This window comes from Sylvia atricapilla, chromosome 5, assembly GCF_009819655.1.
Source record: "Sylvia atricapilla isolate bSylAtr1 chromosome 5, bSylAtr1.pri, whole genome shotgun sequence".
Lineage (NCBI taxonomy): Eukaryota > Metazoa > Chordata > Aves > Passeriformes > Sylviidae > Sylvia > Sylvia atricapilla.
Genome location: NC_089144.1, coordinates 43,096,486 through 43,168,574, shown reverse-complemented (window position 1 = coordinate 43,168,574; position 72,089 = coordinate 43,096,486). Strand labels below are relative to the sequence as shown.

Below are 72,089 nucleotides of genomic sequence, written 5' to 3'. Positions count from 1 at the left end.
TAAATGTGATTCAACAGTGTAAGCAGTGTGCCTGTTACTTGTGTCTCTGTAGTCACACAGCTACACAACTGGAAAAAATGAAGGTATATGTGGCTAGTATCGTTATGAGAGGCAACATGATTTGAAGAGCCAAAAATAAAAGAGGGAGAGAGAGAAATTTAGTATTTACTTGCTTTATTAGTTACAGGAACAATAACGCATGTCCTCATATTTTCTTTACTTAATCCTTACACAAAAGTTCATTTGGGGATACTTGGATATATATTTAAAAATTCCTCTTCTGATCGAAAGGCAGTACAAGCAGACTGGGAACTTTTTTCCAAATATTTGCATATTAAAGTAATATTTGAAACTAAAACTGGTGATTTTACAGAATTGATTTTGGTAGAACATGTTAGAAAAGTAATCAGGTTAGAAAATGCAAGAAGACTGTATACTGTTGGACAAACTCATACCTCACTCCTATACAATCCATTTAGCAAGAATGGCACTTGTAGCTGACAGGACAGCAAAATGGTATTTGATAGTATAAAAAGTCTTAATTTAAATAAAAGTTCAAGAAGTAAAATAATGTGTAATTTTGTCTCTTTTTAGGAACCTTTTCCTCATTGTCTCTCCTCTGTTTTTCCTTGTTCCGATACACTCCTCCGCACCATTTTTTGGAAATATTTTCATGGGGTTTTAAAAACAGAGTAAAGATCTCTGGTACTGAAATGCGACATTCTCTATGTGGCAAATATTCTTCAAGCACACCTCTTGGAACCATTTCCATACTGGTATGTGTGAAAGTAGACAGCTTTTTAAATTATTTATTTATTTATTTATTTAAATATATAGCTGCACTTTTCTTAGTATAGTTTAACTTCTCAGTTAACCATGTAGCATCCACAAGCCTTGTAAAGTCAGCTGGTGGCAATAAGAGGTTAGCACTTTGGAAATTCATGTCTGTTACCATCTTACAACTATCCACAATAAATACAATTTTTGTGTATGGGCCTGTGAGGCTTAGTATAATGTAGCAGAGGGCTTCTGGTGAGTTTAGAGGACCACTTCTGCACTAACCTCTTATAATTTCTTCAGACTCCTGGAGGATGATACTCTGCCATATGGCAGCTACTTCATCTCACCCCTTCTACTCTTCTTCCTCTTCTTCATGTCACAGTATCAGGTTCTTGGATGGGTTGGATGGTCAACAATCTCTTTCTGTGTCAGTGATTTGATCCTTTCTACCACAGTTGTCCCTTAGAAGAAGGTTTATAACACAGTGAGTTCAAATTCAGGCTTGAGAATAAATTTTGCTAGCTTGAGACCAATTTAATAGGAATTCTTAATTTATCCTTTTTTGTCTTTGCACCAAGTTTGGTTCTTTTTTTTTTTTTTTTTTTTTTTTTTTTTTTTTTTTTTTTAATTTTCCCTTGATATATTAACCATGACTTTATTTTTCAATGGTTTTCTATCAGAAATCTCATTCCTTTGGAGAACTTGCTGTTTAGCAATAGTACAGAGGTAAACAGCAGAAAAGAGCAAGTTCCTAAAAACAGCAGCAGATACTTCCCTCTTTATCTCCAGTGTAAAAAAACCCTGCAAACCCAGCTGTTTGATGATAGTGCAACATCTAAGCTACAGCACTATTTTGCTTTTTTAAGAGTTGAAATGCTTCATAAGTAGTGAGAGCAGTGTAGTTTTCTTTTGGCTTTGGATAATACTGGGTTTACAAAGAACTTGTGCCTATTCTGCTGTTTTTATTGGACTTTCTGCCTTCATATCTACTGACTATCTTGAGATCTGACTACTACTAATGTGCAGGAATTAGCTGGAAGTTTTATTTTAAATGAGCTTTTTTACCTAAAGATATGATATTACTCCTTAGAGAATGTTTTCTCATATGCTTTTCAAATTACAGATGCTCAGACAATCCTCTGTTATCTAAGTCATTCAAAACAATGAATACAGTACTCATGTTATCGAGGCACAAAATGTCTTTATAGTTCATCAGGAAGTATTTTAAATCAAAAAAGAGGCAGGACATTTATAATTAAAGCTGCCATTTTGCCCTCAGTTCAGATAGTTTTTAAACAAAACACTGTGTTGTTTTTCTGAAAAGAAAAACAAAGTGTTGTGAAATTACATGTGAAATCTGAAATATTGGGGAAGGAAACCAAAGCTGGCTCTTCAAAATTATGCATTAGGGGGGCTTGTAGAGTGGCTTTCACTGCTGCTGGCATTCCCTTTCTCCTAGAGGCCCAAAACTGCCCTTGGCCTTACTCTGCAAGAAGCACTTTTGCTGTGACAAAAGTATTTTTAGTAAGTTGGTTTGGTTCTTTTTTCCCAGCAGGAATGCAGCTTCAGTTTCCTTTTGAGGCCCAAACTTTGCCTCTTATGTTTGGATAGTACTGTTCTCTTAACTCCTTTCTGGATAAGGAAGAATTTGAACCTCTGGTCATTATACTCATTCTGAACTCAGCACAACACCAGGAACTGTTTCACTAGGTTAACTACTACAAATGCTTCACCTTACTTGAAATAAGGAAAAATGTTGGTCTTAAAGAGGCAATATTCAATTTCTGGTCTACTCAGCTTCCAGAAAGTGATTCAAGACAGCTTCACCAAGGGCAAGTGCTGTCTGACCAATCCAGTGATTTTCTGTGATTGAATGACTCCATCATTGGACAAGTGAGAGGATGAGGATATAGTTTATCTGGATATCTGTAAACTCTTTGGCATCATCCCCCCTAACATCCCTTCCTCTAAACTGGAGAGCAATGGATTTGATGATGTGGCCTCTTAGATGGATGAGAAAGTAGATGGGTGGTTGCATCCAGAGGGTAGTGATCAGTGGCTCAGAGAGATGGACATCAGTGACAAGTGGTGTCCCTCAGGGGTCCATACTGGGACCAGTGCTATTCAATATCTTCATTACTGACGTGAACAAAGGGATCGAGTGCACCCTCAGTGAGTTTGTGATGACACCAAGTTGAGTGGTGTGGTTGACACACGTGAAGGATTGGATGCCATTGAGAGAGACGTGGAGAAGCTCGAGGAGTGGGTCCATGGAAATCTCATGAGGTCTAACAAGACCAAGTGCAAGGTTCTGCACCTGGGCCAGGGCAGCCCCTGCTCTCAGTCCAGGCTGGGGATGAACAGATGGAGAGCAGCCCTGCTGTGGACTTGGTGGTGCAGGTGGGTGAGAGGCTGGGCATGACCCAGCAGTGAGCACTCACAGCCCAGAGAGCCAAACGTGTCCTGGGCTGCACCCAAAGCAGTGTGGGCAGCAGGGGAGGGAGGGGATTCTGCCCCTCTGCTCTGCTCCTGTGACATCCCCCCTGCAGTGCTGCATCCAGCTCTAGAGTCCCAGCACAGGAAGGACATGGACATGTTGGAGAGAGCCCAGAGGAGGCCACCAAGATGATCAGAGGGATGGAACACCTCTCCTGTGAGGAAAGGCTGAAAGAACTGGGATTGTTCAGCTTGGAAAAGAGAAGGCTTAGGGTGACCTAACTGCAGCCTTCCACAACCTGAAGGAAGCCTACAAGAAGGGTGGAGAGGGGCTTTTTACAAGGGTGTGTAGTGACATGACAAGGGGGAATGGCTTCAAACTGAAAGAGACTAGGTTTAGATTAGATATTAGGAAGAAATTCTTTGCTGTGAGGTTGATGAGACAACGGAAGAGGTTAACCAGAGGAGCTGTGAGTGCCCCATTCCTGGAAATCTTCAAGGCCAGGTTAGATGGGGCTTTGAGAAACCCAGTCTAGTGGAATGTGTCCCTGTCCATGGCAGGGGACTTGAAATGGGATCCGGATAAAAATGTCTCTTCCCAGAGAAACCACTGTGATTATAAGAAATTGAAGGAACTTTCAGTCCTCTTCCTATTTTGACTTGAATTTTTCGTGTCTAGCTTCCCTTTTCCTTCTGTCAATTGTAGTTGACAGTTTAAATTTTCCCATTTTCCATAGCAACACAAACCAATGGAAAGCTGTGTACACATTGGAAAAACTAATAATAAAATTTTGCAAGTAGTGACAGAGCTCTGAATCACTAATCAGTAGCAAAAGTGTTTGTCATAAATATGAAAAGCTCACCTTCTTTGACTGGCCTGAAAATGACAAAATGAGGCAGACTCCTACATCTATGGAGAGGCTAAGGTTCCCTGATGATATGCACATATGAAAAAGCAGTCCCTCTCTGGAAAAAAAGGACAATAGGAAGTCTCCATACTTCTGGCTTCAATTTAAATTCATTTTTTCTAATTTTACAGTTTTCTGAGTGCAGTTACATTTGTATTCATATTCTCTTATGCATAAATTGTTTTATTCTGCAAAATGTTTAAGCAACTGTCATGGCACAGGTAGGATTTTATGATTTTCTGTAGCCAAGATGTATAAAATTGCCTTTAAGTTGCTTTCTGTTAGTAATTCCCAATTTTTTAGCCTTGCTCTTAGCTTGTCAGCTGTCTGTTCATTAATTAATTTAAAGGGAGCATATAGAATGATAACATGATTTTAGTTAGGAAGCCTAAACACCTTTTAGTAACTCAAACACTTTTCCTTTCTTGTCTCTTTGCAAAATATGTTCATGAATGTCCAGTAGAACAGGAAAACATTTCCAAAGGATATTAATAAAGGTAGCTTATTTGCACTGGTAAAAGGTGTTAAAAGAGGCATTTACTGTCTGTAACATTTATCAGCAGGCAAACTAGATATTTCATGAAATCATGAATAGTTTGCAGCCTTCTGTTTTTTAAACCTACACTGATGTGGTCACAGCAATATGAAGAATGATTCAATGGCTCTTAAGTAAAATAAAGAGAAACCATCCATTCAATGGTGTACTCAGCTGCTGGGAAGTCATCAGCAAACCCCAGAAAAATGCCCTAATTTTCTGATTTGAACAGATATGGTTCAGCAGGTTTGTTCAGTAATGAGAAAACCAGTAGTGGGCTAAGATTTCAGACAATATATCTAATAATATGTGAGTTATGTTTTAGTGTTTAGAAGAAGAAAATTGTTGCCTGCTAATAACTGCGATTTCATTTTGTGTCCACACATGGGCATATCTATAAGGTGGATCAAGAAATATGAACGTGCATGTCAAAGCCAGTATGTTACTTAATACTTTCAGTGAGTAGATTGACTAATGTTTATGACCATCCTATAAGGTACAATTTTAACCCAGACTAATGCAAGCAATAATTTATCTGTGGGATCCAGGGGTTGCCTGTCTCCATGAATCATATCCAAAACCTCAAACAGCTGTAAGCCTATTTAGGAAATGTGAAGTTGTTCCTAAGATTCACCACCTGTCTATAGAAATCTCTGCAAGAAAAAACATGAGCTGGAAATTGCACACACCTATGGGAACTAAAAGGTATTTAACCAAGACTGAGTTCTGAGTTAGCAATACATTTAGGTGTGTATAAGGGCAAAATGTTTTCAAATATTCAAACATTATGTAGATTATTTTCCTTTTTTTTTTCTGTACACATTTATATACACATGGAAGTTGGATCAAATCAACATCTGAATGCTACCTCCTGCAGAAATTGCAACAACCATCAATATATTTTAAAATCACTGAGAGTGAACAATTCAAAGGCAGAAATGGTCTATCTTTGAAAGACAAGTCATATGCCAAGAATGTTACTTAAGGTCAGTGATTTTTGCTGTTTTCTAGTTGCTGTCCTTGTTAATATCCCTGTATTTCCAGGAGTGCTGCTAAATGCAAACAAAGTACATGTTCCTGAACTGGCACAAGGATGGAACATAAAAATCGATCTTTCAATGTCCCTTAAATATATATAATTTTAATATTAAGATTTGTACCATGGCTCCTAGAGTACTGAAATACCAAATAAGTCTTGTTTTCATGTTACTAGAAAAGTACCTGACAAGAAACACTTCTAGTCAAAACCCAGCAAAGTTTACGGCTTTAAATTGTCTATTGTTTCAATTTTTAGATGGCAGAAATAGGTTTTCTGGCATAAAAACTTTTCCTATTTGATATTTAGAAGTACTCCTGGTACACTGAAAACCAATAAGCAAAAGAGCATTGCTGCCAAGAAGCCTCTGCTATCTGTCTGGCTAATTTACTAAACATGTTTTCATCATAAGTGCCTGGTATTCTGCCCATGGTAATAACATAAAACTCACCATCATGAACACACAGCAGTATATTACATGTTATTTCAAATATATTCCCTACATAAAGAATGTCAGGCTAAGGAAGGATAATGGATTAGATAGTGGAGCTGGGAGATATGAAATGGTTTCTTAATTACTTGTGGAGTAAAATGTGATCTGGGCTAAATCCGTGTTAGTGAAATTAATGGTCCTTCTAAACATGTTCTGCAGAAATAAAAATAAAAATCTTTATTAAAGTGTATGCATGCCAACACTTTTTCAGTACATGAAATATTTGCTCACTCTTCCTATAATGTTTTATTCATACATGATTTCACAGTAGCTCAAATTTTCTAATACAATTCCCAAAATATATGATTATATCTAGATTTGTGGTGTCATTTTAGAAGTACTGAATTTTTTCCCATGTCCCACTGAACAAGGACAACTGAGCTGATGTGTAAAGTTGACCTATTTATTTATGGTCCTATGCAACATCAGCTGAAGTAAAGGAAGAAAATGTCTTGTGTGCAATAAGATGAAAACTTTAAGTCACTCAGTCTGGTGAGCAATAGCTGTAGCTAGGATGCTAATCTTTCTCCATCTAGTTCTCTCCTTCTCCCTTTTGTCTTAACTTCTGATTTCCTTCTTTAATTTATTTAATATTTTAATTTATTCCCATTCAATCATCTGTGTGATGTATTTTTTAAAAAGAGACGCTTATTCCCACATAGCACTCATTATTTATAGTTCTATGTGCTAAAGCACACACTTTTCAAGGCATACATATTTTTGCTTACTGGACTGACTTACATTTAGTGACATTTACTACAAAATATGATGAGTACAACTACTTTGCCTTTTCCATATCTACCCACCAAGAAGGGCTTCCACAAGTAAATATCTGGATTGTAAACAGTCTCTTTGATGCCAGAAATAAAACCCTGTTCTCTTTTTATGTGATTCTACAGTCCTGTTGAGTTGCAACTTTAAAGTTGCCTGGCTGTTCTTTCATGCCTACAAGTCATATAATTGTGAGCCTCAGTATTAATATGTTCCCTCAGTAACCAGTTTGTGAAATGGATTGCTATAAAATCTGCATCCACATTTTCATTGTATCAATGAAAATGAAAACCCAGGCTCGGTGGCATTGCAAATTTACTCCATAATTTCTAACTTCAAACACATTAGCAGATAGGAATATCTTTCTTGACCAAATTAAATGAACCACAAGATTTCTCTGAAATATTATGTACTTCCCATGAAATATTTACAAATAATCTCTGCAAGGCTAAAATGGACTAAATAATTTCAATTAATTCAATCAAATCCATTCAATTTAAATGACTGTTATAAACCCAGGTATAATAGGTTGGACATAGCCTTATATTAAATTTTATTCTGCAATATTTACAGCAAACAAACTGAAGAAATCCAAGCCCTGAATCCCCTAAGGAGAACAGTAATCTTTGTGCATGACTAATTTGTTGTGAAGTGTCAGAAAGATCTGTTACTCCAGACATTAAGGTAGATGTTGTGTCATTCATTTGCTGTTAACTGCAGCAGTATTCAGAAATATCCTCTCCACCCTATGTATATTTTTGCTACTGATCACTTCCTCTGCTTCCAAGACACACACAATGGAGTTTGGCTCAAATCTGATCAGAACTGATTTTCTGGGTTCTGCTAGTGTTTATTGAAGTGTAGTCTTCCAGTACCCCGTTTTAAGATTTAATTAAGAGAATCTATGAGAGAATCATAAACGGTTTGGATTAGAAGAGACCTTAAAAATCATAAATAGAAGAATAAATGAAAACTCAGAAGTTTTGGATGAAAAATGTAGCAAGCAAAATAGTTAGAGGGTTAACAGTTTGGAGAAGAAGGAAATGATGACACTTAAAGTACACAAAATGTTGCTATGAAGAAGACTCTCATGAGATGTCTCACAGAAAGCAGAACAAAGTGTAATTGGCTTAATTTGCAGCAGATACCCATGTTTGATATTGGGAAACCTTTGCTAACCATCAGTAGAGCTGAGTAACTGGGTTAAACAGGAATAAAATAAATGTGCCTGTACAGGAATTATTCAGAATCCAGGAAAACTAAGTGTTGAATGAAACTGTTCCCACAGAACTTTTACAGGCAACAGGATGTAAAACAGTGGTCTGTAGTAGGAATATAATTTTTCATTTATCTTCCATTTGATTGTGTTTGTTTTTCTTAAAACACTATACAACCTCAATTTTGATTCTACTAAATATTATTGTACTTTTTCAACACACAGTAGAAAAAATCATATTTCCTCTCTGATGATTTTGTGTATTTTTGTCTTCAAAGTAATGGATAATTATAAGGACAAACAAAATTATATTCTGATGAAATAGTTTAATACTACAGCTTCTAAAGCAAAATACCTGTTGATGTAAAACCATTTTTCATGGTGATAGAAAATATCCTTTTGCCCAGTTACTTCCTATATGGAGTATATTATTCTCCAAGAGCAAAGAGATGGAAAGAAGAAACTGATGCACAGTTTTCCATATCTTATGTAATCAGGAGTTTATGGATCTTGGACTTCTGAAAACCTAACACAAAAATCCAAAATTCAGTAGATCTAAACCAAAATTAAGTTTTTACACTTAAGATAAGCCTGGGAAGTCTGGGGAAAGGACACACTGTAGGGCAGAGATTGGTAAAGCCATTGCATGTCACATCAACCACTTCTGTTCACCCACTTTATACAAACAAAATGAAACTACAGAAAAAACAGAGAGTGAAGTACTCTGAGTTCCTAGAAATGCCATATTTAAATAAACAATAATTTTTACTAATTTACTATGAGATTGCCAGCTGCCATAAGTCAAGGTTTCACAGTCACAGGAATCATAGGGTCAGCACAATATTTTTTATAGTCCCACTTAGCACCCAACACAAGGCTTATCTATCCTCTCCATGAAAACACAATTCCTTCTCATTTATTCTACAAACTGGCAAATCCTTAAGTGCACATCACATCTTAACCAGACAAGAAGAAAATATGCCCTTATTTCTTAGTTGAAAACTAGAGTTGTATTATATTGTAGAGTTGTATTGTACAAACTTTCAGCATAAGGCTGTAATTTGACTCTACGTTTTGTGGATGAAAGATTTCTAGTATTATTTTTAAAAGGTTCTGACCTGAAATACAACAATGTAAATTTTCATCATCTACAGCCACTGAACTTTTATTACAAAAAGAAAGCCATATTATGGCTTTGGTTCTTAGCCGTAATGTATACTGAGATACACCTTTTAAGAAAAGCCATAAAATATGGTAATCTAAAACAGGCTGAACCTTCTTTCAAGATTCAAGTACTTTTAAGAACTACAAAACCCATTTTGCTGTCTCCAGTGTATTTAACAATTACATTTCATACTTTTTTGGCATCACTAGTGTTATTCTCCTTTAATCTGAAACACACTGTAATAAATTACAAGTTCACTGTTTGAAAAAGAAACTATACAAGCGAGCTGCATGATTTGGAAAATAGCACCAAACTGTTTCAAAGTACACAAAAATGGAGAGGCCATGGGAAGACTTGCAGGAAGAAAGGGAGAATTTCAGTTCAGTAGATGGTCCCAGCTCCGTAACTCTGTACTAAATTCATATAAAATGGCTGACCAGTAAAATTTGTGGATGAGAGTCAGAACATGTTCAGCAACAAGGCTATGTACTGTAGTGACAAGGGGTTAAATAGAGATCTACACACAGAGCAAGGTTTTGTTGTTATTGTAGGTGGATACCTGGGCTTAACAGACAAATCAGGTATTTGAGCCTCTCAGTCTGGCAATGCCATCTCCTGTGAACAGTCATAACAAAGTGGAGAAGAGATCCCAGTCACTTCAGGTTTAGTACTTCAAAACCACAAAACAAAACAAAGATGTATTAAAGTATCCTAAACCAGTAACCCTATCTTGTCCCTGCCAGCCTGCTGTAGTCCATAATACAGATGTTTATTCTGTTGAAGCTGGAGGAATGCAACATTTTTGGGACACAGGAAGGAAGAAAGGGCTGCAAAATGGAGTAGGTCTAAACTATATGTGCTTGCATCCTGGCTATGCCCTTGACAAAGAGATCGTGACTATTAGTTAGGCATTTCACACTAAATATCAGATGTCCTTCAGGCTAAAACATGACCTAACCTATAGCCATAGTGGGACTTGCGGGGAAAAAACCCAACCAAACAAAATAAAGCCAAAAAAATAAGGATTTTGTGAAGCCTAAAAGATTCTACAGAGTTTACAAGTTACTAGCATTTTCTTGGATGTATTATTAAAACCTGTTTTCCTCTCTTCTAATAATTTGTATAATAATTATTTATTTTCTCTGACTTAATTCCATTGTTTCTTTTGTCAACTCTTTCTCATTTTAATGTCATTGCAGGCTGTGAGGGGGTTAGATATAGCGTGAACTCTTCAGAGGGAAGAATTTTCTAATTGTGACTGAAAGATAGGCTATTCCTCTTGTGAAGCTGATTCAAATTATTTGAAGGAGATCCAGTGTGCAGGAGCACAGTGAACAACATTATGAAAAATAACTGTTCCATCCCATCCAAGTCTCAAGATCCAGTTTGGAGTGGTTTTACAGGTGAAGAATAGTCTCAATAGTTTTCTCTTTGCAGGCACACGCATGTGGCTTCCTCAGAGGCAAGCTTTCCATCTTGCAATAAAAAGTTGATACATTCATTTTGAAATATCCTGTGTAATTTTCAGAATTAAAGCACAATATGTTGATCCTTAAATTTTGTCGGTAGTTTCTAACTGGTATAACTGATCTTTTCAAAAGCTGTTAGATAGGTGGATGCCTAGCTGTTTTCTGTGTCCATCCACCAATGCATCATGCAACACCTGATTTTCATAAACTACACTTTGAAAGTTTCTTTGAAAATCAAATCTATCAGAGGTATTTTGAAAATCTTTTAAAAATCTTTACTTAGACTTCTAAGGCTTTGGGCTCCTCATATATTTTAATAGATTAAGATGAGTCAAGAAAATAAGTGGCTAAGTTCTGAAATGGGATAAAACAGGATGTTGCAATTTCAATAAGATGGTATCATTTGTGTCTTCTGGAGCTGTGTGCCAGCATTCTCATAAATCTATCTATTACACATGCAAATCTAAAAAAAAACCAAAAAAACCCCCAAAAAACTAAAAGAGAGACAAATAAATGCAAAACAAGAATATTCATAATAAGAGTAGTTTAAATTTTATTCAGCTGGAAGACAACAGATGTGTGCTATCCTCTAAACTAAAATGTAGCTGGTCTTTTTGGAACACAATTTTCCAAAAGGTAACTGAGAAACAATTTGTAAAGAAGGAAATAAAACAATGAATAATGTAGAAAAAGGTCTAGAAAAGGATAGTGTTCATTTTTTTTCTGATTACCAATTAACATTCCACTTTAATTCAGTAGTTGAAGAAATTGCCACCATATTTTAAGTTTTTCCATGTAGAATTAAACTTTGTTTCCTTTAGAAAACCACGCTATGTTTTATCCAGTCTGGCTGTGCAAAATTTCTGTTGAGGATCATCAGCACAATTTTTTATTCAGCACAATCCTTTGAAGAGTTTATTTGCATGAATAAAAGTTAAAAAAAAAATATACATATATGTATGTATATATGTATGTATGTATGTATGTATATATGTATATATGTATATATGTATATATGTATATATATATATAATTTAAATAATAGTCAAAGAAAAGCCCAAACATAGTTAAAGCAAGTTAAAGTGAATGACTCTTCAATTGCTTAAGGAAATACAATGGATATTTTAAAGACTCTTCCCATAATATCCAGGACTTTTATTTTTAGTCATTATATTGTGAAAATCAATTTGAAAGCTTCTACTTCACTCTTTTATAAACTTTCATTTCACCCTTCTTTCCTCTATAATGAATTACAGTCCATATAAAACTGATAAGTTTTGTGATGGCATTGCTTATATCTTCAAAGTCACCATTTTTTATGTTAAGCTGAAGTTAGAATTTTTTTCCTCAACAGATCACCAAAAATGAACATTTTAATACAGAGATAAAGACACAAAACCTTATGCAAATGTTGGTTTTTTCTATTCCACTCCTTTTTCTGGACTTTCCTCAGTATAACAGTCACTAGCTCCCCCTGAATAAGTTTACTGTCTGTGATGACTAAATTGGAAATCCAAGCTGATCCCTGTATTCACGTGTTTTTCATAATCTGGGAATAGGCTGTTCAAGGCTGCACAGGATGTGCCTCATTTTGAATGCTGGTTCATAACCCATGACTAAAAGAGTACATGCAGGGAATACAGTTACAACATTTGCATTAATTACTGTCATCCTTTTCTAGGGTATTGTGTAATTCAGCTGGGATGACGAAGCTTATCCAGAGCATGATCTAAGGGCCATCAAAATGAGAATTAAGGTTTTGATTTTTCATCTGAACCTTGGAAATAGTTGGACTGCAACTCAGGGTACTGCAAAATATAGAAAAAGGCCAAAATCTGATGAAAAAACAGCTCACTGGAAAGAAAATTAATTTCCTCTTACCTAAACTAATCCTCCCTCCTCTTCAGTCATGATTTCCTCTTTGACAGCCCACACTCCCTAAGTGACACACTTTTCTGGGAAAATGTCTTTCAAGGGGACTTGTGGATTCCTGTAACCTTTGCTGATGTCAGCACACTCTTTCTTTCATATAAGAGATTTTCTGGAGGACAGGAGCCTGCTGACACTCACCTAGAATCCAGGCAGGAACAAAATTTAATGTTGACTGTCACTGAAGCACAGAAAATGGAGCATCTGAGTACGAATATTCTGTCTATCAATGTATGTAAGAACAAACATTTTTGCCTACATTTTCTTCAATTTCTTTAATTAAAGGTGAAGACGTAGAGTCAAAGTGAAGTTCTGGGATCTTTGGTCCACAATTGCTTTTATTTTTCCATTATTCTTTGCTTGTGGTATGACCAGGAGCTGGTAGGACTCATACAAAGTCTAGTTTTATCTATTTCCTGGATTTTTGAAAGGAGAGAGGTAAGATCAATCTCAAAATGTCCATCTACACTACAAAAACATGAGTATTAGGCAGGAAATGTTTCCTCCTCAAGGGTAGAAGTCAAGTCCAGAGCATTTGAAATCATAGTGAGCAGTAAGGCTACATCAATATGTGGTTAACTACTACAGCTGCTAGATAGACCTGGACGATGTTATTTGATTCAGGAGAAAATAAAAAAGTGAGTGGAAAAGAAAACCAGCTTTGAGTACAGGAACAGATAGACCTTTCCAAAGAAAAGAGACCAAAGTGAAGGATATGATCACATGTCAGATACCTCAGCTGAGGAAAATTTGGATTCGTTTCCTAGATTGACTTGTAGACTCACAGACTCCCTTCAGAAGAGGGAAGAGAGATGACCATTAGAGGTATCAGTACATGCTCTCCGGAGTGGGAAAGAGAGGGATAGCGACCACAGAGACTAATCTTCCAAAGAGAGAGCTCTGTCTTTTGAAGTATGACTGCATTTTGTTCTAACAGCTGTACAAATATTGCTTTTCATAGAAGCATAAATAAAATGCTACTGGTAGCATACATCCAAAATCTGATACATTATCCCTTTTGATCTGTAGAAATGTGAAGGAGTTCTGGCTGATGATTTCTGAGGTCACAGAGCACTGAAGGAAACTTTCATACTCAGGATATCCAGAAATTACATTTCTTCTCTTTGACTACCTTTTTAGGCTGTGCCTGGGTCAATATTTACTTGGACCAATGTTTATTAAGCAGGGGCGCATATTTACTCACATTTTTAGTAAAGGAACTCCGGTGCTAACTGTGAAGAACAGTTTACTACACTTAATTGGAAGAAATTATTATGCCTAGTGTAGAAAGAAGAAACAGGCTGTAGTACCTAGTGAATGTGGAAGACGAAATTCAAGGAAACTGTTCATAAAAGCCCAGGTGTGAAATAGCAAGAAGGTAGAGGGTTCTCATGAGACAGCCAAGCAAGGGATCTGTTTTCATCCCATCCCGATGAGGATTGGCACTTACCTGATGGGGACTGGCACTTAAATAGCTGTTTTACGAGGACTTTGAGACACACTTGCCTGCCCTTCTTTATCATAACAATGCTAACCAGCCTTTGATCATTGAAGCTGGGATTTATTAGAAGGCAGCCCAAGAAAATACTGCCTTCTCTAGTGAAAAACTTAGAATTAGTAACAATCTGTATCTCTGGGACACAGGACACCATGTTCCTGCAGAACAGCTCCTGTCCTCCTGCTTTGGTTTAATTCCAGTAGCTTTCTGGATCTAAATAAACGTTATCTACTTTTTCTCAGACTCCCTAAAAGAAAGCCTTTCTTTCCATGCTCAGGGACGGATTATGTAAGTTGGTCTGAGGAGACTTCAACCTGTTCTGGCAGCACTGGGTGCCTGCTGGACATGCCTCTCTCTCAGCTCAGCCCCATGCTCCAGGAGCAATTTCCCCAGGAAATGCTTTCTCCTCACAGGGTAGTGCACATCTCTTTCCTGCAGAGACTTCCACAGGACCCAGGTAGAGCACTCACCAGCAGGCAGGCTTCCTGCCTTCTTTCCCACTGCTGCCGTTTGAAAGGTCCACAAAATAAGCTAAGAGCAAATGAAGCAGATGCTATCCATCAAAATTTAATAACAATATTTTTATATAAACAACATTAACATGCAGTTGCCTGTAACATTCTGGGAACCAGAATTTGGAGCAGCATGTAACCCTAAAAGTTTGTTGAATTGGAGTAATAAAATCACATAGAAAACAAGACTCTTCTAATAATGTTTTTTTTTGTATTGACTAAGCAGTAGTCAAAGTAGGTCAGACTGAGAAGGATAGCTGATTGATGCTAGGCCCCGTGTATAGTCAAAGGCCATAAAATTACATAATGACTTAATATTTTTCTTTGGTTGTTAGGATTTTTTAAGGTTGTTTTTCTTCTTAGTGACACAGCAGGGGGTAAAGAGTGGAATTAAAGGAATACTTGTATCAGAAATTATCTGCATTCCCATGAAAACACACAAATATTGCGTGTCCAGAGAAGAGCAGCAAAGCTGGTGAGGGGTCTAGAGAGAGTAAGTCCTAGGAGGAGCAGCTGAGGGAACTGGGATTGTTTAACCTGGAGAAAAGGAGGCTCAGGAGTGACCTTATCACTCTCTACAACTGCATGAAAGGAGGGTGTAGCCAGGTGCAGGTCAGACTCATCTCGCAGGCAATGGGTGGTGATGGGCTAAGAGCAGATAGCCTCAAACTGCATCAGACGATATTCAAGTTAGACATCAGGAAGAATTTCTTTATGGAAAAGATGATTGAGGATTGGAACGGGCTGCCCAGTGAGGAGATGGAGTCACTATCCCTGGAGAAGAAAAGACAGCACATGGCACTTAGGACCATGGTCTAAATGTCAAGGTGGTGACCAGTCAAAGGTTAGTCTCAATGACCTTGGAGGTCTCCTCTTAGCTAAATGATTCTGTGATTCCTTGATTCAAAACAACTGATAGGGTATTACATCAATGTCATAAGTCCTCTCCCATTCAGTTGCTCTGTTCCACCTAACTCCACTTTCCATTTCAGGAAGGGCTGGACATGTAACACATTCCTCTTCTGCTTCCAGGTATCAACAGGTAACACAACTGTTTTCATCATTCCTAAAGCTGGTAATATCTTTTCTCCTCTGAGCTTCTTGGAATAGAATTTGGGAAAGAAAACAAAGCCCCCAGTTCATCCAGCTGGCATTCTGTTCTCCACCTGTTCCCACCTTGATTTTCATCTTTTGGTTTGAATCACAAGGAGAAGGAGAGATGGTTGTTCATCCTCCCCTTTGCCTCCAAAGAAATTACTGAGGCATTAAATTACAACACCGTTCAACCCCATACCAGATATCAGAACAAATGTATTAAGTCTTTGCTGGGAAAGGATATGAATGGGTTTTGTGAAGCAAATGGACAACAAGTTTACCCTGACCCGCTGCTCATCAAAATCTTGCTTTGAAATGTTTTTAAACACCAGATGCAGCTGGTGACCAAGGTTCAAATAACTGACATTACAAAGATCCAGCCAAGATTTCAGCAAGCCTCATGGCGACACTTCTGGACACAGATAAGGCTTTGTTGTAAGCATGAAAGCTTGGAACACCACTAATCATATGTAGGAAAATGTCACAACAAAAACCATTAGCAGTCTTGAATCCAGTGGAGATGCAGGGAAAAGAGGTTAGCCTGAAGACTAGGGGTAAATAACTGATCCTTAACTTTTAGAGTGAGCTATATAAGGAATCTGTAATGTAAGATGTCTGATTACATCTTTGTTCTACAGAGACCAAAATTAACAAACAATTATTCTCCCATGCTTTCTTCCACCAAAGGAGAACAATTATAAGATCTCTTAAAAGTACTCTTCTTGAATTTAAATGAGGAGGACAGCTAAAATTTCAAGTCTATTGTTTTTCTGAAAATTCTGACTTCTTTTAAACATTATTTTACAGGCTTTAATTCCAGATTTGCACCTGGTCTTTGCCTAGGGGCAGAAATAAAAAGGATACAAGTCAAAACACAGACAGGAGCCTTCAGTATTTAGATAGGACAGCTAACAGCACAGTGAAGCTACACATGTTCACAATGTGTTTGGACTTCTAAATAAATAGTAATTATTGTATTTGCCTTCATTTCAGTTCACTTGACTTTCAAAATTGCACAGCAATAAAGAAACTGCATTTTAGCTTCCACTGACATTTGCATAAAACCAGAAATTACTAAAATAAAATAAAATCTAAATCTGAACCATAAGTCAGATGCATTTTTCTTTCCATGTTTTAAAGAAAATCTCCTTTGTCTCTTAAAAAAACCCAACCAAAAACTCAACCCACTAAAAAAATTAAAAAAAAAACAACAAAAACCCAGCAGCCCAAAACCCAAACAGTTAAAGCTAATTTCCCCTCTGTTTTGCTGTCCTGGTGAGAAGGCAGTGAAGAAAAAAAAAAAGAAAAAAAAAAAAAACCAAACCAAAACCAGCAAAGTTTATATAAAGCAGCTCTAACCACAAATGTTAGAATCATTTTACTAATGGCAACATGATTTTCATATTTTCATATATATCAAAACTCTGTTGTAGTTTCAAAAAATACATATCAACTCTCTTATTAGTCAGGATAATAATACATTGTACTATATACTACTTATCTTAACAATGATTATAGCATAAGCAAAGGCAGGTTGATATCTGTTTAAATAGTTTCACTTAAAGCTAACCCTTTTCTTCTGATATTAATCTCCACTTTGCCTAACTCAAAGATAAATTTTATATCATTTCCTTGATTTCAAAATACTATGGAGAAGAGGAACAGCTAAACATTTTTTCATTAATGAGTCATAACCCTCCTCATAGTTAAAACCAAGAAAACTTTCCTAAACATATGTCCCAGGACATAAATAAAAAAAGTAAGATGAATTGCAGCTAAGAATCTGTCTTATAATGTACATGTAGTTTGGGATTGTAAACAGATGAAAGAGAAATAAAGCAAAGGAAAAAGAAAAAGGAGGAAAAGAAAGCAAAAGAGCTGATAAAGTTTCTGGCTACAATACAGGAGACATATCATTACCATATGATCTAATGTGGGTGTCAGCCTGGATTGTGTTCATTGAGAGAAACATTTTTTAACTGTGCTATGGAATAGAAGCAGGAGGGTTTTCCACCAAGTGACAGTCACTGAGCTGAATTTACCCCCTCCTCCTTTCCACACCTGCAAAGCCTTCTGCCTGGGTTGAATATTTAGTTTAATTACATCTCAGCTTTGAGAGCTCCTGTTGCAAATCCCTGGATTAAAAGGTACGGTTTTTAGCAATTCTTCTGAACTATGCTGTACTAATAAAACTTCGGGCAAGTCTATGGCAAGAACTATTTGAATTTTAAGAGAAGCAAGTTAAAAATCCTACTAAATGTTTAGCAATGTTAAGTTTTCTATGCAGTACTTTTGTTTCTAGGAAACATGAGAATACATTCTCAAAATCTGTGCAGATTTCCTACTGTTTATTTGACTATTCTGTCTCTTGTTTTGATTTGTATAAGCACTGCTATAGTCCTTTCTTTTTCTTCGCTGTAAACTTTTGCAGCAGTATATTCTCTGCAATCCAGTGTTTAGAATCGGTAATACAGAGTGTAAAAAATGTGTGTATGCTTACATTTCTGTTTTAAATTGCACTCCATGATTCCTTTCTCATGTGTTTCTTCATATATATTTCAGACACTGATGAATATAATTTCAATTTCAGAGAAAAAAAAGCATAGTAGTAAGTTAAACGGGCTCTGTGTTTGCCTTTGTAATGTTAGAAAGTGCTATGTTACAGGGAACAAACAAGGGAATCATGTTTAAAGAAAGTCCTTATGAATGAAAGACTAGAAAAGAAAATTCTTGCAGTTGAAACTCCAGTTAACAGAGCTTTATTCTGTTTAAAACTTCCAACTCCTGTGTTTGCATGTCTAAACTTTATTGCACAAAATGGGCAAAACATAAAATGGAGGGGATTTTTTTGAAACTGGAAAATATTGTTTAGCTTGCCTTTGTGGAATTTTGAGAGATTTCTGACAGTACGTGAACTAATAATTTAACCTTACTATTAAGGTAAACTGACAAGAAGACCACCAATACAGTGGTGACGTGAACTGATGAAGCATATTTTCAGTGGTATTTTAAAACGAAATGTGGCCAAGCCTATGGTATAGTTTCCTCTGTTTGTGGAAAAGTCTTCTTCATTGTAAACATATAATTAAAGGAATTTTAAACAGTTATGTCCTGAAGACATAAATATTGTGTCACAGAATTCAGGGGTTTTTTGTCCTCTCCATTTTTTTAAGTGAAGTGTAAACATTTCTTGGTAGTACAGTTTTGTGTATATCTTTTCTTTTGTTTATGTTCAATTGCACATGCAAACAATAGGAACAGATACATGTGTCTGCAGAATGAATGCATGTATGACTAAAGATATCTGTTCCTATATCCTGATTAACATGTAGCTTTTGTCTGCTGTTTTCTCTGATGTATCCTCAGATTATATACTTGAATATCCTTTGTTGTCCTACAGTTTTTCTTTATAGCCACCTCTTTCTGATTTTATTAGAGTTCTTGCAAAACAGGGACCAAAGGAAAGGCCTGCCACAGGGTTTAACTGAGATAAATGAAGTCATCAATATTAATGTGAATAAGAAGCAAAGTGTGAAGACACTTCCAAAGTGCCTTTTTTTTTCTCTTTCTCTTCTTTTTTTTTTTTTCAGTGGTAGTAATTAAACTCCAGGATAAGTTCCTGATTGTGCATACTTGGGAAGGGTGGTACTTCAGCAGTGACCCTGAGCCCTGAGAGGGAACAAAGAAGTTTTAAATATTTTAAAATGTTTTAAAATCAAAGTAATACATAAAAAAAGGCTGAGGAAGGTCCTTAAAAAGTCCTAACTGCAACTGCCATTCAAGGATTAGCATGCAGTATTCACGATGTTTATTTTTATGAATATAAATTCTGAAAAATAATTTGTACTGGGGTAATGTTTTATTGATCATTTTCACAAGGCAACTTATTGAGATGAATGGTGATGATTTATTAATTTTTTCTTCTCATTCTGCATTATTAATTAATTGCATTTTTGTTTTGCAGTAATTTGCACATGATAATTACTATTCCAAAAATCATGTTTTAGATTAAGCCCTGGTAACAGCTCACTACCAGGCATTAACAGCACTTTGCTGTGACATCCTGATGTGTCCCTGTGCACTCTGCCTGCAGTGGTGGGGGTGTTGTCGGGCAAGGGACACAGCCCCAGTGTTGGTGGGGAGCCAGGGCAGGAGGCAGCACAGGAGGATGATCCACATGGGGACACAACCTGCCCCTGCTACATGTCATGAGTTAACACAGCACTGGCTGACAGGACATACTAAAAAGGCTATAGGTGATGTTGGGGTCTGGGATCCCACCCACTGCATGCAGTAAGCAAGGTGTCTGTTCCAGGAACAGAAGTACTTGCATGTCCAACTAAGAAAACAAATATGTCTCTTGAAGAGACAACATAAACAGTGTTTTACTCCATGTGATTTAACGTTGAAGTCTTTGGGATATCTGAAGATGTTAGATACATGTCCTCCTGTCAGGTATATCGCAGGAATGTAGAGTATGATTATAAGCATATTTCACTACATAACCTAATCATCTTCCCAAGAAACAGACCTAAAGGTTTCTGGAGAACTGCATTATTGGCACCTGTAGGTAGATATTCATAAAGGAAAATGAACTCAGGCACAATATAAATTGTATCTAAATCCAGTCTCCTGGGTTTTTTTATGTGTTTAGCTTTTTTTCTTAACACTAACCATTCCTTTTAGAGTACCTGGTTGTAGTATGTTAGAAAGGTAGGCTTCAGTAAACTGCTTTCACCTGATATCATCTGTTCATTCTTGTCACCTCCCTGGTAGGTTCCATATGTCAAAGTAGAGAGAGAGACAGTCCTCCTCCTCTGCCTCTCCCAGTATTTTTATCCAACAATGAATATGGAGCTGAAAAATGCTCTACCACACCCCTAACTGTTAGATAACTTCTTCTAGAAAAAGAAACAATCCCCACTAGCCCCAAGAAAAGGTGTTTCTAAGATATTGACCAGAAGCAAGTGGACATTTTTGCTTTCATTACAAAGAGCAGCATCTATATTTAGGACTATGCCATCCATTTTAATAAAAAGCTCCAATATAAATGACAAGTTTGCCTTTGTGTCACTTGGCAATTTGAAGGCAGATTCTTTTCTGGTGGGTTTTTTTAATCAATTAAAATTAGTAAATTATGAACTTAATTACATAAAATATGCAATAAAAGAAAATAATATTCAGGTAATTAGCCGGTCTTTACAGCCTTGATACCAACCTGCAAACTGTTGTGCAATTTCTCCTTTGTGCACAACAAGACAGGTAGCACAACCTAGAGTGTGTTGAAAGGAATCTAGGCCTAAGTCCTGAGAACATGTATTTAGGCAGCTTTTTTTTTTTAATATCTGTGGCAATACACACTTGTGTAAAGTTTCTCCTGACCATGAAAGTCTGCAGAATGAAGCCCTGAAGTCCTAATAGAAAGTGTGCACACAACACTACAAGCATCAATTCAAATGCTTATACAGTACAAAGCAGAGGATTCTCAGGGTGGATGTCAAAATTCAGAAAGCAAGCCAAGAATATTCAATACAACACAACATTGTATTCCATTTTATTGTGTTGCTTGAAGTAGGAAATAAATATAGTGCATTTAAACAACTAAAGATCTTCCCCTCACTTTTCACCCTGTCACTAAATCCTACTCTTTCTCACTCAGTTTTACTAGGCTATAATTTAAAACATACAGCAAGCTGACACTTAAAAATATTTCTCTAGACATGAAATACTGAATTACAGTGAGTTTGGGAACCTCAGGTTTGTCCCCAGGGGTCAAACCCATTGCTATGAAATAAATGCTAATGAAATCAAATTGACTGTTACGTTGGCAGAAAACAGGCACATGGAAAATGTGGCTTATTGCTTTGACTCTTTTGCATCACAAAGTTGACAGTGCTGCCTGTTCCTAATAAATATTACTCTAAATATGCAAACAGATGTGTTTACAGTTGCCTTCAAATTGCTCTAAAAAAATCCAAAAACTTAAATGGCCTATTGACAAGCAGTTACCAGACTCCTATCACATAACTGTCCTATTTTTAAAATTCAGTTTTCTTTTATTGAAAGGAACAGTTATGCAATTGGTGGAGGAGCTGGACCTCCTTCAGGAGGAACTGTGCAGCTATGGGAAACCGCTACTTTTGTTGTTAATCCGCTGCTTTGAATCCTAGGTTCTGCTGGGAGTCGATGAACTAAGCCATGAAGAGGCTGGCTCTGTTCTTTGTCCTACTGCTGCCAGCATGCTTGGCCAAGCCATTCCACCAGCAGGGCCTCTTTGACTTCATGCTGGAGGATGAGGGCTCAGCTGACATGGCTCCAACGGATGATCCCGTCATATCCGGATTTGGACCGGTGTGCCCCTTCCGCTGCCAGTGCCATCTTCGTGTGGTGCAGTGCTCTGACCTAGGTAAGCCCAAGAGCACCTCCAGAGGCTCTGTACTTCCATTCTAGCCATGGGCCAGCAGCCCAGATGGTGAGGCTGCTGTGCACTGTCTCTCAATAACTGGCTTTTTCCAATTAAATACCCTACAATTGCAGTTAACCAGAACTTACTATACAAAGTAGGCCACAGAGCCCTGGCAAGTTGGGCATTTGTTCTGACCATGAAGAATATTTGACTTTTTTTTAAATGTATATTTTGTATGTGCACATTTCTTTTGTTCTTTGAAATGCCATAGATTTCTCTTGTAGAGGAAATAACTTTTCAAAGCTATTGCTTCAGATGAATATTAAATAAAGGCAGGAAGGTCAGATGTGGCGATGAAAATATTTTAAAAAAGGTTCTAATCTGTATGGTCCCAGATTCAACAGCTTTAATTACACTGTCTAGTACCTCAACATAGAAGTCATCTCATTTCCATAGGAATACATGAGCATGAAATAACCAACTGAATCATATATCCTGGAACCAGCTCTTTGGAGTAAAGAGCTTGGAAACACACCAAAACAATTAACACATTATGGAATTCCTTATTAAATATCTTTCTCAGACACTATATAAGCTGAAACCATGAGAACATTTCTCACAAAGTTTCCTTACTCCCTTATGTAAGGGAAGGGCTTATCTGCACAGTCAGAGTAGCAGGATATGAAGCCATGTCTGCCATCACTGTATTTGACTTTTCCATGCAGAAATCTCAAGTAATGAAGTTGACTTCAGTGAGACTGCTCTTAGTTTGAACCAGTATTATTCAATCTTAGTTAGTGTACAGTGCAGAAAATCTATTAGAGTTGATTTTGTTCACAACCAAACAGACAACTTCTCATGATTTTATAGAGCTGCTTTTTCTTTAAGTCTTCTCCCAGCTCCTTAAATGTATAGCTAGGTTGTTTCCATTTTCCTATGTTATAACATTAGCTTTGATAATTTAAGTTCACTAATTAGGATCTGTGTCTCATGGTGATGGGGGTTGTATAATTACAGAAAGGAGGGGAAACTTTAGCTACACCCCTAGAACCTTCTGTGAATTAATTAAAGTGAGCCACATAATTATGCAACAGATATGTTTGGCAAAGACCCAGTGAACAACGTAAGCCAAGTTGCACCAAACAGTGTGGGCTAACCTAGCCATGCATTCATAAAGCTTCCACAGTACTGTCTCTCTTGAAAAATATTTTCTTTTTTTACCATTTAGGTGCCAGGGAGAGCAAACTTGGAGTTTGGGGGAGTAGGGAGGAGGTTGCCCCTCCGCCACGAAAGCCTTAGGTTTAATTGTTGTTACACTTAGTAATGCTGATGGAATTTAAGTTATTTTGAGAGGCTGTTCTCAATCTGCTTCAATTCTGCAGAAAGTAATGAGCTTTCACTTGGTAAAAAAGTGGAGACATTCACACAGGGATCCTTTGCTCCTGTACTTGCTCCTGTGGCCATGCACTTCTTCTTCACACACACACGGTTTACAGTCCATTGCATAAGATACTTCTGGGTTAGTAGAGTCCCATACTGACAGGCAGTCTTAGAAATACAGCAGTTAAGGCCCCAGGTCAGTGTTTCCCAGATAATTTCAAGTGGGGTGAAAAGAAAGAGATATATTTTGAGTTTCCTTAAACCTGCATGCTGCATATCATGCTAATAAATGATTGTGCTTTTGGATCAGCTGGACTGAAAACATCCAGCCCTTGGCTACAAAGGAAAAGAGATCTCCCTGGGCTCAAAATATGCAGCTCTGAAAAATAAATAAATAATATTTCCCTGGCAGACCTCAAGGAAGTAATTATCAAGCAGTGCCAGCCTTGGTGTTAAGTTTCACCCATCTTTATTGCATGTGACAGCACCTGATGGGGCATGGCCCAGCTGGGAGGCTCATGAGGACACAGGTCTGCTGGCTGTCCTGCAAGTGGGGGCAGGAGAGCTGTGTGTCACCTGCTCACAGACTAACTTGCCCTCTACTCTTGTGAATTCACTTCTGTGTGACAGACCCAGGCAAAGTCATATTTACCTACTGACTTGAGAAAAGGCAGTTGCTGGCCTTTTGTTGCAAACTGTGCAGGACACCTCGCATGCTCCTGAGCTGTGGGATGAAGAGTGCTCATATTTCAGAGATCAGGAGGGCATTTTGCACATGGAAGGCATGAAACTAGCAGTGACAGTTCTGCCTCCCTGTTAACTTGTGCTCCTGGCTTGCCTCTCCCTTCAGCTCTGGGCATTACCAACCCAACCAAATCAGCTACATCCATTCTCCAAAACTATCAAATTTAGTCATCTAGTCCCACAGTACTAGTTGAAGAAAAATTTCAGGCAATAACAAGAGTCCTCACAAGGACATATTAACATCTTCCTAAATAAATTCCCACAAAGGTAAGTTGACACCTGAGTCAGGGAAGGAGTGTTTACAGCCATGGGTGCAGGCGACTTGCCAGAGCAAGGCAGCCAGAGGAACCTAACATGGGCAACATACGGAGACATCTCCTCTTCCTCAGCCTGTTTCTTTTGTGCCTAAATGGGCATTTGCTATTTGTAGGTTCCTACTTCATAAGGAAACAAACAACCATCTGACACAGGGTTATGTGAATAAAGCACATGAGAACTACTGGATTCAGAGTCCAGAGATCATGTTTGCCCCTTTTTTCATGAGCACTAGATGGGAATAACACAAAAGAAAATCCAAGTTCAATGAAAACAGTGAAAAGAAATGCCCAGTGGTCCAATTACACTCTCGTCAGCTGAATTTTTACATTCCTATAGTCTTAAATTTCAGACACATCTTCTTAAGCACACACCTACAAATTAATTTATTTTGCTTCCAAGCCAAGAGTTGAGTTGGCAAGAAGGAGAATGCTGCCTTCTCACATCCTGAAAAAGAATTCTCTCTAAGTTTTGGGTACTGATGGATCAAAAGCAGAATCCCATGTGCTTAATTTCATTACATGTATTACCTTTGTGAACAGGCTCAAGGATCTCATCCAGGAAGGCCATTGTGCTATCTTTAGAAAAGTGCTGCCTTTTATGAATCTACTTCTTGTTTTTAAAAGGGAGTCACAAGTCCATTTTTTGATCATGCTTCAGTATGAGGCATTGTTGTGCTATATCCAGGCTTTCCATAGCAATCACAAATTAGAGCACAGTACAGGTGGGGAGGAATGTAACAGAGGCCACATTTCCTGTCTTAAAGTAATATGTACAGGGAAGATGTGCAGTCAGCCGGCCCAGCAAACATGCCTCTCAAAAGCCCTAGCAAGGATTAACAGTTCCATTTAAAGTCTCATCTTCCCAAAGGGAGTCTCAAGTAAAGTTCATCCCTGTGCACCCTGGAAGGCAGGAGCATGCATGTGTGATTACTCATCCCTGCAGCAGATGCAGAATGCTTCAAAAGTACACTCAGAGGCAGTGGTTAGAGCTTTATTTCACCTTCAGATAAGTCTGGCAGCCCCTTCTAAATGATCAGTGTCTCTATACAGGATACAATGAGATTGCCCTCCTTGGAGACCTTACAGGACATAGTGGGGGTCTCTCCATCTCCCTCGCTGGGAGTATCCATGGTGGTTTTGCAGTTTCCAAAATATGTGCAAGAGAGAGATGTCAGCAAATAAAGTATTACAGCTAAAATTCAAAATCTGCCCACAGCTCAGAAATTCAGTGTTTCTTCATTCTATATAAAGAGAGTACTTTAGAGCTCAGTATGGATGTTGGAGGGTGTGTTTGAAAAGCACTTTGAGATCAGGAGATGAAAAGCTCACAGGTATGTGAAGTATTATCACTGGAATCTGGTAACATAAGGCAGTTTATCTGAACAAACAGAATGTCTTAATATATCAAGTGATGGCTCTTCAACACTTGACTCATCGAACCATGACAATTTATTTGTTGGCAAAAAGATAATTTATCTCATTGTATGAAATCTTCCAGAAATATCTGAACACCCATTTTCTGATTTTAACTCCCTGTGAGAATCTAATTTTTCACTACAAAGGAAATTATCTCCTTTACAGTATACCTTGGTCTGAAACATAATCTTTAAATCTAAATGTTGAGCTTAAAATCTTACAGATTACTAAACAGGCAAAAAAGAAAGCATGTATCCTTAAAGGGCCAGACATCAACAAATAAATTTTTTTAAAAAAATGATTTTGTGAATTTACATTGTCATTGATTAGCCTTTAGGACAAGTTATTCTTTTTTTATGCGAGATTTTTTTTTTCTTACAATAAAGATTAAAGTCTTACTCCTTTTATGTTTAATAGAGGCTGATATTCTCATTAAATCCCCTGGCTTCATAAAATTGGATCATTTACCAAATTATAGACATGAAAAGAGGAGCCATGAAGTCTGGGAAAGTATTCTGTCACTTATACAGAGAATAGCATCTACATCACAAGACCTTGCCCTTAAAACTGACATTCTTTAGCCCAACATAATTTAGGCTGCCAGCAAGCACAAGCCATTGGGCATTCCACTGACTGGGTGAATGCTCTTAACGTGCTGGAGGTCACACTGGAGGATCTATCCAAATTGTCACAGGATGTTATGAGTCTAAGAGTGGTCTGCTTTCCTTTCGCAGACATGGGGTCAGTTAGGCTGCACATGCAGGGGTTCATCCTGCCTGAGGTGGATGCCAGTGGCAGAAAGGACACATCACTCTTGGAGAACCAAACCACCAAGTGAGCACAGTGACCAGTGGAGGTTATACAACTTACTTCAAGATTAATGAATTTATGTGTGTTAAATTTAAGGCAAGGAAAAATAAACTCGTGTTACCATCTTGGTTTGGTGATAAATTTGGCATGGGTTATTAATTTTTTGTATATATTCTGCTTTGATACATTTTGGGGTTGCCCTGGAAGTTTAAAAACATGAATTAAAGCCCTGTGCTCAATACATTCTGAAAAATTATTAAATCAACCCAGTAATTAGAAAACACTCTTGAGAAATTGTCAAGAAAAAAATATTGGCTTGGATGTAGACTACTTTATATTTACAAAAAGCCATTTTCTTTTGCCAGTGTGGCAGTAAAAGACAGGCCTTCTTGCATCACTACCTGAATTACTATGTTCCAGTTTCAGCTGATAAACATGATCCTAGATGAAAATTACTCCACTCTAACTACATCCCTTCCTTATTTACTGCTTACTCCAAGGTAACTGTGACCAGCTTTGTATGTTTTCTTTTTTTAAGTTTTTTTTTAGATTTCTTTACTTGCTTCAAACTTGGAAATGCCATTTATGAAAGCCTAGTGGCAGGAATGGAAATCCAGACTGCCAAGTCTAGGTGACACAAGAAGTGACTGTTTTCTGGCTTGCTCTGTCACAATGGTTCATTTCTAAAATCTCCCAATGCACTAAGAAATAACTAATAGATAGTTAGTAAGATGTGAGTCAATTACAAGTGGTTATAGATGATTAGAATGCTTAAAACATGCTAAATAATCACTATATGCCCTAGTGTTAGAGACTAACAGGTGTGACTGGTATGTGTACTATGTTCTTTAAACCTTTGTAGGGAGTGTAGTAACAATTATATGGTAGGACATATAATTATTTTAAAAATATCTGTGTTTTAAGAGCAGAAAGTCTCTGGCACTTAATTGTGGATGGTTCCCAGACAAGGAAAAAATAGAGTCCAAAAGCTCCTTCCCAGGGTTCACAGAGAACCCATAGCAACAGGGAGGAGGTCTAGGAATTTGGGTCCTGTGTGAAGTAATCGATGACAACAGCAAGAAGCTTCTGGTATTAGCAGCCAGCTCAAAAACTCTGTTCACACAGTCTAAGTACCATGATATTTTGTAAATCTAGTTTTTTGCAAGTTTTCAAATCACCAGTTTCAAACCCAGATTGGATTGTCCTAACCTTATCAAATTTGGACTCAGTGGTCTATATTTTACTTTGCACACGCCCTGAATCTTTGATTAAAAGGAAGTGGTCCAAAAGAAGATATTCAGGTTACAGGAAAATAAAGTATTTTTCCTGAATATACTTTAATCTTTTCATAAAGTTCAAATCAAAAACTGGATTCTTCAAAATATATTGCCATTTTTAAAAATTTATTCATCCTGGTTTTCATGTTTGCCCTGACAAAAAGAATATTGACAAATGATGGAATTAATTATATGTCTCTTTGGCTGTATTGTATTTAAATGCTCACACAGAGCACTGTTGTCATTTACACTACAAAAACAAAGGAGATAGATAATGACACAATCACAGAATATTCTGAGTTAGAAGGGACTCATCAGGATCACCAAGGTCCAGCTCCTGGCCCTGCACAGAACAGCCCTAAGACTCACACCATGGGCCTGAGAGCGTTGCCAACTTGTTCTTGAGCTCTGTCAGGCTTGGTGCTGTGACCACTTCCTTGGGGAGCTGTGCCAGTGCCCAAACACCTTCTGTGTGAAGAACTAGTTTTGTAATATCCAACCTAAACCTCCCCTGGCACAATCTCAGGCCATTCTCTTGGGTCCTGTCACTGCTGACCACAGAGAAGAGACCAATGCCTGCCCCTCCCTTTCCCTTCACAAGGAAGTTGTAAATTGCAATGAGGTCTCCCCTAAGTCTCCTCGTCTCCAGGCTGAGCAAAACAGTAGAACTTGCTAATGTGTCTCTCTGCAGAGATAGAGGTGGAAAAAGCAAACACAAACACACAGGGACCTCAAGACCAAGGACCATGCCTACAAGGGTTTCAGGGAAAAAAAAAAAAAATATTTGTGTTGTAGTTTTCAACCTATGGAGCCAATGACAAGATTTGAACAGTTCTCTGCAAATGACAGATTCCCTGATTTTAGTAAGGTTGCATTTGCTATATAGGAAACTCTACTGCAAACCTCGTATGGAAGGAAATAGGAAACAAAAAAGGGGAAAAGCAGTATTTAAAGAATTTATGTATTCTCTGCATGCACACTCATATGAGGGGGCATCCAAGAAAGCATCTCATACCATCTTGGTGTTTACTACCTGGGACCTACTTGGAGTGTTTTTAGTTTCTACAAAAATCTGTTAAGGAGAGATGCTTACAGTTTTAATTTTAATAAGAAACAGAATGTATTAAATATATTTTAAAAATAGCAGTGAAAGCAAGAAGCCAATTCTGCCCACCTGATGGCAGCTTTAAGGACTTAATGGCAAAAAAACCAAATAGACAAATTATTTATAGAATTGTCACAGTTTTTAAAACATGTACAAATGTAAAGGGGGCTACATTCTGGTTTGTATTTCAACTTAAGCACAACAGAATTGTGCAATAAGGCATCCCAGAATCAGTTTCTGCTTGCACCTCCTCTACGACTTAAAATGTGAAAGCCCAGAATGATTTCAGTTTCTATGCTAGATTATATGCTTTCCCTTCCACTGCTCCAGAGTGGATGTCAGAAACTAAATAGTTTCTCAATGAATTTGAATTTTAGAGAGACATGGAAGAAAAGTGTTCATAGTGGTGCAATAATCCAACTCATGGCTGAGTATCTCTACCTAGGAGATATAGGAGTATAGGCAAAGAATTGAATTAAAATCCTAATGTTTTTCATGATTAGGGGGAAAAAATGATTTTCTCTTCTTTATTCTTTCACTCTGTGGCAGAGAGTTTACACTTTCTGGGCTGGAAATAACTGTTAGTGTTACAGAAGACCTGGGGAAGCTCTATCAGTAAATGTCTGACAAGATAAAAGAAAGCAAATATGTCTAAAATTTACAAGGGTACATATGACATGTTGTAATAGAAAGAGGGAACTAGCAGGTTTGTAGATTTCCTGATCCAGTCAGGACATTTTCTTCCAAAATTTGTCTGTCCAAACATGACCACAGCAGCTTCTTCCATTTTTATGTTTTTGTTGAGAGTAGGTTGACAACAATTCTAAAACATTTATGGAAGCTGGCTGTGTTATGTTTAGAAGTACCTGAAATAACCAGGAACATATCTCTGCCCTCAGGTTATAAACTAGGGCAGTGTAATGACCATGTGGTCAGAACACGAAGGGGTACGTTTACTTGAAACCAGAGAAGACCTCCCCCAAACGATCCTTTATGACATTATGTTAAAGCCAATTCTGGTAAATCCCAAGGTAAAAATTGAGGGAACAATCCTCAAATTGTCATCTGTTGCCTGTTGCTAACTTAAACTGGAGCAGAGGTAAACATCAAATTACAATACTCCAAAGGGTCATTCAAAAATAATTTCATAGAGGATGCTCACTTTTCTGAGTCACTGAAATGGTGTTTTATGACTACTGAAGGAGTAAATGTTTCACCTTACTGCATGAGTACTCATAGGTAGTACATCTGCCTTATATCCACTTTGAGTAAAGCCATTATGCACATGGTGCTGGCAGATTGCATGAATCACATGGGTCAGTTGCTGCTCTCTGATGGGATGTTTTTTGTCCCCAGTCACGACAGTGGGAAATGTAAAGCTGATGATTCTAGGAGTTAACTAGAAAACTCATAATACTTGATTTTTATTTCACTTAATGTCTTAATCCCTGAAGTCTAAAATTTATTTCACAGTATTTTTCTGCCTATTTAAAATGCTGGTATTCTTCAGAAGGCTTCTACATCTGAGATCATTGTAATTAAAAGTTGGAAGTAGAAGTTGCTGGAATTTTAGCTTCAAAAATATATCATTATTCTTAGGTATTAACTTTTGGAGCCAGGAGACTAACTCTATCTGTACCAAAAATGTGACTAGCACTGGAAAATAATTCATAACAGCTGTGGCTTGCAATATCTGTTATGCTTTGAAATATGTGTTCACTACTCAGAGTGGGTGGAGGTGCAAAAGAGCAGATAAAGCCATGCATTTTCTTTTATACCTTTGCTAAGGCTTTTATAATTATTAGCACTATCACAATGGAGAATTGTTTGATTGATCACAATGTGTGTGAATTTGTTTTTGGTTTGTGTTCCTCACTCTGTTCTAGGAAACAATGTTACAAATGTTTGGGGAAAAAAACGGCAGTGAAGTAATAGGTCAGTAGGTTTACCCTTGTGAGGGGCCACCTCAGCAGGGAATGGAGTTTGTTTTCTTGTCTTTCCTCTGGGAACGGTCAGACATATAAAAAACAATAATTGTGTTAAAAATAAGCCCAAAATAGATCTTATGAGACTTTCAGATTGTAGAACAGGAAAAAGGTCTAAAAAAAGATTGTGAATCACCTTCAGGAATATATATTTTAAGAATTGTATGCATTCCATATATTTTTTTATATCTGTTAGGAATAATATATGACTACTGATTTCATAGGAAGAGTGGAGAAAGAGAAGAAACTTTTAGTCTGAAAGTAGAAGAGAGAAGGAGGCTGTGGATATTTGTCTCTAGAAAAAAACAATTGTTTCTTATTTCATGAATGCAAATAATGAAATTATTTCTATTTGCATATCCCACACAATAGAGAACAAATCTCCAGTAAATACTGTAGCACATAGCCTGCGAAAGTATCAGTAAACTCTTCTAAGTCAAAGCATTCAAAATTCCTTGCCATCCTTCCAGAAAGCAGTCCTTGGATACAGTTATTTTTCCATGACTAAGTATCCTGACCCTGTAAACTTGCCTTTCTCCTCGTTTGCCCCAGAGTCCATTCAGGGCATTACTAAGGTCCTTCACCCCTGGGAGGATTGCTGCCCATCAGCGGGATGCGGTAGAGCTGGGCTTGGAGCAAGGAGAGCACACAGCAGTGTGCAGGGACAGCCCAGGCAGCTGCTGGAGAGGCTGCCTCCACTGGGAGTGCAGCCACTGATGATCACGGCTGGGAATTACATGGAGCTCAGTCCAAATTCCTCAGCTGGCAGCAGCTGTTTGTGGAAACTGAAAGAGTCTTGAAACGAGCCCCATTTTATGGCCCCTGTGATAATAATCATAAGTGCTGCAATGTAATAACACATGTATCTGAGCTACAGCGTTCAGATGTCTCTCTGTCTTTTGGCCCATGCTCTCCAGCTGGGAAAGTAAAGGTTTATTCAGAGGACTAAGCCCCATTCCTGCTCTTTGTAAAATGGATAGGTAGAGGAAAAATCTCTCAAAATACCCTAAACACACCAAAATAATCAAACCACAAAATTGTAAAAATTGTTTATCACTGACCCTGTTCACGTATTTGTTATTCAGACTTTGTGGTCTTAGTGTGGGAAAGATGCAATTCTCAGGACAGCATCCTCTTCTCTGGGCTGCAGACTCAGACTTCTACTTGCTTAGTCTCCCTTGCTGGCCCCATAAATCTTGCATTCCTTTTCTGCATAGTCGTATGGCTTCAGCAGAAATGTGGCTCCATGCCAAGAGGCAGACTAACTTGTGGCTCTCATTGCTGAGAAGCTGGAGCAGTGGGCTGAAACCTCTGCATAGCCAGGAAGGTAGGAAGGTTCAAAATTCTCCCTTCTCCTCTTGTAAGTTAAACGATTCCATGGCCACTTGATCACAGCTTCTGTAGCTGAGCAGGTTATTCCCTCAGCTGCAGAAACAATAGAGACTGCTGTGTACACCAAACCCCAAAACATCCTTTCATTATACCCAAATTTTTGCTACATCTCCTACACCTGTTTGGCTGGCTAAAGAGCAGCATGTGCTACTTGGGCTGGTGCAGTGCTACACAGGAGATGGTTAGCCACTGATTGATTCTCTCTCAGGGACCAGATAAGGGATGAATTATACCAGTCTTGGCCCTTCTCTGCCTAATTTCCGGTCTCATAAAATCTCCAGACACACCAGCCTTCTGTCCTCTCCATGATGTGAGGCAATCACAGCTAAAGAGCCAGACACTGCCATTTGCTTAAGAAATTATAATAAAAGGCTACAGCCCACAAAGATGAGACCCCACAGAGACAAGCTTTACTTCTGCAAAGTTACCTTCTCCAATCTCCCACTAAGCAGGTATTCCCAGTCCATGTAACATCTCCCCACCAAAGGTGACTGTAGATGAGCCTTTCTTGTGTGAGAAAGAAATTGGTTAGCTATCCAATTATTCTGGCTTTTATTGAACGCATGTTGATGGTGTATGTTATCTCAAAAATCTGTTGTGTAACAAGGAAGTGTACAAAAACAGGAAAACTTCAGTCATGAATAATAAAAGCTCATCTTATCCTAAGAAAAAGAAATATACAAACTTATATTTTTTTTTCCATTTTATATTCTATGGTTTATTCTGCTCTTCATGTGTTTTGATGTGCATACATTTTTACACATGTAAATGTATATTGGTGGGAATAATTGTTTGCTCAAGGTTGATAATGTGAAATAGTAGGAAATTTCTGCTTATAAAAATTCATAAGGGATATTAGAGATCTGATCTGGGATACACAAACTGATGGCTGTTAAGTTTCTATAAGGAAGTAATGATTTCTCCCAAAGAAATTTTTTAGTGCAACTTAAAAGTGCATTTTGACTAAGATACATGAACTTGTTAATTAAATCTCTTTTATTTCCAGAATCTTTAAGCTCTTAATCCCAGTGCAAGCAAGAACCTTAGAAGGGTGGAGCTATACCAATTTTTCTAATTTTTGAATTATTTGATTTAAAAAAAAAATTCCAAATTTAATAATAACTGACTGAGTTTTATTCAACCAAAATTTAAAAAAATAAAATAAAATAAAATAAAATAAAATAAAATAAAATAAAATAAAAAGAGAACATGTATTTTCAATTTACCATACAGTGGGAAAGGCAAAATAATCAAAATTTTTAATCAGTTATAAGTTAATCTTAGGACCTAGAAGCCTGAAACACTTCCAGGCAGCTGAATACCAAACTGTGTAGCACTCATTATTCACATAAAAACTCAGGCTGCTATGAGAGATTTTCATGTGGCTTTTCAAGAAGCAAGTTTCAATGTATAAAAACATTCAAGAACTGGAATGCCTCTGTATACTGTTCTTAAAATGCTTGAGAGAAGACTCAGTTGATATTTTCTGACTCCACTTTTCCTTTCGGCATTACGTAAATTTCACTGGAAGTCATTTGTAGGTGGATGTGTGATCACACGGTACCACGTGGCCTTATAAGTACATGAGGATCATTTGAGTTTCTCAGAAATTCATAGCAAGGACAGCCCACAATTTCCCTCTAAACTTCTGTATCCCAGACAAAAGAACCAAAACCAATTTTTCTGGGATGTAATAATTCTATCCCAGGAGCCATTTGAGCTTCCAGTGGGATTGCAATTTTTCCCCATTCGATTCAAACTCCATCACGCTGTCACATCAGTTCAGGCTTCCCCATTCATCTGAACTGGCTGCTGTTGACTAGAAAGGTTTGGAGCTTTGCTCTCCAGGCTGGGAGCCTTCAACTCAGGGAATAGTTTCAATGCAGCAATGCTCCTCCTACATGTATCTCTCTGGAGGTTCAAGAACTTATACAGAGACCTGGAATAGCAAGCTGAAGCACAAGCCAAGGTAGATGTAGTTCTGGTCTACATCTCAAATGCAGTTTATTCCTGAATTATTTAATTGCTGATTTTGTGAGTCAGTGTCCAGATTCCCCATTTATAAACTCTTCCTCCACTGGAGAGCTTTAGATGATGTAGGTTTCAGCTGAAGGATGTATCAAATTGCTTTTGTTGATAATGCAAGGTCTCCTCAGCAGCTGGTGTGCACCCTATACTCATCTAAGCTTTGCTCTTCAAAACCCACACAAGTCAAGGAAAAAAAATATATATATAATGTCTATATGTCTGGTTTGGAAAATATTTTTAAGAACAGCTTCAGGAAATGCATTACAAAATACATGAGATAGGTAATAAAAAAAGTTTAACTCTTCAAGGGATGGCAATTATACTTTGCATGCAGAACTAATTACTGTATTGTACATCCTTTTAGTTTCTAGTACAAGACAGGAAAATGATATAAATGATTTTCAGAAATGGATTTCTGATTATTAAATTTCTCTTATCTTTATAGTATGAAACATTGAAAGTCTAATTTTATTGCTCGTAGAAATTCTCGGTTCTGCCATATTTATGGGTAACACTTAAGCTTTTAGAAACTGAGGGGTGCAGCTGGAAGTTGTGTTTGAAGTTTAGTCTCTGACAGATATCCCTCCAGTGCCAAGCCAAGTGTTCCCCAAGTGTTCTTACAATGTTCCAAGGGCATTACATAAAGAATGGCTGTGCAGCTCTTTCACCCTGTTGTCTGCCATAACACTTATTAGAAGTACCAACCTACTAATACAAATGTGCTGGCAACCAGAACATACTAATGCTACTTTGACTATAAAGGCTTTTTATTCATAGGTGATGAAGCTATAGAAGATGCTAGACTGTAGGAAGCTATAACAAAATTATTGTCTAGAAAAAGTTGTGTATTTGGGAAAGACATTTTAGTTGCTGACATCAGTCCTGCTTACTGAAGACAGAAACTGTCCAAAGACAACCAACATACAAATTATACAGTATCACATTCTTATATATTTGGAACTCTAGTACTACACTTCTGGAAGTAATGAGGGTTTTGAAACTGTTGAAGTAAAAACAAAGTCCATGCCTAAATGAGGAAAAGTTATTTTAGTAATATGAATAATCTGTATCAAATATTTGTGCACTGAACATCAGTAAGGTAAACAGGATGAGATGTGAGTTTTGGCGGTTGTCAGTTTATGAAGCTTTTACTAATTCATCCCAGGCCGCCTAATTCTGCTTTTTAAAACTTTTGAATTCTGGGGTAGTTAAAACTCAAACAAGTGAATTTTTATTCCACTCAGTTTTAATAAAAATCTGATGCAAATATTTTAATAATTTTTATCTTACCACACTTTTATCTTACATATATACCTATTCTAAGAACAGGTTGAAAGAGAAGGAGTTTTGCTGCATATAGGATCTTGGCAGAGAAACCTATATTCTGTGAGATAAAATACATTTTTGATGAGTGTTAAGTATCACAGAATCACAGAATTGTTGAATTTGGACATCAACTCTTGCGACCATCTAGGCCACTCCCCTGCTTGGAGGGCTGCTTGTGGCTGTATCCAAACAACTTTGGAGTATCTCCAGGGATGGAATCTCCACTGCCATGGTGCGCAAAACATCTTATCTCTGGGAAGCAAATCTCACTGTCTTTGCAATGCCATGCTTGGGGTTAACACATGGGTTTAAAAAGATAACCTTTATTGGTATAAATCTTTCCTCTGAGAAGAATATCATGCAGTCCACCATCATTCTCGGGAGACTCTGGAAATACTTGCAGAGAGATCATTTCCAGAAGAGTTCAAATATAGCTTCAGGAATACTAGTTAAAACCTTTTCTGGTAAAAAGACAATTTTACCCAGAGAAGTCTACTTCTGATACATGCCCATATAGAGCCTTTATTCATGTCTAGAATCTTTTTTCCTACCAACTATTCATTTAGCATTTCACATTTTGTTAAAAAAAAAAAAAAAAAAAAAAAAAAAAAAAAAAAAAAAAAAAAAAAAAAGGCTAGTTAGGAAAGAACATTTTAATTTTGTGGTAAATCAGAATGACTATAAAAGATTTGTTTTATTCCAAGTCACAGTATGAAAGGAAAGCTGGGTAAAGCAAGTGTTATTTAACACTAAATAATTTCATTTCCATGACTTCATCAGACATACATATCAGCTATTCAGAAAATAGTCCCAAAGAGAGTCTTTAATTTAAACTGTCTGATGTTCTTTTGGCAGTTGTAGTGAAACCAAGAGATTTGTTCTCCAGAAAACTTGGACATAGTTTCAGTTCAAAGAAAAGGGGGGAGGTGGATTGGTAGTTTGGGTTTTTTTTAAGGTGGACTTTACTGCAATTTACTCAGTTACTGTCAAACGAGCTGTATTTTTTCTGGAAATTATTATAGTTAATTATCCTACTTCTTTCAAAAAGCCTAGTACCTTTTAAAAGCAGGAAAGGTTCTCTGTCCACAAAAGCTAACACCCCGTGAAAATAATAAATACCATATCTCATTCCAAAATGATTTTTTTTTTGCACAATTCAGTGGAATAAAACACGTTAGGAATTATTTTCCCAAACTAAATCCTTTGCTTCAAGCTGTACCTCAGATATTTTCTCAGAAAAGGCATAATGGAAATGTGAATAAATAAGTGTTGGTTCAACTTAGCAAAATAAAACTCTCTTTGACTGGCTGGAGACAGAAACAGTTTCAAATAAGTCTTTGTAAGCTGCTTCAGGAAATTAGTTCTAGAAATGGTGTTTACTGAAAGAAAAATGCTACTAAGAAAGTCACTGTCCTTATTTAAAACTTCTTTCAAATTTAATTGTTCCCTTCACTGTCACTAGGTCTGGAAAAGGTGCCAAAAGACCTTCCTCCGGACACAACCCTGTTGGACTTACAGAACAACAAAATCACTGAAATTAAAGAAGGAGATTTCAAGAACCTGAAGAATCTTCATGTAAGTGTATAAATGGACTAGTATTTACCAACAAAAATCAGGAGAAAATGTGGTTTTGCCTGGTAATGCATTTTTTAAGGAAAACTAATTAAATAATTTGTGGTCTTCTTTAACCAGACCAGCCTATTTATTTTTATTCCCCTCTCTCTCCTGCAAGCTTTCTTGTCAAACTACAGAAATTTCTCACCTCTTTTCTGCTCTTCATACCTGTCTCCTGTCCATTCAGTTCCCTAATCTCCATCATAACTTCTCTCACATATTTATTTATGTTCCAGTCTCTTTGGCATGGTCACTTGGTTATTTCCATCTCAACACTGCCATCTCACTCATTGCTTACTGTATTCCTTCCCCTCCTACCTCTGAGCTCACAGAGATTTGCATGTGCCACATTTGTCAGCAGATATTCTGTACTAATTTTAATTCAAGAATCTTTCCAAATTACACTTCTGCCCCCAGTACTGCAATGAAATTGTGTTTTTGCAATAACTTTCTCCTAGCAAAGTTCCTTCTTTACCTGCCAGTCTCTTCTAAGACTTCTGTCTGGTTTCCTCTTTGCTGAAATATTTTCCTTCCTGGTTTCTGTGACTATTTTTTTTTTCTGGTTCACCTCTTCTTTTCCAAGTTTCCATCAGACAGCTACCTTCCTCTGTTTCTAATACTTTTTTTGCTGTGTCTGAGGTCCTCCTCCCTGTCTACAGTTTTTTATCAACATTTTAAGATACATACCTCATTCTTTTGCCTAAATTTTGTTGAAATACATTTCTTTACAGAGCAGAAAGAGGCTATTCTCTGTTTTTGAAAGTAATATCCTAATCCAGGCATATGCCTGAAAATACTATTTTTCTAGACTTTCAATAACTCATTTTATTCTGTGTATTCCTCCATTTGGTCTTTTTCTATTATAAATAGTATATTATTTGACTTTTCATGCATTGGCTCTTTAAAGCCTATTTCTGTTCTATTCTATTCTGTTCTATTCTGTTCCATTCCATTCCATTCACAAACAAGAGGCCAACTCCCACTTTTTATTCATTACTGGTGCCAGTATCATCACCCAAAGAATCAGTTTCAAACAAGAATATGCATTCAACCACTCATACTGAAAAAATAAAATAAAATAAAGTAAATAAAATAAAATTTGACCTCTTTTAATTTCTTCCAAAGTACCTCTTATATATTTCTTTCAACGCAACATCAAGAAGATAAGTTTAAAAAAAATTATGAATGCCAGACTGTTCATAGTAAAGGGATCTTCATGAGTGAATCATGAGGTTCATGTCATCTAATTTCAGCATAGGTGTCTATGATCCAGTTGATCCAGTTCCATAAATAACCGCTAAAGTCAACCAAACACATTCTTCCACATCACATTTCAGTAGTCTAGGTTTAAGAATGAGATAACTTGTTCCCCAGGTTTTGTGGGATTTTTTTCCAATTTTGTTCTTTGGATATAGGACAGGTTTGACACTGTAATTCCTGACCATTTGTTTTGGTTTTCTTCCACCTTGGAAAGAATTCCTGTGTGTTCAGTGAGGATTATCTATGAGGTGCTAAAAGGGACAAAATTCCTATCAGTGAAGTTAATCTTTTGGCTGTCTTTCTTCTTGACACTGCCTTAAATGAGTCAGAGCATGGCATTGCAGATGAAAATCACTGCTCTCAGTGACTTCTACCCACTTGGCACTTGGTTCAGGTCTCAATTACACATCCTGCTGTGAGTTATGCTGTTGTGAACTATTTTATCTCATTGAACTTAACTCTAAGGGGTTTTTTTGTTTTAATTTGTTCTGGTTTTTGTTTTTTATCTTTTTCTTTTTTTACAACAGATACAATTTCATAGTGAATTAAATAAGTCCTCAGGGAAGATATTATTTGTTTGGCTTTCTCACAAAAGTACTCAGTACATACTTAGCGACCACTGGAAATCATACATTAGCATAAATTTTAACAAATAACCTTCAGAACTGTGATTTTCCTGGATTTACTCAAGAGCAAATAATGATTTTCTCAAGGTCTCTTTCCAACCCAAACCATTCTATGATTGTGTGATCTTCTCCCCAAAAATAATAATTTGGTCATCCACTATATTATTGTAATCAGGCACCATCTTTGCTCTCAGCAGGAGTATTCCTGTGTAATATCTGGGAATGATTCCCATTCCCCAACTTTCAATTAGATATTTTTAGAAAGTAAAGCTCAAAAGCATTGTTGTTGACAGAGCTCTATTATGATATTTATTTTAAAAATATGTCAGGGTGTGAGATACATATCTAAAATATATGTGCTTTTTATTTTTATTTCCTGAGGAACGTAGCATTACAGTGTGATGTTCAAAAATTTCTTGGACATTACTAAACTTTCTTGTACTCAATTAAGATTTACAAAAATTAAAAGCATTATTGTTCCAAAATCTAAAAGGAGAAACTTTTGCATGAATGATCGCTTAAGAAAACAATTCTTTAAACACCAATTCACACAGGTCTTGAAAAAATGAGCAGTTTATACAGTTTGTTACTTTTAAATAATCCATTAAAATATTAATACTTATTTGAATACTTACAGGTATCACCAACCACAAGTGTACTAGTTTTAGAAGAGATTTTCATGACCAAGTTGGGTTGAACCTAAGGTTCAGCTGGTACTAAAGCCCAGAATAAGTAGTAAGAAAAGAAAGGATTTACCTATAACTTTCTCATGGCTTCTCTTTCAGTACAAATTTAACTGCTTGTACTACACATCACTGAAGTACACAGCACTGGAGATGAAAGAGAAATTAGAGCCTACCAAAATATTCTTTGCATTGAAAATTTTCATACGTAGATTTCCCAAGAGCAGCTAAAATCTGCAGCCGTGGAAATAAGGCAAGCACTTAGAAGAGGATGCAACTAAAGGAACATTTACCTACAAACAAGAGATTTCTGCCAAAAAACATTAGCGTCAACAGTTATAGTGCACTTGATATTTTTATTTTTTAAAATTATCTAGGAAATAGGAAATAAATGAATAATGTTGTGCTATAAAACCACAGTGAGACTTCATTCTATTTAAAAATGAAAGATTGTGTGGTTTTGATTTTTTTAGCGCGGGACTTGAGAGAATGGGGAAAAAATTGAAGACTTTCTTTAAGGGCTGGGGACTGAGTTTCATGGTTTCAGAAAACTGTCTGATACTATGTAAAAAACTTACTTATGACTTAGACCTGTGGCAAAAAAGTCAGACAGGAAAGCTGTTGGAAAAGCCAGGAAAAAAGTCTCTATTTCTATGAAACTGTCAGAATTTTCCAGGCAGACTGACATTTCTGGATGGAGTTCAGTACTTTGACCCCATGGACACAATAAAGAATCCAAAATACTCCATGAGTAAGCCCTCACGCTGAGTAAAGGAGGAGCCTACACAAACAGCACATGGAGTTGCAGGCTGTGTGGCAAAGCCAAAGCAAATCAGCAGAATGCCTGGCACCTGGAAAAAGAGGTGAAAGAACCTGTTCTGTGTTAGATCACTGTAAGAACAGCACAAACAACAGAATAGTGACCGCATGCTTTTCCAACAAGAATTTTTCAATTGGCACGGTGCTAGCATAGCAAAAGGAGACGAATGCACTATTGGCCTGAAATCAAATGGAACTTTATTTAATTGAAGCTAGCAGAACTGTTCAAAGCCATGGCTATACATACAAAATTGCTAAACCAAACTTTGTTTAAACTGAAGGAAAAGACCTAAGAGATAAAAGATTTAAACTTGGAACTTAAAGTTATGACCATATCCACACTACAGGATCATCAACACTAAATGTGCAGGCAGAGAAACTGACACTCACTTTGTAGTAATAGCAAGTGGAAAAACAACCCATGACACAAGAAAATTTCATGCCATCCTTTTTACAAAAACCAAAACAAACAAAAAAGCCCAAAACACCTAAACCAAACCAAACAAACCTGAAGAAAAGTCTAAGAAGATCTTTCAGAGATACAGAAAACCTCCAGAGAGGATAAAAAAAAAATAAAAAATAAAAATCCAGTCTTCTGATGACTCGTTACAACTTCAATTCCCTTTTCCCAGGCATAAAAAGAAGTTAAGGAAACACTCATTTTCTGCAAATCACAGAATGAAGAATCAGTTATCATACTGTGAAAAAGCAATTTCCATCCACGTTCTGCCTCTGAACCCAGTTTCTACTATCATCAGTGGCAGGACTGAGGTGCAGATTTGGGTTTCTAACAAACATTCTGAGGGAGGAACAAAAGGTTTATCTTTCTGAAATACAGCACTCTCTTAGAGAACTTTCATTTTCTCATACTTTTGTATAAGCATAATACACCTTTGCATTATGCTTAAGAAACAATGAAATTTTCCCCTGAAACAAGTATAAAACAGGCCACATGCACAGAAAACATTTTGTTTGTACAATGGGAAAAGATTTTTTCATGTGAGGGAAAGAAACAGGACAAAATATTTTGAGGTCCTTAGAATTCTGGAGAGAGTCAGAATACTAGTTTAATGAAAAAAAAAAAAAAAGGAAATTTTTGTAGGATATAACATTAAAAAATCAGATCAATTGTAATAAATTTAATGAATGACAAAAATTTCTTGTCAGAATAGACAAAGACAGAGTTGAAAGAAAAAGGAAAATGCAGAGCCATGTGTTTCCTCATCATCTGTGCAAGTCATGTTATGTGAGAGATACCAGTGAGAGCTCAGAGGTCAAGCAAACCAGGTCTGCAGCAGCTCCTTCACTTTGTGAGATTATTCAACAAGTTCCTGTGTATGTGGTCAAACTGCTTTCCACAGGCTTCTTTTGTTTGTACTGATAGGCTGTTTCTTCAGTGCCTTGGCATCTCCTTCCTTCACGACTCATTCACCTCTTCTGTACTGCTTCCATGTTACCCCTTTATCCTTGCTTTTCTTAGTTATGTCCTCTGGATCCTAGATTTGGATGGTTAGAGAAGAATATCAAGTTCTGGTTTGGGGGGATTTTTTGTGTTTGTTTGTTTTGTTCTTGGGTTGTTTGGGTTTTTCCATAAATTTACATGCACCCTTAATAATTTGAAAGAAAGCATTGACTCTATGCCCATGTTATAATTATGGCTTAACTAAAAATGTAAGGTAAACAAAAGGAATAAATTTTATCTTTTTTTTTATTGGGATGCCTGTCTCCTGAGGTTAAATTTCTTAAGATATAACTGTTCCTAGCAGAACTGTAATAAAAACAGGCAATAATGTAATGCATAACCCAGGAAATTAAACAAATTCCATTGGGTCAGGAATTGCCTTTTCAGTTTAAACCCTGAAGGATGCATGCATCAGTAAAGAATTGATGTTAGATAAGTGCACCATCCCCAGCTGGCAAAACAGGTGTATCACTATGTAACATGGCTGATGAAAGTTTGCTGGTAATTTTCCATTTTGATTCTGGTTTTGGCAAGACTCTCACTTCAAACTATACTGAATTAAGACGTATGGGGATTGAAACCCCTCAGAACAGTCTCCTGAGACTCTCATATAATGAAATTACACCAGAAAATTTAATTCCCTGCTCCCTACTCCTAGACAGGGCAAAAAATTGGAAGTTTAAGTATCCGCAAAAAGAGCACTCTGCTAATTCCACCCAGACTGCCACACACTGCCTCTGCAGTTTGTCAGGGTGTATTTTGACAAAAGCCTGCCAACAAGGGTTCCAAAATTTTTCTGAATTGTGAATCCTCCCTTTTTTTTTGGGAATAAATATTTGAGGTAGAAACCAGGTCAGAAAGAGCTGAATGGCCAGACTCCCACTGACTTCAACATAGCCAGTGTCTATTCCTGTCCTACAGTGGTTTTTATTTTTTCTCCTGACTACAGAAATACCAGAGATGTTTCACTAAAAAAGAAAGTCATCTTTGCAGCAAAGCTTAATTTATTTTCCTCTCTGAACGTCACTTTAACTGCTGGTCATGATAAGGTGGTGCAATGTTATAACTGACTCAATGTTTACTATGCATTTTACATGCTAGATTATGACAAAGGAAAAAGTTTTATCTCAGGAAACTGAGGATAGAAGTTGTATTTTCTCTTATCCACAGGAAATTACTATGAAACTTACAAGCCTAACAAACTTATGTATTAATACTTGATATATTTTTGCCTCTTTATTTTTTCTTACTTTCATGCCTTTTTTTTTTTTATTATTATTTTTTTTTTAACTTAAGGACTTATATTTTTGCACCCATACCAGGTCATGTTGAAAGCTATACATTTGTATGCTCAGTCTTTTGTATTATGAATTTGTGATGTGCGTCAGTTTTTTTGGGGGATAAAGAAGTTAGGGCTTAGGGAGTATATTTAGTCTAAAGGAAATATCCTTTTTCCTCCACTAAAAGTGAAAGTGTAGAAGAACGTAGATTTTAAAATAAAAGCATCAATTCCTGTGAGTTTTTTGTCTAGGTTGTCATTTCTGCCAAATCATTTCAGCATTAAAAGTGATCTTTGTGACCAAGGGCTCCAGCACTCTGGGGACTTTTGTGATAACTCTTATTTTTCTCTCCAAGTACTTCTTGCCCTGTACAAAAATGTCAAATGTTCTTTAACACACTGAATATAGTGTCCCATCGTGCCATCTGGGCTTTATTCAGAATAGCTAGTCCATGTGACCTGTTTTTGCCCAAGATCCATTCCTCTGTAACACTGCCTGCAGATGTTTTCCCTAGGTTTTTGTCCCCTGGTTCCTGTTTTCATTGACCTCTAAATCCCCGGAGTTTTTAATTCTATTTTATTTTGGTTTGATTCAGCTTTTGTTACATACAAACCATATGGGACACATTTTGAGGAAAGTAAACAGCATTGCTGCAAGGCTAATAACTTAGTTCTTAAATATGGGACATAATAGAGGTATTGTGAAGTGGGAAAGGAATCCAGGGCTTGCCAGGTGCTATACTGGTGTGTTATCCTCATCATTTGTTGTTGCCCTGGGAGACAGTAAAATGTCTCTTACAAACTGTGCTGTCTGGGTTTATTTTTCCTTCTTTACAGCTGCACAACAATGGAAAAATAATGCAGGTTTAAAATACTGGGAGCAGGGACTTGCTGGGAGGAGTCTAATTGGGAAATAATATTCTTGTACAGAAAAAGTTGTAAAGTCTGACTTGTGGCATTTTCCCACCTTACACCACCAAACACATGTTCCCACTGAGAAGTCAGTGTTTTTACACATACCTTTGATAGAACACCACCACTTCTAAGTGAGAGACTCCTTGCAGTGTTTGAATAAAACAAGAATTCTGAGTGTTTCCCCAAAATAACATAAACACTCAGGAGAAAGCATTGGAAAAGCATAGCAGATTGATCCTAGGTACCTAGATAACTTCTGGGTTTGGTTAGGGGTATCAATTCCCATCTGAAGAGATATAACAATCAACTACTCAGAGAATACTTACAGTGCCTACCCAAATCTATGCCTACCTCCTTCCATCAAGAAATACTTCGCACCAAATCATCAGCTGTAATTAATGTCTCCCAAATTTTTTTATTTAAAAGGTAACAAAGTTGAAAGAACCCAAAAGAAGGCAGACTTTTAGCTGAAAAAAATGATTAAGCATATATTAAGCATTACAAAGCAAGATGCAAAATAAAAATTTCAAATGCTCATAACATGAGCCTAAACTCATTGAGTGTTGACTTAGAGATCTATGGAAAAAATATGGTGAAAATAATAAAAAATAAATAACAATGTAGTTAGCATTAACACATTCGATTATTGAAATAAAAACAATTTAACAGACTAATTGGCATAAATCCAACTGTACCATTTTTAAATTCTTGGATTGTTTGCCATGTCCTAGTACTCTACAGGTAGTTGAACTTCACTATGGGCAGAATCTACATCTGTATCACAATTCTGGCAATCATGAACCAGAAAACCACTCCCATTCTGTATCCATGTGTTCTCTTGTCAGGTTTGATAGTACGGGCCCAAATAGAGTGTTGAGGGCATGGTTTCCACTGACCAACGTATTTATTTTGGGATAGACTTATTGCTATGGAAATGCTCTGCTGAGCTGTGGGTGACCTCTTCTACCTCCTCCTGCATATGAGTTATTTCCAGCTAGTATACAAAATTAAACACAGATATAGTCAGCTTTACCTGCACTGAATGAAACCATGTATAGTACACCCTGCTGGCTTTGCTCAGGGTGATCTGCAAGAGGAGTCCATTAGGGGAAAAACATATCACCATTTTAACTGCCCACTTCTCTTTCAAGTTTCCATGATGGAGAGGTGCTGTCACAGAGGCTGATAATCTTGGCATTGTTCTAATGATTCTAATGATGACTTAACTGATTATGGAATAAGTCAGACACTCCCATTTTCCTCCAAGAAACAGGCTAAAGTGTAATTCTGAAAATATTGAAAGTGTATGAAAATGTTCTGAATATTGACTACAGTATTTACAACAACTTTTGTCTTCTGTTTCTGAAACTAGCATAATGGAGGTGGTGAAAAAAATGCCCTAATAATAAATATAAGTAGATATTATATCAATATTTACATGTCTCATTCTACCATTCTACCATGTTTGTGTTCACTTCACAAACATGCAGCACTGCATATCTGATGAGTAGATAGCAAACAGATGGGATAAGAGTCATTAAATATCTATTATATCTGAAATACTCTCCATTACTCTGTTATGTCCTGACAGTGATGAGACCTTCTCCCTTTTTGTGTCGTGGTTAATTAAGCTGAGAAATTTAGAAGTAATGTGAAATTTCAGAGGCATGCAGAGAACACCTATTACAGATAACAGTGCTTTCATGGAGGCTTTTGTCCGCTGGCTGATTAGAGATAATCTTCTTAGAGTTACCCTGAGTTTAGATATCACAGTTGTGAGAGCTGGGTTAAGCACCAACAGGGAAGGCGAAGTAAGTCCATGATTCCCAACTGCAGGACTTGGAGCATGATGCTTCAGGTTGTTCCCGTTCCATGAAAAGTTTTGCTCACCAAAAAGATAGCTTATATCTCTGAAAAAAATAAAAAAAAATAAAAAATAAAAAATGAGGTTATTATACATCAGAAATCTAGTAAGTGCAGTTTTGTAAGACTAAGAGAAACGAGGTGAATTTATGTATAATTTTACTAAGCTGGGGTGTGCCTTCACTCTATTGAGTAATAGAATTTCCTGTTCAGGAGAAACTGGTTAGAAGGGTTGTATGATGATGGATAAGGTATAACAGTAACCTTAGGATAAACATAATGAGGAAAAAAACCCACCCGAACAAAACTTATATATATTTTTGTGACTGTCTTGTTCTTCACAGCTTTCAAATGGAATAATTGTACTTATCCTTGCACATAAATTATGGATCCTAACAGAATGAAGAAACACTTGTATTTCTATAGGATTTATAAGTTCTATAGGACTTATAATAATTTTTTAGTACTGCATTACATTTTCTTCAGCTCACAGGATTTGCCGTCAGAAGAGCTCAAAAGGCACAAGATAATAATAATAATAATAATAATAATAATAATAATAATAATAATTTTAAAGGTTTTACCACAAAATAATTTCCCTTCCAATCATCTGAGATCTCCTTGATTATTACTCTACAGGCATTGATCCTTGTCAACAACAAAATCAGCAAAATAAGCCCATTAGCTTTTGCTCCTCTGAAGAAACTGGAAAGACTTTACCTGTCCAAGAACAGCCTGAAGGAGCTCCCAGAAAACATGCCGAAGTCTCTCCAGGAGATACGAGCTCATGAGAATGAGATCTCCAAGCTGAGGAAAGCCGTCTTTAACGGACTGAATCAAGTGATTGTCTTAGGTATGAGCATGAGAAATTATAACAAACACAGCTGAGTGTTTCTTCAAGATGTTGTTTTTAGTTTGATCAGTGATTATATGTAGAAAGCCAACAAATGCCCCAATAAATTGTACCTCCAAATTAGCTTTGACCTGAAGAATATAGGTACCTACACTGCAGCACAGCTCACAACCATGTTTTGTTGGCAGAACTAGGCACCAATCCAATCAAGAGTTCAGGCATTGAAAACGGAGCTTTTCAGGGGATGAAGAGGCTCTCCTACATCCGTATCGCAGACACCAACATTACAAGCATCCCAAAGGGTAAGAAATTCATTTGGCATTCCAGAGATTTTCACAGGTATAACGTGGTAACTTCTAGTCAGTTGGGAAAAAAAAATAAAATGGAAGTTTTTTTAGCCTGTTCTTAAAGTATCTATTTTTAGATGACTTTTATTAGTTTGGAAAATTTTGGCTTTTGGTTACAAGAAGCTCCATGCAAGGTGCAGTGTACAATGTCATTTTGTTATTTTGCTTTTCTTGCATCATAGCTGAAATATAAAATGGAAGAACATTTCCAGCCTCCAAGCCTGCTTATTGAGCCTTATTAACATTACACAATTGTAAACTCCTGTAGAATTAGCTGAAGTCGTACAAGCATAAAATCAGCCCTCCACAAGTCTGTGGGCTTGAAGCCAAAGATACTCTCCCTATAATAAAACAGAAACCTTTGCTATTTTTTAAAGTAGTTAATTGCAAATTCCTTCAGAATAAGAACAATTTCATTGTAATTTATTAAAAACAAACAAACAAACAAGAATGGTTCCAATACAGAGGAAATTATATTCAATTTATTCATACTTCAGTCAACAGATTGTTTTGAAATGGCTGAAAACTTTTTGAAAGATAATACAGGTTGTTATTTCTTTTTCTTCCCATATTTCCTGTTTTGGATGTTCTTTTGAGGGACCTCAGATAGGTAAAATATGTTTCCTCTTTTTTTTTAACTCATAAAAAGAATTTGTAAACTAGTGTCCACCCTAACTAAACTAATATTAAAATTATTTTGCCTCATACTTACAGTTGCATTTTCTACTGCTATTTCTCGTTAAATATCTAGGTGCCAGATGTTTTCACATTTATATATGTGGATATTCTGGCTAAAATGAGAGTTCTTTATATGTCCCATTTACATAATCATGAAGACTGGAAATAATAAATGAGAAGAATTTAATTTAGGTATTTTTCGAGAGTTAACTGTTTTATAATGACTCTATGAGCTTGGTCTTATTTAATGCTAAATAAATTGTTACTAGCTGTTTTCAGTTGCCCTGATTGTGAAAGTTCTTAATTTTATTTAGTGAATTGTTCATGGGCATGTTTAGAAAAAGTCTTTTATCAACTTTAAAAGAACCTTGGTATAGTACAAGTATTTTTTAAAAATATTAGAATCCAGTTTAATCAAAAGTAATTTGATGCTGTTCTATCTTTCAGGCCTTCCTCCATCCCTTACTGAACTTCACCTTGATGGTAACAAAATCAGCAAAATTGATGCTGAAAGTCTCTCTGGACTCACCAACTTGGCAAAGTAAGAATTAATTTCTTCTTTTCACATAAAATATTAGTTGAAATTGCAATCACCACACAGACAATTATAAAACATTAGTCTGGGGCTTCATGAGTATTAGAATCATTGAAATAATAACTTAACAGGAAAGACTTCTGAGGATTTGTGTACTGATTGAAGAGAACAAACACTTATATTTTCCCGACAAAACTTTTCATCTGTTTTCAGCAATGAGTGTTATATGCTCAGTACAATTGTTTATTTGATTTACAACAAACAAAAAACCAAACAAACCCCAAACTAAACCAAACCAAAACCAATAAAACCCAAACAAACAAACAAACAAACAGGAATAATTAGACTTTTTGAATTATATCATGTTTCTTTGACTGCATGTCCATTTTTGGTTCATGCAGTTTTCTTTGAGCACAGCTCATGCAGCTTGCCTGGAAACTGAGGGAAAAAGTACATGAGAACCAAAACTTCTTTCAAAAGGGGTTCCTTTGTTTCTCAAGAAAGACAAGTTTGCAGTGAGTGCAGGAACATGATTAAGAAACAAAAATCATAAAATTTAATTGAAAAATTGTTACTGTCAGAGCGACATTACTCTGCTGATCTGAGACTACGTTGTTGAATAAGTTTCTCTAACTGTAGGAAAATAAAAGGACAATTCCTAATGGTTTGAGAATTCATTCTCATCCAGAAACATGTAGCAGGGTAAAATAGGCCTTTACTAAAAGTAATTTTTATAATTTAATACTTAAAAAATTACTATGAAAATAGTTTTTAAAAAGACTGATAATCAAACTTTTACCCAGATTACTGGATGTAGTTAATGGATTTTCATTTTAAACATTCTGCTTGTCATAATGAGGGTATAAAACAGAAATCAGAGAAAGATTACTGAGTAGCAGGAGTTTACTATTATTTACAGTTCAATGCAATCAAGTATATAGTAACCTAACACTTATTTTGAATCTGAAAATTCCAAGATATAAAGCTTAGAATAGTTTATAAATTAAGACATTTCGTCCAACATTTTATGTTAATATTTTACCACAGATCCCCCCACCAAAAATAAGTCCTGGATTTTAATGGAAAAATAGAAATACTATAATGATGGATTAGAGGACTATGAAACAATTATTTTTTGTTACAGAGGCTTAGTATAAAATAAAATATTCTTCAGAGAAATTATGAGGAAAACTTCCAAAACAAGATGATAACTACTCAGGTAGAGAGTAATTTACATTACTGGAAGTAGGGGTTGTGGAACATGTGAGCTGTCCTGCAGATGACACAGTTTTTCTGTTTTTCTCATTCACACTTGGAATACACCACAGGCAGCATCGCATGGACAACGTTGTTGGAAGTCTGGCTTGAGACATAGAGTTTTAAACAGCAAGTGCCAATGGACTCCTAAAAATATCTAAACTTGGGCTGCTTATGTTGTGGCTGTACAGTATGGAGCAACAAGATATTCTGTTGAGCATGATGTGGAAATGTGGAGCTGCTCAGAGCAAGCTCCATGTTTTAAACCATTCTCTGCCCTGTGCTTAAGCAAGTAACCTAAGCATAGTCAGAGATGCCCTTTTTCAAAAGTGAGAGGCAGGGAAGAACACAGATTGGTGAACAACGAGCCCATTGCACAAAACAAAACAGACAGATGAGGAAAGGAGGGAGCTATGGAAGAGCTCCAGCCCAGCATTAAAAAACCTATCTTTTATTTACATGTCTAAATTTTCAGTAATATTAGGACCGAGTCAGACAACTTTGTTCGTGCCAACTGAAGCCTAACAGTCTAATAGGTGTCCTAAAGCACAGATAAATTTTGAGAAACAAGTAATTTTTCTGACTGTGTTAAGGAATTTTAAACTGTAAAATGTTTCATGCAAAAGCTTGGTGTAGTTCTATTGCTCATTCTCTTTTGTGTTTTCTTGCATTATAGTAGATAGTAGATGCACAATATTTGTCCTTTTTGTTTGTTTGTTTTCCTTGAAAAATTACTCTTAAGTCTTTCAAAAGACTTTATAAAATGCTTCAGTGAAAAACCAATATTCTTATGAAAGTAAACCCAACAAAGACCTTGCTAATTACATTCAGGAATGAGCTCCAAGAGGACATTCACATTACACATCTCATATTACTGTTGCTTGTGTTCTAACAAAGCTCACTGAAATGGTCTAGCTCCATACAGTGGAATTTGAACCAAACAAAAGGAGTTTTAGATTAGATATTAGAAAAAATTCTTCAATGAAAGGGTAGTCAGGCACTTCAACAGGCTGCCTAGGGAAGTGGTGGAATCACCATCCCTGGAAGTGTTCAAAAAGCATGTGGATGTGGCACCTGGGTGTATTGTTTAGGGGTGAAGGTGGCGGGGCAGCATTAATGTTTGGACTTGATGGTCTTAGAGGTCTCTTCCAACCTTAATGATCCAATGATTCTAAGACCATAATGATAATAATGGTGTTGAGTATCATGAAGTTCCTTTCAAAAATATAGTGGAAATGATTCAGCGGGGATGTTGGAGACAAAGGGGAAAAAGTATCTGAAAATTTCTTCAGTGCTGAGATATGGTTTTGGTGATGCTCTTCAATGATCTACAACACTTGGATGAGATCTACTGAAACATTGGGAAAATGTTACTTATTCACTAATAGAAAAGGAAGTAATATATCAATGTATGAAGCAACAGTGATTTTTCAAATTCTTCCCATTTTTTCCTACGGGAAGGGAGATGAAGACCATGTTCTTTCCAAGCACTCTTAATCACCCTCTGTTTTACACAATAATATTGACTTATTTCATCTGTAAGCAGAGCCCCAAGTGACTGAGAATTTTTTGTAAGACATTTGGAGGAGATGTAATTACATATAATTTCACTTCTCCTGGGATTTAGGCCCACTTCACTACTATAATTTCATTCTTTCCCTAGAAGACTTTGCAAAGGGACTATTTTTCTTCAACAGACTAAGATGAGAGTCAGAACTACTTTTTTTCATATTGGTCTCCTAGGTTGGACACAGATGCTTGTAGACCTGCATATGCAGTGAGCACATATTTAGATGTGTGTCAAACAAGAATTTATAGCCTTCTGACAAAATGTGGAGGTTTTTTTTTTTTTCTCCAATACTTTCAAAGACATTTTCTATGACTACCCATCACTGAAGTCCTTTTTAAGCATTCTGTATAACTTCAGACTGAATTGCTCTGTAGGATCCAATTCCCCAAGTTTTCCTAAATCTTGGTATATTCTATTCAAAAGAAGGTGCATTCTAATAATTTTTAGTGAAAATTCTTCATTATCAAATTCTGGCTAAGAGATGGGATACTGTGAATTTTGATTTCTGCGTGAAGCAAATTCATGTTGATGAAAGTGCGAGTTCTCATTAAATTTTCCTTTCTCATTTAATAGTTTGAAAACATTGCCATATTTAAATTAGTATGATAAGATTATTTGTATTATATGTAACACTAATTAATACTAGGAAACCTCTCAGCCATAAAGATAAAACAAGAATTTTCAGTTCTGTGGTTTTATTCCAGTTTCAGACCTGGACTTCTAAAATTGCTACAAGCCAGAAAGAATTGCAGATTATTAGATTACTGTGAAGAAGGCTTTCTTTAAAATACTCCTCCATGGAAAATTATTTTAGCATGAATTTTCTTATTACCTACATTAAATTCTCTTACCGATTAAGCTATTTATAAATCACAGAGCATTTCCCCCCCCCAATATTAAAAAAAATGTTTGAAGGAAAACAGAGCAAAATAGATCAATTAAGTTTAGACTTTATAGAAATAATTTTCTAAAATTACAATACTCCTGATGATGACAACTCCTGAAGTATTGTCACTTATTTCTTTACTGCAACACAGAGTATTTTAAATTATGGGAGGCTCTTGAAAAATTTCTGGAGTTTAGTAACCGCAAACCAAAATACTATCAACACAGAAGTACACAAATAGAAACAGATTGTCCAAATTGAACTTAAATTATGCTATGAACCTAGTACATGGACGTGTAAAGCAGAAAGGATGTTTTTGTGATGAAAACTCTGGATTGGAACTTGGGAGAAATGTGTAAGTCCCACTTCTGTGTCCTGCTAAAGGGGTCCTGGAGTATGACTGAGCTCCTGTTTCCAGCATGTAACAGGGCTCTAAGTAGTTAAGTACCTTAGAAGGATGTGGTGGAGTTTTAAGATTAACAGTTCTGGGTACATGGGTTATGTAGTTTGGCAAAAAGTTTTCAGACAGTGCCCTAAGGTTACAAATGTCACTTACTCAGTGTTTCAGCTTTTGAAGAAAAACTGGTGCCTATAGAGATGCACAGTATGTATCTACACCAGGATTAGTCACATAGCTCATCAAAGCATGCAGTATCATAATCACAAGTTGAATGATATAATGATAATTATGATTGTTCACATCACATGCCAAATTTATTTAATCTTTTTTATTTAATAGCTCTACCTAGCTCACACATAATTTTGGCAATTAGCCTGGTCTGTTCTGCAGCAGCAGTGTAGAGAAGAAATCAAACCAAGAAAGATTGTTAAGTGGGCAAATTTAACGCCTTTTTTGTTGTTATTTCCTCATTTATTTATTTTTTTTAACTTTTTCAGACTGGGTCTCAGTTTCAACAGTATTTCTTCAGTTGAGAATGGCTCTCTCAACAATGTTCCTCATCTGAGGGAGTTGCACTTGAACAACAATGAACTTGTCAGAGTACCCAGTGGACTGGGTGATCACAAATATATACAGGTAAAGGTTACCATACTCAGAGAGTCAAGATTATCAGTCTCAGAGAGCAATTGTTAAAAGATTCCTAATGGTATTTGTGTGTTTATTCAATCTTGAACAGAAATGTGCCCACTATTTTTAACTTGATGCAAGTTTTGTAAATGCTTGAATTATCAAGAAAATATTGAATACAACAAGAGGAATCTAATTCTGATTTTTTTGTGGACATAGTTATGGAGGTGTATAGATCTGGATGTGTACTTTTGTTGTCTCTGTGTGTCTGAAGGGCCACAACAAATATGGGATTATTTGTGTACTTTGGTTTCCTCTTTACTCAAAAAATAATTTCTAAGAGCATTTCTTCTGCTGTTTTTTTTCTTTTTTTTTTCTTTTTCATTTCTACTAAGTTACGTTTTGCAACCTTTCCTTGTTATCTCACAAAACAGTGCCATCAGGAGGGCAAATAGACAAAATAGACATTTCACATCACCAGTATTTTTGAGGTCCTTTTGGCTGGAGATCTAGAAATAATCCCTCTTGGGAGCAATTTAAATCTGTCTTCACCTGGACTAAGATTTTACAGGAAAGAAAACTCCCAAAGAATAAAGATTCCCAAATGTAAATTACCCCCTGCATGTAGCTTGGAATAATTCTCCAGAAATGGTGAATCTGAAGCAAAATAATATTCACCAGCTACTTTAAATCATCATCAGTGATTACTTTGACTCTGAGTCCTGGATAGTTGCACTCATGAGAATGAAATTATTAGAGCTGGAGAGAAAAAAAATAGCATCAAATACAGTGATGTATTTGAATACTCTGAATACTGTGCATGCTCCTGAGCCACCCTGCTGTATTAATAATTTCACATCTTTGACTCCTCTTTTAGTTACAGTGCCACCAGCTAACAGTAGCATTATTAGATTGCCTTGCATAATTGGTGTATTTTCTGTACAAATTATGTCAATTGGGTGTATGATAGTTATTTCAAAAAGTTAACAGAGTCAAGGATCTGTTGGGAAAGCAGACACATTTGTATAATGTTTCCAAAACACATGTGAAGTATTTAACATGAAATAGTTTATCTTATTTGCCATGACAGCTCAGTTTCTCACTTCAGTACTTGTATGCTTTTCAGGTGGTCTATCTTCATAACAACAAAATCGCTTCCATCGGTATCAACGACTTTTGCCCTCTTGGCTACAATACCAAAAAGGCCAGCTACTCCGGTGTGAGCCTCTTCAGCAACCCCGTGCAGTACTGGGAAATCCAGCCCTCTGCCTTCCGGTGTATCCATGAACGCTCTGCAGTACAGATTGGAAATTACAAATAGATGTCCAAAGATGGGGCTAAAGTGTCTGTTGTCTTAGGCCTGTTCAAAAAACCATTGCTAACAATTAACGCCAAATGCCAGAAACTTCACTTTAAAGTGGAGATGATCCATTGATGTAGAATAAATGAGACATGACAGATGTACAAGAGTGAGCATACCATCAATAAGAATTGCCAACTGTGCTTTAAACTGACTTATTTCAGCCTTTTTTTTTTTCAGCATGCTTTCTGTGGCATTTTTCAGTTTGCTGAATGCTACAGGTTTTCAGATTCCACTGTATATGAAATTCGGAGTAAATATTTGTCAAGTTATGATATATTAAAAAAAAAAAAAAAAAGATAGTGATTGAGGTTATTTTTATAGCCACACACAGAGAAAAATAGCAGAGGGAAAAAAGACTCTCAAATCATCTGGAGACTTGAGAAGGTAAGAGTTACCTCCTTTAAATTTATTTCAAGCCCTGGAGGTTTAAAAATATCCACTATAACTCTAAGATAATTCTGAATGTATCTATTTAGCAGAGGCAAATAAAGTTGTTGCTAATGTCATTATTTTTGGAAAAATAAAATAAATTCATATTGTACACATAGTTCTTTAAAGTTTGCCATTCTTCTAGAGCAATGCTATTCAGAATTAGCCTAACATCATCCTAAAGAACAAAATACTGAGTAGTCTGCAGTAAAAAACTTGTAACCTATATCTGGAGCTCGATGACTAAATTTCTCTAGTGCTAATCCTTCTGACCTTAGTCACAAGAGCAGTTTTTCTCACTTTACTGCCTTGCAGAGTAGGGTATAAGGGTTTAGTAATTGTTATCAATCTATATATTTATCTAAACAAAGAACCATAGCAGTTCACTTTTCACTTGTTCTGCATTTTACTTTTGTCAGCATCTTTAACAGGTTTTGTTTTCTAAAAAAAAGGAATTAATTGTGAAGAAGAGATATGCAGGCTCCTCCATCTGACAAATTAGTGGAATTTAGTCTATAGAAGCAAAACAATAAGTATAGAAACATATGAAGTGAAATAACTGCAATTGTGGGGACATCATTTGTAGATGTATCTATTTAGAGTGATTTGGAGCCCTCTGTAAATTTGGATTCTTCAACCCATACCAGCAGGTAGCAAGCACATCAAAGGTAGGCTGCACATTTCTACTGTCAATCTTCAAAGCTAAACATATACTCAATAAAAACATCACCTGAAAAGAATCTTCTGCAGGCTCTTAATACTCCAAGGTCAATCTCTCTAATTTGTAAAACTTATATGTCATTTATATTAAAGAATAATGTAATACAGGCAAACTCCAAAGTGTTTGTCTTTCTTCTCTTGTTTTGATAGAATAACATCAGTGTGTCAGAACTTTAATTAAGTCTTGAAAATTGAACATCTTTGGCATGGTGACAGCCAAAGTAAGAATAAGTTGTGTGAAATTGTTTTGCTTCAAAGAACTTTTTTATGCCCAATTCTCATAGGTATTTTTTAAGAGCAAACAAATACAGTCTTTTTATAGCTCTCATTTATTCAGTAGTAAATAATTGGAAACAATTATGACTCACTATATCCGCTACACAGAAAAAAACATGTTTGCACTCTTCTGAGCTATCTTCTTCATATAGTAGCCAATGATTTATCTCCTTTCTTTCTGTCTTTCTTCTTAGTTTCACATTTTCAGACAGTTATTTTTAAATAAAACAAACAGTATATGATATCTTTCTGTCACAGGAGGGAATAGCCTCCAGAAAATCATCAGTTATGCTTTTTTCCTTTTGGTTCTTGGTTGGATATCAGCTATTCTACTAACAGAGACTTCATGCAGACAACTAAGTACTGGCATTTCAAGCGAGAACAAAGGCCTGTCTTAGCCTGAAAAACTCCACAGTGTTTGTATGTACATGGTTACAGAGAGAGATTAATGCAAAAATAATGACAATTACATAAAGCATCATATGCACAAAATTTCCATTTCTCCATCCATAATTTCAACATTTCACATACTAAGGCTTTTCTTTCAAATTTGAACAAACTTGAAGTGCAGAAGAAAATATCTGAGCCTAGTACTCCTCTGTAATATCCATGATTTGTCCCCTATCAAGCTTGATGCCTCCTGCTGAAGCATAAATTATTCCTCATAAAATACATTCCCTTCTAACAACCAAGGGCTGCAAAGATAGCAGGACTTTCCTGATTCCCAGTCTTTCCTAATGAAACAGAATAAGCAAATCCTATGACAAGAGACCTCAGCAAGATCGTGACAAATTTGAAAGGTAAACACACTGTTGGTTTTCCATAAATTGTGCAGCCACACCAACAGTGATTGACTGATGGGATTCTAGCCACACACAGCATCTGCAGAGACTTCAAAGCAGCAGGAAGCCCAGTACTTTTAAAACTGCATTTCATATAAATAAAGAACAGATGGTTCTTCCACTTAAAAACGAAATAAGGAGAGGTAAAAAAAAAAAAAAAAAAAAAAAAGAACAAACACAAACAATCTATAAACAATTGGGTGGAAAGAAATAGGAGAACTAAAGTAGAAAGTCTTTGTGCCCTGCAGTGCATCCTCAATTTCTTCGTAAATTATGAAGACAGTAAATGGTCACAACTCTTGGACTCAAATACATACAGAAAAATCCCCTTGTTTCCTGGTGCAGCCTAAAGCATCTTATCCCTTACTGCCATCAAGGGTGTGGCCAACTTTTAGTCTGGTTTCTCCTAAGTGCACCAGCTTATGGCAGTTATCATATGCTCAATTGCCAGTGTATAAGCAATAGTAAATCTAATTTCATCTCCAGGTAAGGATCAGCTCTTAAATCCTTGTCATTAGAGTGTGGCTCTCTTTTCTAAGACCGTACATTTTTTTCACTGCCTGGAAATGGGATTTTGAGGAAGGTTTGGTTTTTGGTGGTTTTTTGGGGTTTGTTTTTTTTTTTTTTTTTTTTTGACGGGGGTGTTTGTTTGGTTTGGGGTTTTTTTTTGGTTTTTTTTGGTTTTTTTTTTCTTTTTTTAGCTGCTAACCACTCTCTTATAATCTATTTCTGCTTATGTTATCTACTTTTCAAAACAGATAACATTTTCTACCTCACACTCATATGTAAAAATAGGACAAATCTGACAAATTGTTTTTGTTCAAAGCAAGCATTAATTTAATGTATTTCTAATATTATATACAAAATAACTAAAAAGATTACGGACTTTCTGAACCCACCACTACTCTGAAGTGCCATCTAGTGTCACTGAGGGACAGTAACAAAGTTACTGTTAGCCAGGGAAAACTAGAAGATATTCACATACTCTGCTGTTTTGGTTTTCTGTTTTTATTAAGTCAGAGGTGCAGAGCTGTGAAATCAATCGTCTTTTTGTACATTCACAATCAAATGTGTTTGCTTTGAACAAGGATGAGGTTCTGCTCATTCTCTGTATGCACACATTATTTTGAAGTCAGTTTTGGTTCAGAGACTTGCCTACATCTGTGTTTTTTGGTTTTTATTCAGAAGAGTTGCCCTAATTTAGCTGAAAGTAGTTCATTCAATAAAAAAGGTAAATAAATTAAAGAGTCATGTTTTGTGAAAAGTTTGCAGAGCACTCACTGAAGGGGAAATATGGGCTGTGAAATAAATGTTCAATATTAACTACCTCATATTTAAAATGAAATAGTGAAATTAAAAATAGTTGATAATTTTTAGCATAAAACATTATCTTAACAATGCTCCAGCAGCTCCATCTGCAAAAGAACAAAGTTTCTGTGGATGTCCTGAAAAGGCGCAAAAACAGTTTAGCTGTTTGGATTACGCTCAACACAAACACTCAAACAGCTAGACTCATCAATGGCTGCATTTTAAGTGATACAAACCAGCCTTTGGCCTCCTGCCCTGCTTCCTGCTCTGGAAGTTCAGGGCTGTTAGTGTGCCATAAGTGCATAAGAGGATCAGTCTGGATACAGGAACTATGGAAGGCTGTTTACTCTGCCTGTTAAACCCCACACTTTCCTTTCTGAGATATAAAGAAGTGGTTTCTTCATAATTGCTTTGTCAGGCAGTTTTCTTTCTCAGTGTGTACATTATGCTGCTTGAAAGCTTTGGAGATTACCTCTATGTGGGTGTCTTAAGTCAGCAGACCAGAAGAATGTTAATGCTCTGTTACTGCCTGCTTGAATTGGACTTAAATCTGCAGACGAATTAATGAAAAAAAAAAACAAACTATCAAAAAATTTAATTCTAATTATATATTTATTTATATATTTCACACCTTTTTTTGGAGTACAGCAGAAAACTATTAACAAAATTACAACAGTGTGATGAGAAGCAGTGATGGTTGTGCTTCTCTATCCATGTGTACTTCCGTGGCATGAAGCACAGTGAAGAAGCTTTTGAAAAGAGGCAATGATTGTAGGCCTTGCATCTGAAAACACTTCCCCACATGAATAGCTCCAATATTTTCATTCAGAGGATCTGAAAAAATACGGATGGACATCAATTTTGAAGGTAAATTAAAAAAGAAAAAAAAATATTCTGTCCACTCCTTAACTACAAAGGACTGTTTTTAAACAAATGAAACCTGAACTGTTTAAAACATCTCTATCCTGGAAATTTTCATCCCAGAAAATGTCCCATGTACTTCCTTTGGCTCACATCCAGAAGGAGAGAAGGTGAATACTTGAAAATTATGATTCCTAGTCACAAATGGTGGCTAGGATTTTGTTTAAATGCACAAACATTAATTGATAGATTGTGTTGTTCCTAGCTTTTGGTGGAATGGACAGTAGAATATGTACTGCTTTATTCTGGATATTCCCTGGATGAAAAGACAGAATGTACCCTCAGAAATTTCACTGTGGATAGAAAAATGGGGAGGGGTTGTTGGCTGGTCAGCTGAAGGCTGTGCTGCCATTCAGTGGGACCTTGATAGACTGGAGAATTGGGCAGAAGGAATTCTAATGAGGTTCAACAAGGGCAAATTCAGGGACATGGGGAGCAGTAGCTTCAAGTGCCAGCACAGGCTGGGGGCTGCCCTGCAAGAGAACAGCTCTGCAAGAAGGGGCCTGGAAGGCCTCATGACAAGCTGACCATGAGGCAGCATGGGTCAATGATATCCTGGGGTGCATTGGGAAGAGCGGCCAGCAAGTCGAGGGGGGTGATCCTGTCCCTCTACTCAGTCCTGGAAGGCCAGTCCTGGTGCTGTGTCCAATTCTGGGTTCCTCAGGACAAGAAAGAAAAGGAGCTATTGGAGAGGGTCCAGTGGTGGGCCACAAAGGTGATGGGGGCTCTGGCACATCTCTTTTATGAGGGAGCTGGTCCTTTTGGTCTGGAGAAGACTGAGAAGGGATCTCATCAACACCTGTAAATATCTCAAAGGTGGGTGGCAAGAGAATGGTGCCAGACTATTTTCAGTGGTGCCCAGTGACAGGGAGAGGAGCAGTGGCCATAAATTAAATCACCAGAAGTTTCATCTCAACATGAGGAAAAACTTCTTTACACTGGGGGTGGAAGAGCCCTGGAACATGCTGCCCAGTGAGGCTGTGGGATCTCCCTCTCTGGACACATTAAAAATCCATCTGGACAAGTTCCTGTGCAACCTGCTCTAAGTCGCTTTGGCAGGAGGGTTGGACTGGATGATCTTTTGAAGTCTCTTCCAATTGTGATTCTGTATAAATTAGTACAATTTACAAAGCCTTTTAATTCATATTTAACATGAAATCAAGCAAAATTTTCCAAGTCTTTATGTTCCTGTCTTAAAAGCATTGAAGTATATATTTTGTGATAAATCGTACTTTCACCTTTTATTCATTTTGAACTAGTATATAAAAGCATATATTTTATTTGACTAGAAAAACCTTAAGAATTTTGTTGCTATTATTGAAAGTACAAGTTTATACAAGTTACATTATTGTTTCCAGATGAAGACTTTAATTGAGATAAATTAGGCTAGTCCTGCTCTACAGAGTAATTTTTTAGTGTTCAAATCCCTCAAGTAATGGAAAATAGGGATCATGTGTCTGCTACTAAGTGCATGTTAGAAAGCCCTTTCAACACGAAAAACTCAGAAGCAATCAAAGCTAATCGTGTAACATTTTGATGCTGAATCCTTTAATCTTTTAATGTCAAGGTATTGAATCTTTGCAGCAATCAAAAGCTTGTAAAGAATTAGACAAATTCCAGAGTGTAGGAAAAGAAAGAAATTTCAAGATGCATAAAATAATCATCTCAACATGAAAGACAGAATAGTTCTAACTACTACTTGCCTGTGCTAGAAACTCTAGACAATTGAAATGCTTCAGAAGGCTTATTCCCTTTTGAGAATAAACCTTCAGAGGTTTGTTCGTACACGTCATTCTAACAAAAGGAAAACATGAACACATTGCAATGAATTGTTGAAACAAAGCACTGACTTTGAAGTGTTGGCTAACAGAGAGTGATTGAGAGATCCTAAACTTGAGTGACTTAATATTCCATCATGCCATTATGAAAATGAAACAAAAATACCTGCCTTTTGGCTATATTTTAGTTTTCTATCCTTTGTTGTTCATTTTCGGCACCAAATTCTTTAAAGACATGCCAATCTTTTATATACAGAGGAGCCTCTGCATCTCTGTGTAGATTACATAGAAGATTGTGTGAATTTATTTTTAACAGATAAAGATAATTGGATTGTTATGTAAAAACTTAAATACATTAGCCCTTTACTGCTGTCAAAGGACTAAATTACAATGAAGTAGTAATATTCCCTTTGAACTACCTTGTTAGAATTCTGACACAGGATTGCCATGTTTCCTACCTCTTAGACAGTGGGAATGGTCTCACACTATGAAAAATCGCAACAGCACAAGGATTTTAGATTATTCTGCAGAGCTGAGAAATAAATAATAATAATAAAAAATAAATAATAGGAATGGAAGAAAACATGTCCCATTTACCAATTCTCTGTCCTATAGAGGAGGAAGCTGAGGATTCCTCCAGCCCAGCTTCACCCTCTCTCACCTTTCAAGTGAGGACATTGAGATAAAAGAGCTCTCTAGCCCCTTGGTTACCTCATGGGCTGGTATGAGAGCATGTAATATATGAACACATGTGAACCTCATGAGGATAAAAGCAATCCCAGCATTGGTACAGACTGGGTGATGAGTAGTCTGAGATCAGTCTCCTGCAAAAAGGATTTTGGGATACTGATGGATGAATAATTGGATACGAACCAGCAGTGTGCACTTGCAGCCTAGAAAGTAAAACATGTCCTGGGCTGCATCAAAAGCAGCATGGCCATCACATCCAGGGAGCTGACTCTGCTCCTCTTCTCCACTTCCCTGAACCACTCACCTGCAGTTATGCATACAGGGCTGGGGTCCCCAGGAAAGAGCTGACAGAGAGGGACTAGAGGAGAGCCACAAAATAGCCACTAGGGTCAGAGGGCTGGGGCACCTCTCCTGCAAAGAAATGCTGAGAGAATTGGAATTGTTCCAGGGGAAAAAAAAAAAAAAAAAAAAAAAAAAAAAAAAAAAAAAAAAAAAAAAGCTAAGGAGAGACAAAATTGCAGTCTTTCACTATATAAAGAAGGCTTAAAAGAAAAACAGAGACTTTTAACATGGCCAGTAGTGACAGGGCAAGGTAAAATGATTTTAAGCTGAGAGATGGTAGAATTAGGTAGGATATGAGGAAGATATTTAAATTAAGGCGGGTGATACACTGGAACAGTTGCTTAGAGAAACTGTGGATGTCTCATCATTGGCAGCATTCAAGGCCAGGATTGGGCTTTGTGCCAGCTGGCCTCATGGAAGGTGTCACTTTTGCAGTGAGGTTGGACTACATGATCTCTAAAGGTCCCTTCTAAACCAAACCATTCTGTGATTCCAAATGCAATATCAGGGTATACCAGTAGGCTCTTGCTGCCATGACATCTCTTCCACATCCTCTGTCCACCTAGACTTTTACCACTCATTGTCCAGTAGCTGCATTTATTCTCAATTCCTTGTCCTTTCCCTGAGCTTACAGCTGGGTTTCCGCAGGACAGAGCAGCTGTGCAGAAGGCACAAACAAGGCAGGGCAGCAGCCTCAGGACTGGAGTAACAGTGCCCCAGCACCCAGTGAAGGACACCAGAGCTGTTTGGGTGACTGTAACCATGGTGGGGCAACCATCCAGCAACAGAGGTCCACTGAGAAGGCAGACTTAAGGTCAAGCTCAGTTTGCAAGTCAATAATATAGTGCTGTATACAAAACCAGGTACAGCATACCTAGAACAGAGCTAGGACTGGGATTCAACTGGAATACAGCTGCTGGACAATGGATGGAGGCAGTGTGGCTGGAGAATGTGGATGAGGCTGAAGTAAAATCTTCAACATGACCTGAGTTAGTTAAGAATCCCAACCCTGTCTTCCAAGGCCTTGGAAGACACTTCTCTAAAAATGTTTTGATGTGAGTACGTGACAATTCATTAGCAGTGGCTTTCAGAAGAAGGATTTCCTGCTAATTGGTAAAGCAAACACCTTCTTTCCTTCACCAAGCTTTGAATCAAAATGTGGTCTATTACCTGCACATCTATTCCCTACTTGCTTGAAAGAATGGCCCTCATGTGGGCTCCCTGGAAAAGCAACCATCCTGAGAAAACACGTCTCAGGTTCTGAGGGTGATTCAGTTATGGTTGTGTTAAAAGATCCATAAAAATGGCAAAGATTTAACTTCTGAAACACAATGTAAAAAACCTTCCCTTTATGAGTGAAGTTATTACCAATATGTGATCCTAGGTCTCATTCTCTTTTCATGAAATTGGAGCAATGGACTTGCTATACCCCAACTGGCTATTCATATTATCTGGGTCAACCTAGAAGCTATCTATGGGGTAGGAAAATGGCCTAAATTAAAGTGTGGCTCACCAGTATTGCTGTAGCTAAGTGTATGCCATCAATTCTATGTGAAACCTGCCTTTCCACTTAAATATTATTACTTTGCTAAATCTTGCAATCAGATGTTGTTACTCAAGCATATTTGTTTCTCCTTTGAAAATTAAAAATAGCCCATTGTAACTTCTTCAAAACCCTAGTGTAAAGCAAAAGTGTACATAAATACAACCACACACATGCAAGCACACATAAATTTTGAGAAAATGGTGAAAACCATGAAATTATAATTTGGTAAATTTCAAATTGTGGATCAGGGCATGTCATCAAACCTTAGGACCTGAATTTCTGCTTTCATACTGGTGGCTTAGGATATATTCCAGAGTCTAAAGCCACATTTGTGTTATTAAGTGAAATCATGCCATTTTCAAAGTCTGAAACATGACTTAGTTCCACCTCTGTTGTAAGGTTTTCTTGTGTCCTGAAACCTGGTGGCTTCATTTAAGCTCTCTGTTGAGAGCAAAAAATCCCCAACCCTGTCTAGGGATTGTTTAGTTCAGGCTTGAATAATGCAAAAACCCATTCCGATATATTAATACTGCAAAGAATAACTTGCCAGTGTCAGGGACATTATGTGATTTACTAATGTAGGTAAAGCGTAAAGAGGAGAGAAGTCATTGATTTCCTTTTATACAAATTTTTTTTTTAAACTTAATATTTTGTGTTTATCTACCCAGCTATTGAAAATGCTGTAATCTGCCTGTTATCTGAGTCCTTTCCTTACTTTCTCTTCTCAGTCAGTTATAAACCTTTCTGCAATCCTTCATGGTAAAGTTTATCTTTGGGTTTTTTTATATCTTTGAACAGCTGATAATATGGTATTCTGATCTGACTGAGACTTGGGAAGAGTTACAGTATTTGATTGCAATACTTTACTTTCCATATACACAACCCAAAAGCCACTGCAACCCACTTCAGAAGAGGGAAGGTAATTCCCTTTGAGGTAGCTTTCTATCACTGCTCCAAAATGATGCAGCATCTTTCAAAATGCTGTTCTATTTTTTAGCATAATGTCTATATATATATAATGAAAGCATTAAAAGGTCTACTGGGAAGCTAGAGGGCATGTTGATTCCAGTTTTGGTCCAATTCACTTTATCATTAAACAAACAGACACACATTTATAAAAATATACAGATACAGAATTATTCAAATACAATCTCTAGGTGTTTGCTGAAGTCTGAAAAAATATGAGGTGAAAAGAGTTAGGCAAAGCAGGCAGAGGTCTGAAATATATGGGAGGTGAACAATTTTAATTGGGAAATGCTGTATTCTCCTTAAAACATTGCAGAAAATTTAGTGCAGCTGGGCCATTCTTGAGTTGGATGGAGATCAACTTAGATCTTAAACACATTTTTGTCCATCAAAATAATTTCATGAACACCTGTGATACAAAATGTCTTAAATATTTCCTCTCCTATCCAATGTATTTAACTTATACAGTTATATATAAAAAGCTTTGCTTGACTGAAAAAAAAGAAAACTGTTCAGTGAGGCCTCAGGTGATGGTCTAATGGAATCAGAGAACTGTCCTCTAAATTTTTGTTTGACCTTTCCCAGAATTGCTTTTTTTGGCTTTTTTACTATTGTGATTTTTAGAGGTGGTAAGAAAATGGAAAATACCTGTGGGTTAATAGATCATGACTGCTTCCAGACTTGTACATCCCATTTTGCTTGGCTGTATTTCTGCGACATTTCATTGCGGATATCCTGCTGGATACACGGCTGAGAGAAAACTGTGGAGAAAACTGTTGGGGAATACTATTCAGACAGTGTACACAAAATGAGGCTATTACTTAGGAGACTGATTTTTTCCAGGACTGGAGCTCCAAGGGCACAATTTAGGTTCCAAAAGATAAGTGTCTAATATCATTCTGGATTGCTTATATGTGCCTGGTGTCCTGCTGCTACTTCAGGACAGGACAGGTCTCCTCAGAATCCTGAGTCACAGTAGCCAGACCCGCTCGGATGTGCTGTGCAGCCCAGGGCATGTCAGAGAGCAGTTAGATGTCCTTGCACCACCTGACTGAAACCCCTGACCACAGGAAATTGCCTAAATGCAGATGTCTTGATATTAAGTGAAGTTCTCTGCTTTGTTGTCAGCAAACATTTGACAAGGGCACAAGTGTTAAAGTCCTCTTCTATAAAGGTGAGTTGGACACCTGAGAGCCTCTCAAATAGTACTGGATGCCTACCTTTTGGTAAGTGAATACTGTTGCAGTGTCCGTGTTGGGGAATTGAATCACCCCCCAGGCTCCACAACTGTTTATTACATCCCCACTGATCTTGAGGAGTGCCTGGACTCCTATCACACATGTAGACACTTGTGTCTACTGTTTCTCAGGACCAAAATGTCTGATACTTCACATACCTGACACACTTTATAATGATAAATAGTCTGCATCTTGCAGAGAAGTAGAGGCAGTCTTAGTGAGATATAAGGTGTTGTTACTTTAAAAAAAAGACCTTTTCTACTGAGTAGTTTGATTTTGTAAGATGCTTTTAGCAGTGCCATGTGGCCCATAATAAAGCTTTAGTAGAATTTCTCAACACTGCACAATTCCTAAGACAAAAAGAGTTTCATACAGCACGAGGTTAATCCATTCAGGATCTCCTTATAAAAATAAAGACAATTAAATCTCTGGATTAAAATCTGTGGTTGCCAAAGATGACCATTTAATATAGCCAAAAGCATATTTCCAGCCAGTCTTTCAGAGGAGCTCCATGTCTCCAAACAGGAAAAGGATGAACAAATTTTTCTGGAAGGAAAAATTGTATGAAAAATAAAAATATTTATCTTTAAGATAATTTAAGACTGTGTCCTCAAATACCATTTTTCTTGATATGACACCCAAAAGAGGTCTGTTTTAACCATAACTTGCTTTTTTTTTTCTTTCAATTGGAAAGTAAAATGAAAGTAGAAGAGAAAAAACCAATTGCAACACACGAAGAAAAGAAGGTTAGCTTCCCTGTACATATTAGTAATAGGGGAAAAAAGTTAAACAGTTGCACTGACTATGTCAGTGACAGATCTGCAGATAGCATGACAGAAGATAGTTGGTAGAAGATAGACATTTTGGTGAGGAAAAGAAATTCTAGTAATGTTATAGAAGTGCAAATAATATACACAAGACAATGGTTAGCAATGGAATACGAATAAAAATAATCATTGTTTTCTCCATTTGGAAAGGAGTGGGTCTGCTTTTTCAGACTGATGTATCTTTATCATCTTCTTTCTAAAAGGAAAAAAAAGTTAACAAAAATGTTTGATAGTGAGAAATGCTTTTAGATTTGGTTGTCATAATAGTTTGTATAAACATCTCAGGAAGACATGTAAGAATTGTTTGGTTCATTTTCAGTCCATTTTCATGAGCCTGGTAATACCACAACACTGATGTGGTGTTACTGTTCATGCATTTTAAATAGGTAGATGCTGTCTCTACCTCAAGGCTATTAACCTGCCACCAGTGTAAGGAAAATAATGTAAAAATCTCATACAGCATTCAGGTGGCAATGGATACTAATAGGTAGCCAATGATATAATAGGTATTATCTATCAAGCTTTCCTTGTTCATGAGGTTTTAAACCTGGTAAAAGCATCTTTAGCTGCAGTAGATTTGTCCAAGGTGCTTCATTTTAGAAATTGCAATGGACAGAATTTTTAAAAACTGCCTATTAAATGTCTCCCAAACTGCCCCACCTTCATGGCAAAGATGATCTATGACTTAGTGGATCTGTTTAAGTCCAGCATCACATAAATTAGCAGAAGGTCAAATGCTGTATTCTGGTTGTACAGCAGAATCCAGATGAATTCTCATCCCTTCTGACCTTAAGCTGTAGTGATCTGAATGCAAACAGACCTTGATAATATTTAGAGTCTGGGAAGGTGTTTAGCATGCAGTGATTTTCAAAGTAGGTCTGTGTTGGTACAGTATTAGCTTATACAAATAATACGTAGTGAACTAATCAGATTTGCCCAGTCCAACCCTTCCCTTTCCATAAATTATCTGTACTGTTTACAATAGAGAAATACAGAGATGCCGCTATAATTTTTACCTGTAACCACAATTTACCTGCAAATTCAACAGCTCCTTGAGATATTTTTGGATTTTTTACATTAGGAATCATTTGAATTGCCTCATGCTCCAAGGTCACCTAATTCTCTTTTATACAAGGATCAGCAGATTTTAAATACTATGACAAAATACTATATGCTATGCAGAAAACATTAAGTTGTCTGGTTTAAAAACAGACTCTTGCCTTCATGTTTAGTCCTCACCAGAAAAAAAAGCTTTGATCAGACTTTGGATCAACTCAAAGAAATTTTCCTGCTGACTATTTGGATCAAATGAAAAACAACAAGTCTGAAAAGCAACACAGAGCAGAATAACAGTACTAGAGTATGGACACTGTCAAGTTTGAAGCAAAACAGCGAGCAGTCTTTCGGAAGGACAAAAACAAGGATTCATGATCAACTAAAATATCTGTTGCGGTCTGCTAATAAGTTGTAACACTATTACCATTTTTGTAAGTTTCCAAAGCTATTTCCTTTTTAGGAGAAAGGAAAAGAGGGATTTGGATCACCACAAATTTTGTAATGCTTATAGTATGTGCTCTAACACTTTCCATTTAACATGCAACTCTGTGTAGAAGATGAAAAAATAAAATTTCAATTAGGAGGAATGGAAGTTTTCAGATGAAAAAATAAGCACCTACATCCTTCAGAGTCTGGAACAGAATTGTTTTTAGTGGAACTCATAAAATACAAGTCAGCCTTCAGTAATATTTTTCAAAATGCTGCAGAACTTTACAGAAATACTTAAGCAATTGTTCCTGGACATTAGTGCCAATATAATATTTTCGTTTATTCACCATATATAGGCCAACTAGCTGTATATTTACTGTTTAGAGATGTAGAAAACATCATGTATAAGCACTATGCTGTCTCTCTATAATTAAGTGGTTTGCTGCATGGTGTCCATGGAACAGTTTTTCCCTTAGTGGAGGTTTCTTAACCTCTGCTGCAGGTAGCCAAACAAAATGAACTAACCTTCATTTCATCTTGAGAGTAATATTTAGTTTAAATTCTGAGTGGTCAAAGGAAAAACCTCAATGTTTAAATTGTGGCAGTGTGAAAAGTTCCATGAGGAATTTTTCTGGAGCTATGTGTTCCCATGGCAGAAACACCCTACTCCTGATACTGGGCACCCAAATCTCTTGGTTCTGTGTACCAGATGTGTGCACAGGTTTAAGATGAAAACAAAGCAGCAGTTGGTTTAGATATTATCTATTAAGTTTTGGTAATATGACTCTTTTGGGGAAAAGGGAATTAAAAACCATTAGATTGGGAGGCACTTCCATTTACCCAGAAATTCACAGAAGCTATAAAGAAGGCATTTTTACAAGACAGAAAATATCATTGATGAGTGTAGAAACAAAACGGCGACACTAACTCAACAATATTTGACAGCTAGATCTCAGTCAGTGCAAGCTGATACACTTGCAGTGAGTTCTGCTTTCAGATTCTTTCATTGCAATCTATTAGATAGACTTGGCCATCTCCAGCCATGAAAATATGAATAAAAAAAAAAAAAAAAAACAAAAAAAAACAACCAAAAAAAAACTAAAAAAAAAAAAAAAAAGCATTGGACTATATAAAAGAAATATTCCTATTCATACATCACAAGACAAAGAAAATTACATTATAATAGGTTTTGATCATACTTCTCATCAAAGAAAAATGAATAGGTAAATTATAAAAGAAAATAAATATTGAAGAAAACTGGAGGACAGTAAATGTGTAATATTGTAAAGGTGAGATATTAATATGTCCTGACATTATCAGTGCAAAGCATATCCATAGCCAGTTTACAGCTAAGATGACGTAGGTGAATTTAAAAAATATTTTGTGTATTCCTTGGAAATTAGTTAGACTTTGTTCACATGCTGTTTAACAACTTCTGAGAGCTACCAAAAGAAGCCCTGCACAGAACATAAAATAGGGCCAGAAAAAAAGAAATGACACAGTTCCACCCTCTGTTGCAGAAGAAGCAAAACCTTCATTTGCTGGGCTTTAGTGTGTACCTGCTCTCCCAAACAGAGGTTTATGAGATTAGAGCTTCATGAGTCAGAACAGCAAGATCAGAAAAAGCACAAAAAAGGATGACAAAGGGACAGTATTAAATATCAGATTGGAGAGATGGTAAAAATTCAAACGGGAGGAAATCTATTGGTTTATATCTTAACCTCAGAAGGCATGGGATTCTTCATCTTGACTCTGCAATTTCCATAGCTAATTTAAAACAGTCAGCAAGACAAGAAATATATGAATGAACAAGTCTCAGCTGAACTTTCTGTGACCCAAGATTTTACCATATGTTAATTTCAAAATATCATCTGTTTGCTTAATAAGATTTGTAAGCTATAAAGATATGTATGTTTTGCTTTTTTGTTATCAGAATGAGAAAAATGATGTATGCTTGATATACAGAAAAACTGGTTCATAAATACAACTGTGCCAAAAGCATATTAGCCTGGATTATCCTATACTTGCAGCCAATATTCAATTCTATTTGTGCTGCAAATGCAAAACTGCACCTATTACCAAGAGTTCAATATATATAATAATTTATCATAATATTGGGCTTGTCCTTCAAAACAAATCAATAGTCGGAGAAAGCACAGTTAGTGCCTTTCCTGTGATTTTTTATATTCTCTTTACAAGTATTCTGTTCCACTCCTCACCTTGATATACATTCTTCCATAGAGAAAATCTTGATATAACCTTAAAGGCCATCTTTTTCTTCATGAAAAATATTTTTTGTTCTGACTGATCTCTTGCTGAGTGCTGCTGTCTGTTGCTACATTTGCAGTCAGGTCACAGTTGAGGTTTCCTTGGTCAACTAAAGCTAATGAAGTAGTTGTCAGTTAAATATCATTCTGTGTATGAGAAACTCCATCTGGTCTCCATTTCTCCACATGCAGAACAACAGCAGCTTTGTCCACTTCTACATTTCTAGTCCTGATACCATGCAGTTTTTCACTTAGATTAATTCACTATCGTAATCCTACTGCTTCATATTCACTCCTTGGCACCATTCAAGTAGTGATGTAGTAACAATCTGTACCAACGTGTTTCCCAGTGTGTAAATGGTTCTCCCACACCAGGGAGACAGGCATGATGTCAGAACATCAAGAGCATAACGTTCCCTCCTTGTGGGCTGCACTGGCACATGGCACCCTGTGTTGTGCAAATTTGTTTGCTAATTGGGGCATTGCAGAAGCACAGAAGTCTGTAAGTGTATGTTGTCTTCCCTGTTCTTGGTGAAAGGCACTGGCTTTTCTCTGCTCCCAGTTACCTTCACTGCTCTGAAGACTGAGGTGCATCAGCAGAAAATTTTGGGAGAAGCTCACGTCCAGGGTCCTCTTTAGGAAACTTTTAGGGTTCTCCAGCCCAGACACATTTTGTAGTATGACTTTCCATAAAGATAGTAAGTTGAAAATGGACAAAATCCCCAAATTTCTACTCCCAACTGTTACAGTAAAATGCAATTCAACAAACAAGACACTTTAAAATGGCTTGTACATGCTTTCTGTATGCCCATTTGACATTTGTCCCCTACCCAAATCTATAAAAAATCTCATAAAAAGGAAGACATCCTCCATTTAGAGATAAGGGGAAGTTCTTATGGAAGCATTAAGATCTAATTTAAACTGTTACTTTCTTTATGTATTATTTTTTCGACATTGCTTGGTGAAAGTAACATCTCATCCAAGCCTTAAGATGCATTCTTGAACTACATCCATGGAATAAGAAACAGACAACATAAAGCTGAGTAGTTCCAGATTCTGAAAAGCAGAAGAAAGCTGTAAGTGCAAAATGAACAAATGTATAAAGTGAGTTTACAGTAACTGTTTAAAACCCATTCCTGGGATGTGCTTTTATTAAACAAACATACATTCTACCACTAAAGAAAATCTCCAGACCAAATCAATTCCAATGGTTTGCAGAAGAATCTTTGAACTCAAGTATGTAATCTTTGAAGTCAGTATTTAATGTGGAAAAGGGTATGATTCAAAGATAATTTTTGAATCCGATCCTTAGGCTAAAGCTTTTATTAAGAATATTTTACTGTGGTCATAAGATAGTTAAAGAAAAAGGCAGAAAAATGAATGAGTCA

At 36.7% G+C, this 72,089-nt stretch overlaps 1 protein-coding gene across 1 annotated transcript; it reads left to right on the top strand.

Moving 5' to 3' along the window:
- The first annotated feature begins 17,655 nt into the window (after positions 1 to 17,655).
- DCN (decorin) lies at positions 17,656 to 56,328 on the top strand. The gene is made up of 8 exons (XM_066319265.1): positions 17,656 to 17,990; positions 22,014 to 22,249; positions 37,492 to 37,604; positions 47,190 to 47,403; positions 47,592 to 47,705; positions 48,876 to 48,969; positions 53,574 to 53,712; positions 54,830 to 56,328. Exons 2-8 carry the CDS (start codon positions 22,042 to 22,044, stop codon positions 55,022 to 55,024), a joined length of 1,077 nt encoding a protein of 358 aa, XP_066175362.1. The 5' UTR covers positions 17,656 to 17,990; positions 22,014 to 22,041; the 3' UTR covers positions 55,025 to 56,328.
- The last annotated feature ends 15,761 nt before the right edge of the window (positions 56,329 to 72,089 follow it).

Excerpts from the sequence above, each read along its gene's own strand:
- DCN (XM_066319265.1), top strand. The coding sequence starts at position 22,042 with ATGAAGAGGCTGGCTCTGTTCTTTGTCCTACTGCTGCCAGCATGCTTG. Across the intron at positions 47,706-48,875 it reads CATTACAAGCATCCCAAAGG|GCCTTCCTCCATCCCTTACT; the intron begins GTAAGAAATTCA and ends TCTATCTTTCAG. Across the intron at positions 48,970-53,573 it reads GGACTCACCAACTTGGCAAA|ACTGGGTCTCAGTTTCAACA; the intron begins GTAAGAATTAAT and ends TAACTTTTTCAG.